The sequence below is a fragment of the Martes martes genome, assembly GCF_963455335.1.
Source record: "Martes martes genome assembly, chromosome: 5".
Classification (NCBI taxonomy): domain Eukaryota; kingdom Metazoa; phylum Chordata; class Mammalia; order Carnivora; family Mustelidae; genus Martes; species Martes martes.
In genome coordinates this window covers 10,361,022-10,433,110 of record NC_137892.1, presented here as the reverse complement: position 1 = coordinate 10,433,110, position 72,089 = coordinate 10,361,022, and the positions used below count along the sequence as shown (strand labels likewise).

The window sequence follows — 72,089 nt, the reverse complement described above, 5'->3', positions numbered from 1 at the left end:
ACAACTATCATATGATCTCTTTGATATGAGGAAGTGGAGATGCAAGGGGGGGTTGGGGGGAGGTAGGAAAAGAAAAAATGAAAAGATGGAATTGGGAGGGAGACAAACCATAAAAGACTCAATCTCAAGAAACAGACTGAGGGTTGCGGGGGGGAGAGGGGACGGGAGAGGGTGGTGGGGAAATGGACATTGGGGAGGGTATGGGCAATGATGAGTGCTGTGAAATGTGTAAACCTGACGATTCACAGACCTGTACGCTTGGGGATAAAAATACATTATATGTTTATTAAAATACAAAAATTAAAAAAAAAAGAATGCATGGATTATCCCAATGACAACAACGGTGGATGAGTAACATATTAGACTTGAAAATTATCACTTTTTCCCGAAATAGGAGATCCATATTTTGGAAGACATGATATGAATTGTAGGTTTTTATACTAAAACTATTTTAACATTTAGAAAGTTCTTGACTATTAACTGATAATAAGCTTTATTTTGGAATGACACAGGTATGACTGCTTATCTTCTAATACATAATAGAAAATTTTCATTATAAAGAATTTCATGATATTATAGCAATACTTTAAAAAAGAAATGGTTTCGTGTTTTTGAAATGATTGCCTCATACCACAAAATTTAAGTCTCAAATATGGAGAAAAGATGATATATATGACTTAGTATCAATAACCAAATACTTCTAAGCATTTATTATTTTCTCACTTACTTAAAATATGATAAGTTAAAGTTCTAAGCTGAAGCATATTTATTTATTAACAAAGAAATATAATTAGAAATAATTATGATTTAAAAAGAGTAAGAGGTTTGTGGATTCTCCAGAATGGCTGGCCAATCAGATCTTAAGAGTCCATGATTACAAGCAATTTACAAAATTTGTCTGACAATGATTCACGTGGAAACCTCATTGTTGCCCCTCCTGGGCACCATTCACAGCCTCAGAACCACATGATGATCTTTTCTGGGAGCTTAGTGAATGTACTGTTGTCGCACATTCTCTATATTGAATAAGTCACACCAAGATAACATTTGTAATAAAACAATTTGATACAAAGTATTTGCCGTAGAAAAAAATTAACTTAAACAAGGGAGTGAGTACTTAGTCCTAAGACAGATAACAGAAATTTTGTTCTCTAAAATATGTCAAAATAAAAATCAGATACAAAACAAAACAAAATAAACAAAGAAAAGACCATCTACACTAGACTTTAGACTTCTTCTAAAACAGTGGTTCTGTGGCTCCTCAGTTAACTTCTTACATGACCCATTGTGTGAGAATTATGTGAAATTCATAATTTTTTAAATATTTTATTTGTTTATTTGACAGAGAGAGAGATCACAAGTAGGCAGAGAAGCAGGCAGAGAGAGAGAGGAGGAAGCAGGCTCCCTGCTGAGTGGAAAGCCTGATGTGGGGCTCAATCTCAGTACCCTGAGATCATGACCTGAACTGAAGGCAGAGGCTTAACGCACTGAGCCACCCAGCCACCCCCATAATTTTTAAAATAATTTTTAAAATATGTTAATCCAGCAAGGATGACATTCAGAATGGACAAAGAGGTAAAGAGCTTTCAAGACTGGCAAGGTCTAAAAGACTATGTGACCACCAAGCTGTCACTATGTGAAATACTAAAGGGAGTTCTATAGAAGAAGAAAGAACCCAAGAGTGACATGGAACAGAAATTTACAGAGACAATCTATAAAAACAAAGACTTCACAAGCTACATGAGGTCAATAAAAACATATCTTTCAATAATCACTCTCAACATGAATGGACTAAATGCTACCATAAAATAGCACAGGGTTGCAGATTGAATAAGATGACAGAACCCATTCCTATATTGTCTACAAGAGACATATTTGGAAACTAAAGATACATCCAGACTGAAACTGAAGTGATGGAGAAGCATCTTTCATGCCCAGGGGTTTCCAAAGAAAGTTGGTGTAGTGATTCTCATATCACATAAATTATATTTTAAACTAAAGACTATATCCAGAAATACAGAAGGACACTACATCATTGTTAAAGGGTCTATCCATCAAGATCTAATAATTATAAATATTCATGCCCCCAAAAAGGGAGCAGCCAACTACCTAAGCCAACTCTTAATCAAAATAAAAAGTCATACTGATATGAATACATTAATTGTAGGGGATCTTAACATGCCACCTTCAACAATGAACAGATCATATAAGCAGAAAATCAAAAAGAAACCAGAGCTTTGAATGGCACATTGGACCAGATGGAACTCATAGATAGATACAGAACACTCCACCCTAAAACAACAGAATACTCATTCTTCTTGAGCACAAGCACACATGGAACTTCCTCCAGAATAGACCAGATACTGGGTCACAAATCAGGGCTCAACTGATACCAAAAGATTGAGAATATTCCCTGCATATTCTCAGACCACAACGCTTTGAAACTGGAACTCAACCACAAGAAAAATCTTGGAAAGAATTCAAACACTTGGAAGCTAAAGAACATTCTGCTCAAGAATGTTTGAATCGGTCCGTATATCCAAGAAGAACTTAAACAATTCAAGAAAACCAATGAGAATAAAGATGTACCAGTCCAAAACCTGTGGGATATGGCAAAGGTGGTCCTAAGGTGGAAATACACAGCCATCCAAGCCTCACTCAAAAAAAAATGGAAAAATCCAGAATACACCAACTCCTTTTACACTTTAAAGAACTGGAAAATCAACAACAAATTAAACCAACCCCATGCAGAAGAAGAAAATAATTAAGATTAAAGCAGATATCATTGAGTTAGAAACTAGAGATACAGTAAATACATCAAAACTAGAAGCTGGTTCTTTGAAAGAATCACTAAGATCAATAAACCACTGCCCAAATTAATCCAAAAGAAAAGAGAGAAAACCCAAATTAATATGATTATGAATGAAAGTTGAGAGAACACGACTAACACCAAAGAAATAGAAACAATCATCAGAAATTATTATCAAAAGTTATATGCCAATAAGTAACCAATCTAAAAGAAATGGATACATTCATGGAAACCTATAAACTTCCAAGACTGAAACAGGAAGAAACTGACAACCTGAATAGAACAATATCGAGTAACGAGATTGAAGCAGTGATCAAAAACTTACAAAAACACAAGAGCCTGGGACCTGACGGATTCCCTGGGGAATTCTACCAAACATTCAAGGAAAAAAATGATAACTATTCTCCTGAAGCTGTTTCAAAAAATAGATACAGAGGGAAAAATTCCATAATCTTTCTATGAAGCCAGCATTACCTTGATCCCTAAACCAGGAAAAGACCCCACCAAAAAGGAGAATTTCAGACCAATATCCCTGATGAATATAGATTCTGAGACTCTCAAAAAGATCCTAGCTAATAGGATCCAACAGTGCATTAAAAAGATTATCCACCATGACCAGGTGGGATTTATCCCTGGGATACAATGGTGGTTCAACATTCACAAATCAATCAACGTGATAGAACAAATCAATAAGAGAATAGAGAAGAACCACATGAACCTCTCAATTGATGCAGAAAGAGCATTTGACAAATACAGCATCTGTTCCAGATTATTTATTTAAAAACATGTCATTTAGTGAAAAAATTTACTTAGAACACACACAAAATTTTAAAAAGTATATAATGAGCTCATTGTTATTATTTAGGTTCCTTAATCTTATCTCGTCCTTTGGGTTACCCTAAATGTCATTGTCCTATGCCAAGAAAATAATTTTAAAGACTCCATAATACCCAAGAATTGCATAACACTATAAAAGGTGTAAAAATGCAAAATGGGGACATTCAGAAATAAAAAGACCAGAAGAAATATTTGAAATCAAATCACAAATCAGGGAAGCTCAAAGGACACTGAGCAGTTTAAATGCCAAAGACAAATAAGCACTATACCTAAGCATAACATTTTCTAATTTCAGAAAATCAAGATATGAAAAATCCTGAAGAAACCAGAAGAAAATAACACTTTACCTATAGACAATCAAAGCTAAGAATTATATCTGACTTCTTAGAAAGCATGTAAGTAAGAAGAGAGTTGAGTGAAATATGTACAGAAAGGTCTGAGAGAGAAAAAAATCATTATAGAATACTGTACCCTGTGATATTATTCTCCATTGTGAAGAAGAAAGAATATCACAGGAAAAGAAAAACAATTAAAGAAATGTGTTTCTAATAAACTTGCCTTGAAAAAGAATATGAAAAATAGTTCTTTAAAGGCAATGAAACTTAGATCTACAAAAAGGAAGAAAGATATTGAAAAGGAAATAAGGGAAGGTAATTTTTTTAAAAAATATATTTTTTCTTATTCTTAATTGATCTAACACATAACAATTTGTTCAAAATAACAATAGCTCCAGTGCCTCTAATTGTGTATAATTGTATATACTATATGCATGCTATACGATATATATGCATATATATTTTGTATATAAGTAAAATTAATGACAGCAAAAGTACAAAGCATGGAAGGAAGGAATTATAATTACTTTTTATCAGATATTTCTCACACTATATTGAAATAATATTGTTTATTCAAAAGTGACCTAGGATTAGTGAAAAATATATATTGCAAACTGTAGGGCAATGGAAATTAAAAATAATTAAGAAGATGTATAGCATAGAGTAAAATAAAGGGGGGGGATCCTCAATTAAAATCACTAAAAAACAGAGAAAGTGTGGAATACAAATACAGGTACAGTTAAGAAGGGCAGAAAATGGAAAAGAGCAATGAATATGGTAGATATGATATTAAAAAAATAGTTTGAAGCACAATTATGTAAAGCCTCAATTAAGGGCCCCTGGATGGCTCATTTGGTTGAGTGTCTGTGTTCAACTCAGGTTGTGATCTCAGGGTCCTGAGATAGAGCCTCATGTCAGGCTCCCTACTTAGTGGGGAGTCCACTTCTCCCTCTTCCTCTGGCCCTCCACCCTGATCATTTTTGCTCACTCCCCCCCAAAATAAAATGTTTTTAAAAAATACAAAAATAAACCCTCAATTAAAAATATGAAAAAGAGAAAATAAAAAAATAAGACTCAGGAATACATTGTCTCCAATAAGCCCATTTTAAATATAAAGACAAACAGTATAATACTCCTCAAAAAAAATTAAAAATTAGAGGAGGAGTCAAGATGGTGGAGAAGTAACAGGCTGGGACTACATCAAGTAGCAGGAGATCAGCTAGACAGCTTATCAATCCATTGCAAACACCTACAAATCCAAAAGGAGATCAAAGACAAGAAGAGCAACAATTCTGGAAACAGAAAATTGACCACTTTCTGAAAGGCAGGATGATGGAGAAGTGAATCCAAACCAATGGGAAGATAGACTGCGGGGGGAGGGGCTGGTTCCTGTCAAGCGGCAAAGCAACAGAGCACAAAATCAGGACTTTTAAAAGTCTGCTCCACTAAGGGACATTGCTCCAGATGCTAAACCAAGGTGAAGCCCATGCGGGTCAGCATGGTCCCAGGTCCTGCTGGGTCACAGAAGGATTGGGGGTGTCTGAGTGTCGCAGAGCTCACAGGTATTAGAGCGGGTAAGCTGGCTACAGAGACAGAGCAGAGGAGTGAACTCTCAGCTCGGGGTTACCTTTAATCGGTCACATCCAACACCAAAGAAATACAAACAATTATAAGAACATATTATGAGCAACTCTACGCCAACAAATTTGACAATCTGGAAAAAAATGGATGCATTCCTAGAGACATATAAACTACCACAACTGAACCAGACAGAAATAGAAAACCTGAGCAGACCTATAACCAGTAAGGAGATTGAAACAGTCACAAAAATCTCCAAATGAACAGAAACCCAGGGCCAGACGGCTTCCCAGGGGAATTCTCTCAAACATTTAAAGAAGAATTAATACCTATTCTCCTGAAACTTTTCCAAAAAATAGAAATGGGAGGAAAACTTCCAAACTCATTTTATGAGGCCAGCATTACCTTGATCCCAAAACCAGACAAGGATCCCATCAAAAAAGAGAATTATAGACCAATATCCTTGATGAACACAGATGCGAAAATTCTAGCCAATAGGATCCAACAGTACATTAAAAAGATTATTCACCACGACCAAGGAGGATTTATTCCAGGGCTGCAAGGTTGGTTCAACATCCACAAATCAATCAATGTGATACAATACATTAATAAAAGAAAGAACAAGAACCATATGATACTCTCAATAAATGCTGAAAAAGCATTTGACAAAGTACAGCATCCCTTCCTGATCAAAACTCTTCAAAGTGTAGGGATAGAGGGCATATACCTCAATATTATCAAAGCCATCTATGAAAAACCCACCGCAAATATCATTCTCAATGGAGAAAAACTGAAAGCTTTTCCGCTAAGGTCAGGAACACAGCAGCGATGTCCATTATTCAACATAGTATTGGAAGTCCTAGCCTCAGCAATCAGACAACAAAAAGAAATTAAAGGCATCCAAATTGGCAAAGAAGAAGTCAAACTCTCACTCTTTGCAGATGATATGATACTATATGTGGAAAACCGGAAAGACTCCACTCTAAAACTGCTAGAACTTGTACAGGAATTCAGAAAAGTGTTAGGATATAAAATCAATGCACAGAAATCAGTTGCATTTCTCTACACAAACAAGACAGAAGAAAGAGAAATTAAGGAGTCAATCCCATTCACAATTGTACCCAAAACCATAAAATACCTAGGAATAAACCTAACCAAGGAGGCAAAGAATCTATACTCAGAAAACTATAAAGAACTCATGAAAGAAATTGAGGAAGACACAAGGAAATGGAAAAATGTTCCATGCTCCTGGATTGGAAGAATAAATACTGTGAAAATGTCTATGCTACCTAAAGCAATCTACACATTTAATGCAATCCCTATCAAACTCCCATCCATTTTTTTCAAAGAAATGGAACAAATAATCCTAAAATTTATATGGAACCAGAAAAGACCTCGAATAACCAAAAAAGTACTGAAGAAGAAATCCAAGGTTGGTGGCATCATAATTCCGTCATCAAGCTCTTATTACAAAGCTGTCATCATCAAGACAGTATGGTACTGGCACAAAAACAGACACATAGATCAATGGGCCCAGAAATAGACCCTCAACTCTATGGTCAACTAATCCTCAACAAAGCAGGAAAGAATGTCCAATGGAAAAAAGACAGTTTGTTCAACAAATGGTGTTGGGAAAATTGGACAGCCACATGCAGAAAAATGAAATTGGACCATTTCCTTACACCACACACGAAAATAGACTAAAAATGGATGAAGGACCTCAATGTGAGGAAGGAATCCATCAAAATCCTTGAGGAGAACACAGGCAGCAACCTCTTTGACATCTGCCCCAGCAACTTCTTCCTGGGAACATAGCCAAAGTCAAGGGAAGCAAGGGCAAAAATGAACTATTGGGACGTCATCAAGATCAAAATCCTTTGTACATCAAAGGAAACAGTTAACAAAACCAAAAGACAACTGACGGAATGGGAGAAGATATTTGCGAACAAGATATCAGATAAAGGGCTAGTATCCAAAATCTATAAAGAGCTTAGCAAACTCAACACCCAAAAAACAAACAATCCAATTAAGAAATGGGCGGAGGACATCAACAGACATTTCTGCAAAGAAGACATCCAGATGACCAACAGACACATGAAAAAGTGCTCCACATCTCTCCGCATCAGAGAAACACAAATCAAAACCATAATGAGATACCACTTCACACCAGTCAGAATGGCTAAAATTAACAAATCAGAAAATGACAGATGCTGGCGAGGATGCGGAGAAATGGGAACCCTCCTACACCTTTGGTGGGAATGCAAGCTGGTGCAACCACTCTGGAAAACAGCATGGAGGTTCTTCAAAAGTTGAAAATAGAGCTACCCTATGACCCAGCAATTGCACTACTGGGTATCTACCGTTAAGATACAAACGTAGTGATCCGAAGGGGCACGTGCACCCAAATGTTTATAGCAGCAATGTCCACAATAGCCAAACTATGGAAAGAACCTAGATGTCCATCAACAGATGAATGGATAAAGAAGAGTGATTTTATATATATATATATATATATATATATATATATATATATATATATATTGCAGCCATCAAAAGAAATGAAATCTTGCCATTTGTGATGACGTGGATGGAACTAGAGGGTATTATGCTTAGCGAAATAAGTCAATTGGAGAAAGACAACTATCATATGATCTCCCTGATATGAGGAAGTGGAGATGCAACGTGGGGGTTTTGGGGGGTAGGAAGAGAATAAATTGGGAGGGAGACAAACCATACATGACTCTTAATTGCACAAAACAAACTGAGGGTTGCTGGGGGAGGGGCGTCAGGAGACGGGGGTGGGGTTATTGACATTGGGGAGGGTATGTGCTATGGTGATTGCTGTGAAGTGTAAACCTGGTGATTCACAGACCTGTACCCCTGGGGATAAAAATACATTATATGTTTATAAAAAGATAAAAGAAAATTAAAGTAAAATTAAAAATTAATTACCATGTAATCCAATAATTCCCCTACTGGTCTTTTACACAGAGAAAATGAAAATACTAATTTAAAAAGTTATATACATCCCTATGTTTATTGTAGCATTATTTACAACAGGCAAGATATGAAAGTGCTCCATGTATTTATTAACAGATGAATGAATAAAGGAGGTGTGGTATATATGGACAATATTATGAGGCCGTATAAAGGACTGACCCTTGTCATTTGTGACAGTATGGATTCATCTATAGAGTATTATGCTAAGTAAAATAAGTCAGAATGAGAAAGACAAACACAGTATAACTTCACTTATATGTGGACTCTAAAAAATTAAAAAAAAGAATAAATTAAAAAAGAATAAAATATGAATAAAGAAGCAAACAGAAAACAGAATCAGACTTATCAGTGGAGGGGAAAAAATGCTTGCCAGAAAGTGGTGAGATGAGAAAAATGAGTGAAGGGACAATGCAGATACAAGTTTCCAGTTATGGAATAAAATAATTACCGCAATAAAATATACAGCATAGGGAATGTGGCCAATAATGTTTTAATAGTAGCAGATAATAGCTGCAGTTGTTGTGAATATAGCATAATGTATACAGATGTTCAATCTCTATGTTGTACACCTGAAACAAATGTAACATGCGGCAACTATACTTTAAGAAGTATATTTTAAAAAGTAAAAAAATATATATATTATATACGGAAAAGACACAGATTAAACATGGATGGAATGGGAGAGGAGTATGCTAAGTGAAATAAGTCAAGAAAGACAATTATCATATGGTTTCACTCATAAGTGGAACATAAGGAGTAGTGCAGAGGACCACAGGGCAGGGAGGGAAAACTGAATGGAAAAAATCAGAGAGGGATACAAACCACGAAAAACTCTGGACTCTGGGAAACAAACTGATGGTTACAGAAGGAAGGGGAGTGGGGGAGTGGGGTAACAAAGTGATGAGTATTAAGGAGGGCATGTGTTGTGATGAGCCCTGGGTGTTATATGCAGCTAAAGAATTGTTCAACAGTACATCAAAAACTAATGGTGTACTATATGTTGGCTAATTGAACATCATCATCATCATCATAAAAAGGTAAATGGAAAGATAAATATTTGGATAAATGGAAAGATAAATATTCTAATTGAAAGAAAGAAAAGTATCTATGTTAATTTCAGACAGAATAGACTTCAAATGAGGATAGTAATCAGTGAAAAAAGAAGGATATTATACAAGGATAAATGGTAATATCCCCAAGAACACATGATAATTGTCAATGTGCATGTGCTTAATGTAACACCAAATTAGATGATGCAAAAACTAAAAGAAACACAAGGGAAATAGATGAATTCACACTCAAAATTGGAGAGTATTCAACAATGTCCATATTATGAATGGGCAGACGAAGGAGTCAGAAAATCTGTAAAGACATAGTTGAACTCTACAACACCTCAATCATTGGTACATAATCAACATGCACAGACTTATTCCAAAACCAGTTGCATACACATTATTTTAAGCTTACATAAACTATACACCAAGATAGACCACATTCTGGCCCACAAAGCACACCTTCACAACTTTAATAGAATGGAAATCATAGAATATCTGTTCTCAGACCACAGTGGAATTAAACTAGAAAACAGTATCAGAAGGATAAGAAAAAAAAATCCAATATATGTAATGATTAAATAACATATTTTTTTAAAAACACATGGGAAAAAGATAAATATCAACAAAAGAATTAAAATATTTTAAATAGCTCAAAATAAAATACACCTTACCAAATTTTATGAGATGGTGGGGCACCTGGGTGGCTCAGTGGGTTAAAGCTTCTGCCTTTGGCTCAGGTCATGATCCCAGGGTCCTGGGATCTAGCCCAGCATCAAGCTGTCTGCTCAACACCGAGCCTGCTTCCCCCCGCCCCGCCTGTCTCTCTGCCTACTTGTTATCTCTGTCAAATAAATAAATAAAATCTTAAAAAAACAAAAACAAACAAACAAAAATCAAACTTTATGAGATGCAAATAAAACAGTGCTTACAGGGAAATTATTGTTTTGAATGCACAAATTAAAATAGAAGGATTTAAAATCAATAGTTTATATTCCTCTCTCAGGGAACTATAAAAACAAGAACAAATTACATCCAAAGTATTAAAGGAATGGAAGAAGAAAGGAAGTAATAAAAATTAGATTGGGAAGCAGTGTAACTGAAAACAGAAAATGAATAGAGAAAATCAATAATATGGAAATTAGTTCTTTGCAAAGATTAATAGAATTGATAGAACTACAGCCAGTCTATTTGAGAGAAAGAGAGAGAGAGAGAGAGAGAGAGAGAACACTAAATTAGGCAAAGATTCCAAATGTCCATTGACTGATGACTGTGTAAAGAATATTCTGCCAAACATCAGGGTACACGTGCCCCTTCAAATCAGTATTTTTGAATCCTTTGGGTAAGTACCTAGTGTTGTAATTGTAGAGTCACACCATGAGACTCTTTAGAGAACAAATGGAGGGTTACTGAATGGAAGATGGTCAGGGAATGAGCAAAATGGATGATGGATATTGGGATGAACATTGGGTGATATATGTAACTGATGAATCATTAAATACTACTCTTGAAATCAATATTGCATTATATGTTAATTAACTAGAATTTAAATGAAAATTTTAAAAATACCACAACCAAGTGAGATTTATTCCAGATACGGAATGTTAATTCATCATTCAAAACTCTTATTTTTTTTTGGGGGGGGGGATTCATTACATCAATAGTCTGAACCCAAAAAATTCACATGTTCATGTCAATACATGTAGGAAATGATTTTTTACACAATCTAATACACACTTGAAAAGTAAAACTCTCAGTAAACAGAATAGAGGAACAACTCAACTTAATAAAAATACCTATAAGAAATCTATAGCCATATGATACTTGACTCTCTCTGTTTGACTTATTTCACTCAGCATAATCTCTTCCAGTCCTGTCCATGGCATCTTGGTTCTTTCCACAGTTTGGCAAGGGTAGATGGAGAGGAAAAGGGAGTTGAGGGAAATTGGAAGGGGAGGTGAACCATGAGAGACTATGGACTCTGAAAAACAACCTGAGGGCTTTGAAGGGGCGGGGGGTGGGAGGTTGGGGGAACCAGGTGGTGGGTATTAGGGAGGGCACAGATTGCATGGAGCACTGGGTGTGGTGAAAAACAATGAATACTGTTACGCTGAAAATAAATAACAAATTTAATTAAAAAAAAATCTATAGCCATATTTATACTTAATGGTGTGAAACTAGAAGTTTTTCCTTTGAGATCAGAAACAAGTCTTACTATTTTTTATCAACATTGTGCTGGAAGTACTATCAAACGCAACTAGACAAGAAATGGAAATAAAATGCATACAAATTGAGAAGGAGAAAAGTAAAAATGCCTTTATTTATACAAGAAATAATTATTAGGTGGAGAATCCAAAGAATCCACAAAAACACTCCTGAAAATATGTAATTTTAGTAATAAAACAAGATATAAGGTTAATATATAAAAGCAAATCTCTATGCTATACACCAGCAATGAAAAAATGTAATTTTCAGTTGAAAACAAAATACCTTTTATATTTCTGCCATCCCCCCCAAAAAAAAGAAAGAAAAAAATTTTAGGTACAAATGTAACAAAATATGTGTAAGATCTATATGCAGAACACTACAAAACTCTGGTGAATGCAATCAAGGAAGAAATAAATGGAGAGATGTTCCATGTTCATGGATAGGAAGACAATATAGTTGAAATATCATTTCTTCCATTTTGATATTTAGATGAGACGTTATCTTAAATAAAACCTATGAAACTGTTTTGTGGGTATTGATATAGTTATTATAAATCTCATACGGAAGGGAAATCAGGAATAGCCCACACAACATTGAGAAAGAAAGTTGGAGTTTTGATACCATCCAATTTTAAGAATCACTCTAAAGATGCTCCAATCATGACTAGTGTTTTGGTGGAAAGACAGTTGAAGAAATCAACTTACCCATATAGATAATCCAGAAATAACCCCACATAAAAAAGGCAACTGATCTTTAACAAAGAAAAAGTCAACACCCTAGAGCAAATATAGTCTTCCGCATAAGTGATGCTGGGAAACAAACAAACAAACAAACAAACTGTACATCCTAAAGAAAATAAATAAATAAATAAGTAAATCTACCTGCAAACTTTACTCTTTTTTTTTAAAGATTTTTTTCATTTATTTGACAGACAGAGTTCACAAGTAGGCAGAGAGGCAGGCAGAGAGAGAGGGGAAAGCAGGCTCGCTGCTGAGCAGAGAGCCCGACGTGGGCCTGGATCTCAGGACCCTGAGATCATGACCTGAGCTGAAGGCAGAGGCTTTAACCCACTGAGCCACCCAGGCGCCCACAAACTTTACATTCTTTACCAAAATTAAATCAAAATCGGTCATAGACCTGCATATAAAATGCATACCTACAAGGTTGCTAGAAGATAACATAGAATAAACCTAGATGGTCTTGGGTATCAAAATGACATTTTAGATACAATGCCAAGTCATACTTAATTTAAAAGAAATTGATAAGCTGGACTTTATTCAACCAAAAACTTCTGGTCTATGAAAGAAGAATTCAAGAGAATGAAAACAGAAGCTCCAGACTTAGAGAAAATCTTTACAAAAGATACATCAGATAAATAATTATTTTGTAAACATACAAGGACCTAAAACTCAATGCTGAAGAAAATAACCTAGTGAAAATGGACCAATAACCAAAGAACATAAGCAGATGTTCTTTAATGCTAATTAAAACAATAAGGTGTCACTACATGCTTACCTGAATTGTGAAAATTCAGAAAGCTGAAAAGGCCAAATGTTGATGAGGATATGACACAATAGAAATAAATTTTTGCTGTTGGCAAGAATGTAAAATGGTACAACTTTTTAGGAAGATAGTTTGACAGTTACTTACAAAACTAAGCTTATCTAAACACATAATCCAGCAGTCATTAATTTGAAAGGCTGTTCACACAAAAATCTACACATAGATGTTTATCACAGTTGTATTTATAATACAAAAATTTGAAAGCAAACAATATGCTCTTCATTTGGTGGACTGGTAAATTTCTAAACAACTGAACATTAGTCAGTGATAAAAACATACATGCTGTTAAGTCATTCAAGACACAGAACATGCTTAAACGCCTATTTTAAGTGAAAGAAACTGTATATCCTGGATATTAATTCCAATCATATAATATCCTGGGTAAAGTAAGCCTATGGAGAATTTAAACATGTACTAGGTCCCAGGGTCATGAAGGAATGAATTGGAAGAACACAGAAAAATTTAAAGCCAGTTAAACTATTTGCATGGCACTGTAATGACTGATATTAAGAAGGAGTTGGTATAATGTGGGAGAGATATGTGTGTTTTTCAAATATCTAGTTTTCAACAATAAGAACAAAAAATCATAAAGCTTACAAAGAAGTAGGAAAAGACGGTCTCTGCATAGAAACAACTAATATTGACGGAAAATGTCTGTGAGGACACAAACATTGGAATTACTAGACAAAAATTTAAACTTCCTTTAACATACTCATATAGTTAAATAAAACACAAATACCTAAATATTTTTAAAAGATGTCAAAACAGAATGAGAATATAAAAAAGAGATATAAATTCTAAAAAAGAAAGAAAACAGAAGTTCTAAAGCTGAAAAGTACAAAAAACTGAAATGAAAAATTTGCTAGAGAGATTCAACAGAAGTTTTAAACCGTCAGGGAAAAAAAATACATCAAAGAAAGTGAAGGCAGGGCTATTGTAATTATTGATTTTGAGGAACAGAAATACAAAGGGATGAAGAAATGTGAATATAAGCGAAAGTATAGGTGGGAAATCATTAAATGGACCAATATATGCATTATGGGAGTCTCAGAAAGTGATTAAAGTGAAATGGACAAATATATTATTTGAAAAACAATGATGGAAACTTCTCAAATTTGATAAGACAGGAATATGAATTCAAAAAATCTCCAAAAATTCCAAGCCGGATAACCTGAAAAAGACTGACAATAAGACCCAAGTAAATTGTCAAATACAGAGACTATACTGAAAGCAATAATAAATCTTATTTTCGCATGACAGTTAAGAATTTCCTTCTTTTTTTTTTATATTTTTTATTATGTTATGTTAGTCACCATACAGTATATCATTAGTTATTTATACAGTGTTCAATGATTCATTATTTGTGTATAACACCCAGTGCTCATTACAAAATGTGCCTCCTCAACACCTATTACCGGGTTATCCCATGTCCCCTACCTCCCTCCCCTCTGAAACCCTCAGATTGCTTCCAGGAGTCCATAGTCTCTCGTGGTTCATCTCCCTCTTTGATTTCCCCCACCTTCATATTTTCCTTCCTTCTCCTAATTCCCTCCATGCTACTTCATATGATGATTACCTTTCTCTGTCTGACTTATTTCACTTACCATAATCTCCAACAGTTCCATCCATGTTGAGGCAAATCGTGGATATTCATCTTTTCTGGTGGCTGAGTAATATTCCATTGGATATATGTACTGGATCTTCTTTATCCATTCATCTGTTGAAGTGCATTTTGGCTCCTTCCACAGTTTGGCTATTGTGGACATTGCTGCTATGAACATTGGGGTGCATCTGTATCTTTGTTACAGCCACTTTGAAAAACAGTGGGAGGTTCCTCAAAAACTTAAAAATAAAGCTATCCTATGACCCAGGAATTGCACTACTGAGTATTTCCCTCAAAAGAGTTTCGATAAGAGGGGGGAGGAGTCAAGATGGCGGAGAAGTAGCAGGCTGAGACGACATCGGGTAGCAGGAGATCAGTTAGATAGCTTATCTAACCATTGTGAACACCTACAAATCCAACGGGAAATCGAAGAGAAGAAGAGCAACAATCCCAGAAACAGAAAATCGATCACTTTCTGAAAGGTAGGACCTGCGGAGAAGTGAATCCAAAGCGACGGGAAGATAGACCCCGGGGGGAGGGGCCGGCACCCGGCAAGCGGCAGAGCGACGGAGCACAAAATCGGGACTTTTAAAAGTCGGCTCCACTGGGAGACATCGCTCCAGAGGCTAAACTGGGGAGAAACCCAGGCGGGGTCAGCATAACCCCAGGACCCGCGGGGTCACAGAAGGACTGGGGGTGTCTAAGTGCCGCAGAGCTCGCAGGTATTAGAGCGGGGAACCCGGCTACAGCGACAAAGCCGAGGAGTGAGCTCTAAGCCCAGGGTTACCTTGTGCCGGTCGCAGGCTGGGAGGGCTCGGAGCGCGGCCGGAGGCCACGGAGACAAAAGCGACCCGGCGCTTTTCTCCAGCTCCAACAATTGACTGTTTTCCTCGAGGCGCGACCGCAAGCCAGGGAGGCGGGGCTATTGGGCGCTTTGCTCTGAGAGCGCACTGAGGAGCGGAACCCCAAGCTCTCGGCTCCTCCGGGCCGAGAGATTGGGAGGCCGCCATCTTCATTCCCGTCCTCCGGAACTCTACGGAAAGCGCTCAGGGAACAAAAGCTCCCAAAAGCGAACCCGAGCGGATTACTTAGCCCGGCCCCTGGCAAGGGCGGTGCAATTCCGCCTGCGGCAAGGACACTTGAGAATCACTACAACAGGCCCCTCCCCCAGAAGATCAACAAGAAACCATCCAAAACCAACTTCAGTCACCAAGAACAGTGGAATTCCACAGCAGGAGAAAGCAAATCCTACCTGGACAAAATGACAAGGCGGAAAAACTCACCTCAAAAAAAAGAACAAGAGGCCGTACCGAAGGCTGGAGACCTAATCAATACAGACATAGGTAGCATGACAGATCTAGAGTTCAGAATGACAATTCTCAAGGTTCTAGCCGGGCTCGAAAAAGGCATAGAAGATATTAGAGAAACCCTCTCCGGAGAGATAAAAACCCTTTCTGGAGAAATAAAAGAACTAAAATCTAACCAAGTTGAAATCAAAAAAGCTATTCATGAGGTGCAATCAAAAATGGAAGCTCTCACTGCCAGGATAAATGAGGCAGAAGAAAGAATTAGTGACATAGAAGACCAAATGACAGAGAATAAAGAAGCTGAGCAAAAGAGAGACAACTACTGGAACACGAGGAGAGGATTCGAGAGATAAGTGACACCATAAGACGACACAACATTAGAATAATTGGGATTCCAGAAGAAGAAGAAAGAGAGAGGGGAGCAGAAGGTATATTGGAGACAATTATTGGAGAGAATTTCCCTAATATGGCAAAGGGAACAAACATCAAAATCCAGGAGATGCTAAGAACGCCCCTCAAAATCAATAAAAATAGGTCCACACCTCGTCACCTGATAGTAAAATTTACAAGTCTTAGCGACAAAGAGAAAATCCTGAAAGCAGCCCGGGAAAAGAAGTCTGTAACATACAAGGGTAAAAACATTAGATTGGCAGCGGACCTATCCACAGAGACCTGGCAGGCCAGAAAGAACTGGCATGATATATTCAGAGCACTAAACGAGAAAAACATGCAGCCAAGAATACTATATCCGGCTAGGCTATCATTGAAAATAGAAGGAGAGATAAAGAGCTTCCAGGACAAACAAAAACTGAAAGAATTTGCAAACACCAAACCAGCTCTACAGGAAATATTGAAAGGGGTCCTATAAGCAAAGAGAGACCCTAAAAGTAGTAGATCAGAAAGAAACAGAAACAATATACAGTAACAATCACCTTACAGGTAATACGATGGCACTAAATTCATATCTCTCAATAGTTACCCTGAATGTTAATGGGCTAAATGCCCCAATCAAAAGACACAGGGTATCAGAATGGATAAAAAAACAAAACCCATCCATATGCTGCCTACAAGAAACTCATTTTAGACCCGAAGACACCTCCAGATTTAAAGTGAGGGGGTGGAAAACAATGTACCATGCTAATGGACATCAGAAGAAAGCTGGGGTGGCAATCCTTATATCAGATCAATTAGATTTTAAGCCAAAGACTATAATAAGAGATGAGGAAGGACACTATATCATACTCAAAGGGGCTGTCCAACAAGAAGATCTAACAATCTTAAATATCTATGCCCCTAACATGGGAGCAGCCAAATATATAAACCAATTAATAACAAAATCAAAGAAATACATCGACAGTAATACAATAATAGCAGGGGACTTTAACACTCCCCTCACTGAAATGGACAGATCATCTAAGCAAAAGATGAACAAGGAAATAAAGGCCTTAAATGACACACTGGACCAGATGGACATCACAGATATATTCAGAACATTCCATCCCAAAGCAACAGAATATACCTTCTTCTCTAGTGCACATGGAACATTCTCCAGAATAGACCACATCCTGGGTCATAAATCAGGTCTCAATCGGTACCAAAAGATCGAGATCATTCCCTGCATATTTTCAGACCACAATGCTCTGAAGCTCGAACTCAATCACAAGAGGAAATTTGGAAAGAACCCAAATACATGGAGACTAAACAGCATCCTTCTAAAAAATGAATGGGTCAACCAGAAAATTAAAGAAGAATTGAAAAAATTCATGGAAACAAATGATAATGAAAACACAACAGTTCAAAATCTGTGGGACACAACAAAGGCAGTCCTGAGAGGAAAATATATAGCAGTGCAAGCCTTTCTCAAGAAACAAGAAAGGTCTCAAATACACAACCTAACCCTACACCTAAAGGAGCTGGAGAGAGAACAACAAAGAAAGCCTAAACCCAGCAGGAGAAGAGAAATCATAAAGATCAGAGCAGAAATCAATGAAATAGAAACTAAAAAAACAATAGAACAAATCAACAAAACTAGGAGCTGGTTCTTTGAAAGAATTAATAAGATTGATCAGCCCCTGGCCAGACTTATCAAAAAGAAAAGAGAAAGGACGCAAATAAATAAAATCATGAATGAAAGAGGAGAGATCACAACCAACACCAAAGAAATACAAACAATTATAAGAACATACTACGAGCAACTCTATGGCAACAAATTTGACAACCTGGAAGAAATGGATACATTTCTAGAGATGTATAAACTACCACAACTGAACCAGGAAGAAATAGATAACCTGAACAGACCCATAACCAGTAAGGAGATTGAAACAGTCATCAAAAATCTCCAAACAAACAAAAGTCCAGGACCAGACGGCTTCCCAGGGGAATTCTACCAAACATTTAAAGAAGAATTAATTCCTATTCTCCTGAAACTGTTCCAAAAAATAGAAATGGAAGGAAAACTTCCAAACTCATTCTATGAGGCCAGCATCACCTTGATCCCAAAACCAGACAAGGATCCGACCAAAAAAGAGAATTACAGACCAATATCCTTGATGAACACAGATGCGAAAATTCTCACCAAAATACTAGCCAATAGGATCCAACAGTACATTAAAAGGATTATTCACCACGACCAAGTGGGATTTATTCCAGGGCTGCAAGGTTGGTTCAACATCCGCAAATCCATCAATGTGATACAATACATTAATAAAAAAAAGAGTAAGAACCATATGATACTCTCAATAGATGCTGAAAAAGCGTTTGACAAAGTGCAGCATCCCTTCCTGATTAAAACTCTTCAAAGTGTAGGGATAGAAGGCACATACCTCAACATTATCAAAGCCATCTATGAAAAACCCACCGCAAATATCATTCTCAATGGAGAAAAACTGAAAGCTTTTCCGCTAAGGTCAGGAACACGGCAGGGATGTCCGTTATCACCACTGCTGTTCAATATAGTACTAGAAGTCCTAGCCTCAGCAATCAGACAACAAAAAGAAATTAAAGGCATCCAAATCGGCAAAGAAGAAGTCAAACTATCACTCTTTGCAGATGATATGATACTATATGTGGAAAACCCAAAAGGCTCCACTCCAAAACTGCTAGAACTTATACAGGAATTCAGTAAAGTGTCAGGATATAAAGTCAATGCACAGAAATCAGTCGCATTTCTTTACACTAACAACAAGACAGAAGAAAGAGAAATTGAGGAGTCAGTCCCATTTACAATCGTACCCAAAACCATAAGATACCTAGGAATAAATCTAACCAAAGAGGCAAAGAATCTATACTCAGAAAACCATAAAGTACTCATGAAAGAAATTGAGGAAGACACAAAGAAATGGAAAAATATTCCATGCTCATGGATTGGAAGAACAAATATTGTGAAAATGTCTATTCTACCTAAAGCAATCTACACATTTAATGCAATCCCTATCAAAATCCCATCCACTTTTTTTAAAGAAATAGAACAAATAATCCTAAAATTTATATGGAACCAGAAAAGACCTCGAATAGCCAAAGGAATATTGAAAAAGAAAGCCAAAGTCGGTGGTATCACAATTCCAGACTTCAAGCTCTATTACAAAGCTGTCATCATCAAGACAGTATGGTACTGGCACAAAAACAGACATATAGACCAATGGAACAGAATAGAGAGCCCAGAAATAGACCCTCAACTCTATGGTCAACTAATCTTCGACAAAGCTGGAAAGAATATCCAATGGAAAAAAGACAGCCTCTTCAACAAATGGTGCTGGGAAAATTGGACAGCCACATGCAGAAAAATGAAATTGGACTATTTCCTTACATCACACACGAAAATAGACTCAAAGTGGATGAAGGACCTCAATGTGCGAAAGAAATCTATCAAAATCCTTGAGGAGAATGCAGGCAGCAACCTCTTTGACCTCCACCGCAGCAACTTCTTCCTAGGAACATCGCCAAAGGCAACAGAAGCAAGGGCAAAAATGAACTATTGGGATTTCATCAAGATCAAAAGCTTTTGCACAGCAAAGGAAACAGTTAACAAAACCAAAAGACAACTGACAGAATGGGAGAAGATATTTACAAACGACATATCAGATAAAGGGCTAGTATCCAAAATCTATAAAGAGCTTATCAAACTCAATACCCAAAAAACAAATAATCCAGTCAAGAAATGGGCAGAGGACATGAACAGACATTTCTGCAAGGAAGACATCCAGATGGCCAACAGACACATGAAAAAATGCTCCACATCACTCGGCATCAGGGAATTACAAATCAAAACCACAATGAGATACCACCTCACACCAGTCAGAATGGCTAAAATTAACAAGTCAAGAAATGACAGATGCTGGCGAGGATGCGGAGAGAGGGGAACCCTCCTACACTGTTGGTGGGAATGCAAGCTGGTGCAACCACTCTGGAAAACAGTGTGGAGGTTCCTCAAAAAACTGAAAATAGAGCTACCCTACGACCCAGCAATTGCACTCCTGGGTATATATCCTAAAGATACAAACGTGGTGCTCCGAAGGGGCACGTGCACCCGAATGTTTATAGCAGCAATGTCCACAATAGCCAAACTGTGGAAAGCGCCTAGATGTCCATCAACAGATGAATGGATAAAGAAGATGTGGTATATATACACAATGGAATACTATGCAGCCATCAAAAGACATGAAATCTTGCCATTTGCGACGACGTGGATGGAACTAGAGGGTATCATGCTTAGCGAAATAAGTCAATCGGAGAAATATAACTATCGTATGATCTCTTTGATATGAGGAAGTGGAGATGCAAGGTGGGGGGGTTTGGGGGGAGGTAGGAAAAGAAAAAATGAAAAGATGGGATTGGGAGGGAGACAAACCATAAAAGACTCAATCTCAAGAAACAGACTGAGGGTTGCGGGGGGGAAGGGGGACGGGAGAGGGTGGTGGGGAAATGGACATTGGGGAGGGTATGTGCTATGATGAGTGCTGTGAAATGTGTAAACCAGACGATTCACAGACCTGTACCCCTGGGGATAAAAATACATTATATGTTTATTAAAATAAAAAAAATTAAAAAAAAAAAAGAGTTTCGATAAGATGTTGGAGACAAGATGGCAGGGAAGTAGGAGGCACTGTTTCAACTGGTCTCCTAAAGTAAGCTGATTATCTACCAAAGAACTCTGATCACCCATGAAATCAACCTGAGATTAGAATTATACACTTCTGGATCTCTAAGGGGGCAGAAGACGCCAGTGGACAGGTAAAGCAAAGTGGGAACATCAGACTGATATTGGAAGATAAACAAAAGGGGGAGGGAGACACCAGAAGCAACCCATTGGAAAATAATACCCCAATACAAGAGTGCCCTGTGATTGGGGACCAGCATTAACTTGGAGTCTGTTTGAAAATACTCAATAAGAGCAAAAGATCTTAAGGGGAAATTGGTGGAATCAGGCAGTTAGGGACAGGGGCTTAAACCCACAGACCCAGGACAGCCACTGCTGCCACTGACCAGAGAGAGTGTGGCAAAGAAGTCAGGCATTGGTCCCTGAGCCACCAGTGCCCATGAGCGCATCTGGGTGGTGGTCCACGTGAGAGAGTCTGGTGTGGATGCTGGCCGGCACTCTGTAGAACCACAGCCTTTTGCACTCAGCACATGTGCTGTGCTACTGGGGTCTGAGTTGTGCTCCACACCTTCCACTGAGAGAGGTCCATGTAGGTGCTAACTGGTGCTCTCTAGGACTGGCCGAGAGTCTGAACACTCCCAGCCCTGGCCGACAGGAAAATCTCAGAGTGCTGTCTCTGGTTGGGATCTCTCCGGAGGTCTGGACTTGACCAGACAGCCATGAGGAGTGCCAGTGGAAGCTAGCTCTCTGGACTAGTACTTCTCCTGGTTTTGGTAATACTGGAGTATAAGCTGGACCTCCTGTGACCCCTGAGACTGTGACTGGGAACATGGTCTGCTGGTGACAGAAGGGGAGTTTATGTGCTCTGGAGCTCCAGAGGGGAACAGACTGAGCCTTCTCTCTGAGACGGAGGTCTGGGTGTAGTTTGCTTTCCTATAAACCTCCAAAGAACTGCCAAAATCCCCCAAGGGGAGAAAAAAAGAAAAAGAAAAAAAAGTTCAGAGTACAAAAGCCTGAAAAAACAGTTTCCTCAAAGCCCCAGCCACTTGATAGGGAGCAGGAGGACTCAACTCTAGCAAGACTGCCTGAAAAACCATGTGACAGACCCCTTCCCCAGAAAGCCAGATGGGAAAACAAAAACAAACAAACAAACAAACAAAAAAAAAACAAGAAGACAACCACCACTACTTCAGAGATACAACTTTTTAAAATTTGTTCCCACTATTCTCATTATTTTCGATTTTTTAATAACTTTTTAACCTATTCACCATCACAATGAGGTGTTCAGTACAAATTCCATAATAACCTTTTAACTTGAATTTTTTGATACATACCTTTGTTTTTCTTTGCTTTTCTATTTTTTTAAATATTCATGTAGATATAAGCTTCAAGGTAGTCCTCTTTCCACAGTCAATACTACCAGTTTTAATCCCCCTTTATCTGAGGAAAGTTGAGTCCTTTAACAAAGATATCAAGATACAACCAGGAAGATTCAAAATAATTTTCATGCCCTCACTGAGACTTTATAATCACCCTCCCAAATTTTTCTTCTGTCAGTGTTTCTGTGCATTTGTTTTTGTTCTGGTAGTATAAAAATCTTATACGTGTAGTTCATTTTGGCTGTTTTTTTTTTTCCTTGTCATTTACTTTTGTTGGCCTTTTTTTTTGTCTCTGTTTTTTTTTTTTTTCCTATAATTTATAAATCTTACCTTTGGGGCCCATTCGAGCAGGGTGTTCTCTTTTCTTTTTTTATTTATTTTCCTCTCTCTCTCTCTCTCTTTTTCTTTTTTCTTTCGTTTTGGTGGGGACCCCTGATTGCTCAGAAGTGTTCCAGTGTGCACATTGCATGCACTCCGGTTGATATATTTAGCTACACATCCCCTCAGCCATCTCTTACCAAAATGACTAGGAAGAGGAATGTCCTACAGACATAAAATTCAGAAACTGTGTCCTCTCCATCAGAACTATTGGATATGGACATAAACAGTATGTTGGAAAGGGAATTCAGGCTAACAATTATCCAGGAAATGGCTAGGTTGGAGAAAGCCTTTAATGACAAAATGGAATTGGTTAGGGCAGAAGTGAAAGGCACCAGGGAAGATGTTCACAATGCCCTCAATGAGTTCCACTCTAATCTAAACTCTCTAACAGGTAGGGTAACTGAGGCAGATGATAGAATTAGTGATCTAGAGGACAAACTGATAGAGAAAAAAGATCAGGAGGAGGCCTGGAACAAACAATTTAGAGGTCATGAAAACAGAATTAGGGAAATAAATGACACCAGGAAACGTTCCAACAACAGAATTATTGAAATCCTTGAGGGGGAGGAGAAAGAAAGAAGACCAGAGGATATAGTTGAATAAATTCTCCATGAAAGTTTTCTGAATCGGTGAATGGAACCAGAAGTCATGTCCTAGAGGCAGGAAGGTCTCCCCCCAAAGAGCATAGAATCTAGAAAGACGTCGAGACACCTGATTGTGAAAATGATGATTCATAATTTTATACAGGAACCCTTGAAAGCAGCTAGGGGAAAGAGATTCCTTACTTTCAGAGAAAGGTCCATCAGAATAACGTCAGACCTGTCCACAGAAACCTGGCAAGCCAGAAAAGTCTGGCAAGATGTATTCAGGGCACTAAATGAGAAGAACATGCAGCCAAGAATACTTTATCCAGCAAGAATGACATTCAAAATGGACGGAGAGATAAAGAGCTTCCAAGACCAGCAAGGATTAAAAGAGTATGTGACCACCAAGCTGGTACTACACTAAATTTTAAGGAGGGGTTCCATAAAAGAGGAAGAAAACCAAGAATATCATTGAACAGAAATTTTTGGAGACATTCTATAGAAACAAAGACCTCAGAGGTAACAGGATGTCAATAAAAACATATCTTTCATAATCACTCTCAACTTGAAAACCTAAATGCACCCATAAAATGGCACAAGGTTGCAGATTGGATAAAATGACAGGACCCATCCATATGTTGTCTACAAGAGACACATTTTTAAATCTAAGGATACACCCAGACTGAAAGTGAAGGGATGGAGAAACATCTTTCATGTGAATGGGCCTCAAAAGAAGGCTGGGGTGGCAACTCTCATATCATATAATTTAGGTTTTAAACTAAAGACTGTAGTCAGAGATACAGAAGGACACTACATAATTCTTAAAGGGTCTATCCACCAAGAAGATCTAACAAATATAAATAATTATGCCCCCCAATATGGGAACAGCCAACTACATAAGAAAACAGTTAATCAAGATAAAGAGTCATATTGATAGGAAAACATTAATAGGACTCAGGAGAAAGATGGCGGAGAAGTAGCAGGCTGAGACAAGATCGGGTAGCAGGAGATCAGCTAGATAGCTTATCTAACCATTGTGAACACCTACAAATCCAACAGGAAATCGAAGAGAAGAAGAGCAACAATTCTAGAAACAGAAAATTGATCACTTTCTGAAAGGTAGGACCTGCGGAGAAGTGAATCCAAAGCGACAGGAAGATAGACCCCAGGGGGGAGGGGCCGGCTCCCGGGAAGCAGAGGAGCAACAAAATCAGACTTTTAAAAGTCGGCTCCGCTGGGAGACATCGCACCAGAGGCTAAACCGGGGGGAAACCCAGGTGGGGTCAACATAACCCCAGGTCACGCGGGGTCACAGAAGGGCTGGGGGTGTCTGAGTGCCACAGAGCTCTCAGGTATTAGAGCGGGGAAGCCGGCTACAGGGACAAAGCCGAGGAGTGAGCTCTAAGGCCGGGGTTACCTTGTGCCAGTCGCAGGCTGGGTGGGCTCGGAGGGTGGCTGGAGGCCACGGAGACGGAAGCGACCCAGCACTTTTCTCCAGCTCCAGCAATTGACTGCTTTCCTAAACGCGCGACCGCAGGCCAGGGAGGCGGGGCGGTTGGGGGCTTTGCTCTGAGAGTGCACTGAGGAGCAGAACCCCAAGCTCTCGGCTACTCCGGGCTGAGAGACTGGGAAGCCGCCATCTTCATTCCTGTCCTCCGGAACTCTACGGAAAGCGCTCAGGGAACAAAAGCTCCTGAAAGCAAACCCGAGTGGATTACTTAGCCCGGCCCCTGGCAAGGGCGGTGCAATTCCACCTGCGGCAAAGACACTTGAGAATCACTACAACAGGCCCCTCCCCCAGAAGATCAATAAGAAATCCATCCAAAACCAACTTCAGTCACCAAGAACAGTGGAATTCCACAGCAGGAGAAAGCAAATCCTACCTGGACAAAATGACAAGGCGGAAAAACTCACCTCAAAAAAAGAACAAGAGGCCGTACCGAGGGCTGGAGACCTAATCAATACGGACATTGGTAACATGACAGATCTAGAGTTCAGAATGACAATTCTCAAGGTTCTAGCCGGGCTCGAAAAAGGCATAGAAGATATTAGAGAAACCCTCTCCGGAGAGATCAAAGCCCTTTCTGGAGAAATAAAAGAACTAAAATCTAACCAAGTTGAAATAAAAAAAGCTATTAATGAGGTGCAATCAAAAATGGAAGCTCTCACTGCTAGGATAAATGAGGCAGAAGAAAGAATTAGAGACATAGAAGACCAAATGACAGAGAATAAAGAAGCTGAGCAAAAGAGAGACAAACAAATACTGGACCACGAGGAGAGAATTCGAGAGATAAGCGACACCATAAGACGACACAACATTAGAATAATTGGGATTCCAGAAGAAGAAGAAAGAGAGAGGGGAGCAGAAGGTATATTGGAGACAATTATTGGAGAGAGTTTCCCTAATATGGCAAAGGGAACAAACATCAAAATCCAGGAGATGCTAAGAACGCCCCTCAAAATCGATAAAAATAGGTCCACACCTCGTCACCGGATAGTAAAATTTACAAGTCTTAGCGACAAAGAGAAAATCCTGAAAGCAGCCCGGGAAAAGAAGTCTGTAACATACAAGGGTAAAAACATTAGATTGGCAGCAGACCTATCCACAGAGACCTGGCAGGCCAGAAAGAACTGGCATGATATATTCAGAGCACTGAATGAGAAAAACATGGAGCCAAGAATACTATATCCGGCTAGGCTATCATTGAAAATAGAAGGAGAGATAAAGAGCTTTCAGGACAAACAAAAGCTGAAAGAATTTGCAAACACCAAACCAGCTCTACAGGAAATAATGAAAGGGGTCCTCTAAGCAAAGAGAGACCCTAAAAGTAGTAGATCAGAAAGAAACAGAGACAATATACAGTAACAGTCACCTTACAGGCAATACAATGGCACTAAATTCATATCTCTCAATAGTTAACCTGAATGTTAATGGGCTCAATGCCCCAATCAAAAGACACAGGGTATCAGAATGGATAAAAAAACAAAACCCATCAATATGCTGCCTACAAGAAACTCATTTTAGACCCGAAGGCACCTCCAGATTTAAAGTGAGGGGGTGGAAAACAATGTACCATGCTAATGGACATCAGAAGAAAGCTGGGGTGGCAATCCTTATATCAGATCAATTAGATTTTAAGCCAAAGACTATAATAAGAGATGAGGAAGGACACTATATCATACTCAAAGGGTCTGTCCAACAAGAAGATCTAACAATCTTAAATATCTATGCCCCTAAGAAGGGAGCAGCGAACTATATAAACCAATTAATAACAAAATCAAGGAAATACATTGACAGTAATATAATAATAGCAGGGGACTTTAACACTCCCCTCACTGAAATGGACAGATCATCTAAACAAAAGATCAATAACGAAATAAAGGCCTTAAATGACACACTGGAACAGATGGACATCACAGATATATTCAGAACATTCCATCCCAAAGCAACTGAATATACATTCCTCTCTAGTGCACATGGAACATTCTCCAGAATAGACCACATCCTGGCTCATAAATCAGGTCTCAATCGGTACCAAAAGATTGAGATCATTCCCTGTATATTTTCAGACTACAATGCTCTGAAGCTAGAACTCAATCACAAGAGGAAATTTGGAAAGAACTCAAATACATGGAGACTAAAGAGCATCCTTCTAAAGAATGAATGGGTCAACCAGGAAATTAAAGAAGAATTGAAAAAATTCATGGAAACAAATGATAATGAAAACACAATGGTTCAAAATCTGTGGGACACAACAAAGGCAGTCCTGAGAGGAAAATATAGAGCGGTGCAAGCCTTTCTCAAGAAACAAGAAAGGTCTCAAATACACAACCTAACCCTACACCTAAAGGAGCTGGAGAGAGAACAACAAAGAAAGCCTAAACCCAGCAGGAGAAGAAAAATCATAAAGATCAGAGCAGAAACCAATGAAATAGAAACTAAAAAAAACAATAGAACAAATCAACAAAACTAGGAGCTGGTTCTTTGAAAGAATTAATAAGATTGATAAGCCCCTGGCCAGACTTATCAAAAAGAAAAGAGAAAGGACGCAAATAAATAAATCATGAATGAAAGAGGAGAGATCACAACCAGCACCAAAGAAATACAAACAATTATAAGAACATACTACAAGCAACTCTACACCAACAAATTTGACAATCTGGAAGAAATGGATACATTTCTAGAGATATATAAACTACCACAATTGAACCAGACAGAAATAGAAAACCTGAACAGACCCATAACCAGTCAGGAGATTGAAACAGTCATCAAAAATCTCCAAACAAACAAAAGTCCAGGACCAGACGGCTTCCCAGGGGAATTCTCCCAAACATTTAAAGAAGAATTAATTCTCATTCTCCTGAAACTGTTCCAAAAAATAGAAATGGAAGGAAAACTTCCAAACTCATTCTATGAGGCCAGCATCACCTTGATCCCAAAACCAGACAAAGATCCCACCAAAAAAGAGAATTACAGACCAATATCTTTGATGAACACAGATGCGAAAATTCTCACCAAAATACTGGCCAATAGGATCCAACAGTACATTAAAAGGATTATTCACCATGACCAAGTGGGATTTACTCCAGGGCTGCAAGGTTGGTTCAACATCCGCAAATCCATCAATGTGGTACAATACATTAATAAAAGAAAGAGTAAGAACCATATGATACTCTCAATAGATGCTGAAAAAGCGTTTGAAAAAGTGCAGCATCCCTTCCTGATTAAAACTCTTCAAAGTGTAGGGATAAAAGGTACATACCTTAATATTATCAAAGCCATCTATGAAAAACCCACCGCAAATATCATTCTCAATGGAGAAAAACTGAAAGCTTTTCCGCTAAGGTCAGGAACACGGCAGGGATGTCCGTTATCACCACTGCTGTTCAACATAGTACTAGAAGTCCTAGCCTCAGCAATCAGACAACAAAAAGAAATTAAAGGCATCCAAATTGGCAAAGAAGAAGTCAAACTCTCACTCTTTGCAGATGATATGATACTCTATGTGGACAACCCAAAAGGCTCCACTCCAAAACTGCTAGAACTTATACAGGAATTCAGTAAAGTGTCAGGATATAAAGTCAATGCACAAAAATCAGTCGCATTTCTTTACACTAACAACAGGACAGAAGAAAGAGAAATTGAGGAGTCAGTCCCATTTACAATCACACCCAAAACCATAAGATACCTAGGAATAAATCTAACCAAAGAGGCAAAGAATTTATACTCAGAAAACTATAAAGTACTCATGAAAGAAATTGAGGACGACACAAAGAAATGGAAAAATATTCCATGCTCATGGATTGGAAGAACAAATATTGTGAAAATGTCTATTCTACCTAAAGCAATCTACACATTTCATGCAATCCCTATCAAAATCCCATCCATTTTTTTAAAGAAATAGAACAAATAATCCTAAAATTTATATGGATCCAGAAAAGACCTCGAATAGCCAAAGGAATATTGAAAAAGAAAGCCAAAGTCGGTGGCATTCCAGACTTCAAGCTCTATTACAAAGCTGTCATCATCAAGACGGTATGGTACTGGCACAAAATCAGACATATAGACCAATGGAACAGAATAGAGAGCCCAGAAATAGACCCTCAACTCTATGGACAACTAATCTTCGACAAAGCAGGAAAGAATATCCAATGGAAAAAAGACAGCCTCTTCAACAAATGGTGCTGGGAAAATTGGACAGCCACATGCAGAAAAATGAAATTGGACCATTTCCTTATACCACACACGAAAATAGACTCAAAATGGATGAAGGACCTCAATGTGAGAAAGGAATCCATCAAAATCCTTGAGGAGAATGCAGGCAGCAACCTCTTTGACCTCAACCGCAGCAACTTCTTCCTAGGAACATTGCCAATGACAACAGAAGCAAGGGCAAAAATGAACTATTGAGATTTCATCAAGATCAAAAGCTTTTGCACAGCAAAGGAAACAGTGAACAAAACCAAAAGACAACTGACAGAATGGGAGAAGATACTTGCAAACTACATATCAGATAAAGGGCTAGTATCCAAAATCTATAAAGAGCGTATCAAACTCAATACCCAAAGAACAAATAATCCAGTCAAGAAATGGGCAGAGGACATGAACAGACATTTCTGCACAGAAGACATCCAGATGGCCAACAGACACTTGAAAAAATGCTCCACATCACTCAGCATCAGGGAAATACAAATCAAAACCACAATGAGATAGCACCTCACACCAGTCAGAATGGCTAAAATTAACAAGTCAAGAAATGACAGATGCTGGAGAGGATGCAGAGAGAGGGGAACCCTCCTACACTGCTGGTGGGAATGCAAGCTGGTGCAACCACTCTGAAAAACAGTGTGGAGGTTCCTCAAAAAACTGAAAATAGTGCTACCCTACGACCCAGCAATTGCACTACTGGGTATATATCCTAAAGATACAAACGTGGTGCTCCGAAGGGGCACGTGCACCCGAATGTTTATAGCAACAATGTCCACAATAGCCAAACTGTGGAAAGAGCCTAGATGTCCATCAACAGATGAATGGATAAAGACGAAGTGGTATATATACACAATGGAATACTATGCAGCCATCAAAAGACATGAAATCTTGCCATTTGCGACGACATGGATGGAACTAGAGGGTATCATGCTTAGCGAAATAAGTCAATCGGAGAAAGACAACTATCATATATCTCTTTGATATGAGTAAGTGGAGATGCAAGGGGGGGTTGGGGGGAGGTAGGAAAAGAAAAAATGAAAAGATGGAATTGGGAGGGAGACAAACCATAAAAGACTCAATCTCAAGAAACAGACTGAGGGTTGCGGGGGTGAGGGGGGACGGGTAGGTTGGTGGGGAAATGGACATTGGGGACGGTATGGGCTATGATGAGTGCTGTGAAATATGTAAACCTGGTGATCCACAGACCTGTACCCCTGGGGAGAAAAATACATTATATGTTTATTAAAATAAAAAATAAAAATAAAAATAAAACATTAATAGTAGGAGATCTTAACACACCACTCTCAGTAATAGACAGATCATCCAAGCAGAAAATCAATAAAAAAACAAGAGCATTGAATGAAACATTTGACCAGATGGACCTCATAGATAGATACAGAACATTCCAACCTAAAATAACAGAATACTCATTCTGCTCAAGTGCACACAGAACCTTCTCCAGAATAGACCACATACTGGGTCACAAATCAGGGCTCAACGGATACCAAAAGATTGACATTATCACCTGCATATTCTCTGATCACAATGCTTTGAAACTGGAGCTCAACCACAAGGAAAAGTTTGGTAGGAATTCAAACACCTGGAAGCTAAAGACCACCTTGCTTAAGAATGCTTGGATCAACCAGGAGATTAATGAAGAACTTAAACAATTCATGGAAACCAATGAGAATGAAGACACTTTGGTCGAAAACCTATGGGATACAGCAAAGGTATTCCTAACGCAGAAATATATAGCCATCCAAGACTCCCTCAAAAAACCTGAAAAATCCGGAATATACCAGCTGTCTTCACATCTTAAACAACTGCAGAATCAACAACAAATTAAGCCAACAGCACAATCACATAGGAAATACTCAAGATTAGAGCACAGATCAATGAGATAGAAATTAGAGGTATAGTAGAACACATCAATGAAATTAGAAGCTGTTTTTTTGGAAAAATCAATAAGATCGATAAATCGTTAGCCAAACTAATCCAAAAGAAATGAGAGAAGACCCAAATTAATACAATTATGAATGAAAAAGGAGATATCACTATGAACACAAATAAATAGAAACAATCTTCAGAAATTATTATCAAAAGTTATATGCCAATAATTTAAGCAACATAGATTAAATGGATGTATTCCTGGAAAATTGTAAACTGCCAAAACTGAACCATGAAGAAATTGTCAACCTGAATAGACTGATTATCTTTAATGAGATTGAAGCTGTGATCAAAAAACTCCCAAAAAACAAGAGCCCAGCACCTGACGGATTCTCTGGGGAATTGTACTAAGCTTTCAAAGAAGAAATAATACCTATTTCCAGAAGCTGTTTCAAAAAATTGAAGCAGAAGGAAAACCTTCAGACTCTTTTTATGAAGCCAGCATCACCCTGATCCCCAAACCAGGCAAACACCAAAAAGGAGAATTTCAGACCAATATCACTGATGAATATGGATGCTAAGATTCTCACCAAGATCCTAGCTAATAGGATCTAACAGTACATTTAAAAGATTTTCCACCATGATCTGTTGGGATTGTTGCCGGTGGTTCAACATTCACAAATCAATCAATGTGATAGAACAAATAAATAAGAGTAAAGAGAAGAACCACATGGTCCTCTCTATTGATGCAGAAAAAAATTTTGACAAAATACAACTTCCATTCCTGATTAAAACGCTTCAAAGTATAGGGATAGAGGGAACATTCCTGAACTTCATAAAATCTATCTTTGAAAAACCCACAGCAAATATCATCCTTAATGGGAAATAGCTGACAGGCTTCCCTTTGAGATCAGGGACACAAAAGCATGTCCACTCTCACCACTCTTGTTCAACATAGTATTAGAAGTCTTAGTAACAGCAATCAAACAACAAAGAGAAATAAAAGGAATTCAAATTGGGAATGAATAAGTTGAACTCTCTCTCTTTGTAGATGACATGACACATTATATGGAAAACCCAAAGGACTCCTCCCCGCAAACTACTAGAACTTGTACAGCAATTCAGTAATGTGGCAGGATACAAAACAAGGTACAAAATCAGTTGTTTTCTTATACACTAACAGTGACAGTGGAGGGAGGGAAATTAGAGAACCAAGAACCAAGAACCATGAGATACCTGGGGATAAATCTAACCAAAAAGGGAAAGGATCTGTACTCGAGGAACTACAGAACACTCATGAAATAAACTGAAGAACACAAAAAATGATGGAAAACCATTTCATGCATATGGATCAGGAGAATAAACACTGTTAAAATGTCTATACTTCCCAGAGCAGTCTACACTTTCAATGCCATTCTGATCAAAATTCCACGGGCATTTTTCAAAGAGCTGGAGAAAACAAGCCTAAAATTTGTATGGAATCAGAAGAGACCCTGAATTGCTAAGGAAATGTTGAAAAAGAAAAATAAAACTGGGGGCATCTCATTGCCTGATTTCAAGCTTTACTAAAAAGCTGTGATCATCAAGGCAGCATGGCACTGGCATAAAAACAGAAACATAGACCAGTGGAACAGAGTAGAGAACCCAGATATGGACAATCAACTCTATGGTCAAATAATCTTTGACAGAGCAGGAAAAAATATACAGTGGAAAAAAGACAGTCTCTTGAATAATTGGTGCTAGGAAAATTGGACAGCTATGTGTAGAAGAAAGAACCTCGATCATTCTCTTAAAGCATACACAAAGATAAATTTGAAATGGATAAAAGATCTCAACATGAAGCCGGAATCCATCAGAGTCCTGGAGGAAAACATAGGCAGTTTCCTCTTTGATATTGGCCACATGAGCCATGAGAGACTGTTTACTCTGAATAATTAACTGAGGATTTTGGAGGGGAAGGGGGTGCGAGTTTTGATGAGCTTGGTGGTAGGTATTGTGGAGGGCACATATTGCATGGAGCACTGGGTGTGGTTCATAAACAATGAATTCTGAAATACTGAAAAGAAATTTAAAAAATAAATAAAAATTGAGAAAAAAGAGTTTTAATAAGATTATCTGCTGAGTTCTTAACTATCAAGAATTGGTCATAGTGAGGGGCACCTGGGTGGCTCAGTGGGTTAAAGCCTCTGCCTTTGGCTCAGGTCATGATCCCAGGGTTCTGGGATCAAGCCCTGCATCAGGCTCTCTGCTCAGCAGGGAGCCTGCTTCCTCCTCTCTCTCTGCTTGCCTCTCTGCCTACTTGTGATCTCTGTCTGTCAAATAAATAAATAAAATCTTAAAAAAAAAGAATTGGTCATAGTGAGATAATCAAAATTATCATAGAATAAAATCTGTCAACTTAATATTTTATATCAAGATAATTTTTCTTCAAAAAAGAGAAGGAAATTAAGACATTTTTGACACACAAAAGCAGTAGGGATTTATTACTTTTAGACCTATCCTATAAGAAATGTCAGAGAGAATTCTTCAGATTGAAATGGAATGATGCTAGACTGTAACTTGGAGTCATATGAAATTTTATAGTTCTCTAGTAGGTTAATTTTATGGGAAATATAAAAATCAATATTACTGTCATATTGTTTTCTAAACCTTATTTGAAGTTTTGACAGTATTTAGAAGACACATGTTTAAAAATAACATTAGGGAACACCTTGGTGGCTCACCTGGTTAAACATTTGCTTTCAGTTCAGGTCATGATCCTTGAATTCTAAGATCAAGCCCCCCATTGCACTCCCTGCTCAACAGGAAGTCTGTCTCTCCCTCTGCCCTGCACCTCACTCATGCACTCTCTCTCTCAAAGAAACAGAATCTTTTAAAAATTTTAAGAAATAAAAATAACATTATTTTGTCCACAAAAAAGAAATAGTTGATTAATTAAATATTAAATTAATATTAATTAAATAATGTTCAAAATTACATATACTATACATATATGTATATATATACATATATATTATATTATATTATATTATATTATATTATATGATTAAAGTTAAGTAACTATCTGGAGCAACTGGGTGTCTCAGTTGGTTAGGCTTCTGCTTTCAACTCAGGTTATGATCCTGTTCCTGGGATTGAGCCCTACATCTGCTTCCCTTATAAGCAGGGAGTCTGATTCTCCATCTCCCTCTGGCACTTTTCCTGCTCCTCTCACTCTTTCTCTCTGTATCTCTCAAATAAATGAATAAAATCATTTAAAAAAATCCCAAGAGCTTTTTATAAATAAATAAATAAATGTCAATTCAAATTAAATTGTTAGACCTCTAAAATAGTATATGAAATCCCCATGATAACCACAAAAGAAAATCTCTGTAGAGTATACTCTAAAGAAAATAACAGGGAACCAAAATATACCAGAAAAAAATAAAATCAACTAAACATTAAAAATGGCAGTACTATGGGGAAATGAAAAATAAATAATCTCTAAGACATACAGAAAACATGACAAAATAGAAATAAAAGTCCATCCTCAACAGAAATTAAAGCAAATAAGATCTGATTAAATATCTCATCTTTGCCATGCTGTGTATAATACATAACTTAATATGTTTAAACTGAAAGAATGTAAAAAATATCCTATGAAAATTGCAGCCAAAAATGGATGGAGAAAAAAAAAATAGAGCTATACCACTATCAAATAAAATGCATTGTAAGTCCAAAAGTTATCTATCAGAGATAAACAACGACATCATATATGATTTACAGCATAATTAAGATACGATTATAAAAATATACAAACCAAACTTCAGATACACAAAATACATGAAGCATATATTGAAATAAATGAATTGAAAAATAGTTCTACAATGATAGTGGTAGACTTCAGTATGTCTATTTCAATAATGTATAGAATAAAGAGACAAATCAATTAAAATAGAGGATTTGTAATATTATAAACCAATTAGACTTAGCAGATACATATAAAACAGTACTCTAAACACCATCTGAATATGCGACTTTCTTGAATTGCCTATGAATAATAACATGTTTTTAAAATTGGAAAATCAATGTCAAATGGACAAATTTATAGAAACTATCAAGACTGAGTCATGAAAAAATATAAAATTTGAATAGACCAATAATTAGTAAGGAATTAAATAAGTAATTAAATCCTCTCAGTAAAGAAAAGACTTGGACCAAATGACTTCACTAGTTTTTTTCCAAAGATATAAATATGAGTAATTCCAGTTCTTCTCAAACTCTTCTAAAAACCTGAAGAAAAGGAACATTCACTCATTCTGAGTCCAGCATTGTCCTAATACCAAATCCAGGAAAAAGTATTAGAAAACAAGAAATATACTACAAAATAAAAGGTACTGATCTTGATGTAACATACCTCATTAATATTCATATAAATTATATCATATATATATATATTTCTCATAAAATACTAGGAAACAATGCATCAATATGTTAAAAGGATTAAACGCTATGACCTAGTTAGATTTAATCCTGGAATGCAGGCATTGTTCAACATATGAAAGTAAATATAGGTAGCATACCACATTAACAGAATAAAGGAACATTCATGTGCCAAAACACTTTTGAAAATGAACAAATTGGGAAATCACTTATTTCCTGATTTGAAAATTAAATTTAAAGATACAGTAATCAAAACATCCAAGGTCACCTTAAGAGAGAAAAATAAACCTGGAGGTATCACAGTCCTGTATTATCTGCTACTATAAAGCTGTTGTGGGGTGCCTAGGTGGCTCAGTCATTTAAGCATCTGCCTTTGGCACAGGTTCTGATCTGAGGGTCCTAGGATCAAGTCCTGCATCAGCCCTCTTGCTCACAGCAGGGACTCTGCTTCTCCCTCTCTCTGCTGCTCCCTCTGCTTGCTCTCTCTCTCTCTCCCTCCCTCTCTCTCTCTCTCACTCCCATTTGAAAAATAAATGAGATCCTTAATAATATATTTTTAAAAAGCTGTAATAATAAAAATATGGTATTGGCACAAATACAGGCACATAGATCAATGGAACAAAATTGAAAACCCAGAAGCAAACCTACACTTACATAGTCTAATAATCTATGATAAGGGTGGAAGGAATATACAGTGTGGAAAACAACTATCTTTTCAATAAATGATGCAAGGAAAACTATATAGCTTCATGAGAAAAGAATGAAACTGGACCACTTTTTTACACAATACACAAATAGAAATGCAAAATGGCTTAAAGGCCTAAACATGTGATCCAAAATCATAAATCTCTTGAAGAAAACATAGGCAGTAATTCATTTGACATCAGCCAAAGAAACATTTTTCTATATAGGTCTCTTTTGGCAAGGTAAACAATCAAAATTAAACTACTGGCACTATACAAAACAAAAACAAAAACAAACAAACAAACAAAAATACAGGGAAAGAAACCATCAACAAAACAAAAGAGAACTTGCTGAGTTGCTCAGTCACTTCAGCATCTAACTCTTGATTTCAGCTCAGGTCATGATCTCAGTGTTGTGGGATCAAGCCCACATTGGGGTCCATGCTCAGTGAGAAGTTTGCTTGAAATGCTCTCTCCCGCTCCCTCTGTCACTCCCCCACTCTTTAAAATAAATAAATCTAAAAAAAATACAACTCAACATCAAAAAAGCCAATAACCTAATTTTTTTAAAAAATCAGCAGAGTACCTGAGTAGGTAGCTTTCCAGAGGATGTATAAATGGTCAACAGACATGAAAAAATGATCAGCCTCATTAATCATCAGGGAAATGAAAACCAAAGCTACAATGAGATATTACCTTACACTTGTTAGAATGGCAAACCTGAAAAATATAATAAATAACAAGTGTTGGCAAGGATGTAGAGAAAAAAGAACTTTTTCTCACTGCTGGTGGCAACATTAATCAGTACAACCACTGTGAAAAACATTATGGAATTTCCTCAAAACATTAAAAATAGAATGACTATATGATCCAATAATTCCATGATTAATCCAAGAAAACAAAATGCTAACTCTAAAGGATATATTCATCCATATGTTTATTACAGAATTATTTGCAATAGCCAAGGTATGGAAACTACCCAAGTGTCCATCCACAGATGAATGAATGAAAATATGTTGTGTGTGTGTGTATATATGGATGTATATATGTATATGCATGTTATATATGTTTATATATATATGAATATTACTTATCAATAAACAAAAAAATGAGATCTTGCTATTAGTAACAACATGGGTGAGTCTAGAGAAAATGATGCTAAGTGAAATAAGTTAGTCAGAGAAAGAAAAATACCATATGACTTCACTTACACTGAATTTAAGAAACAAAGAAAATGAGCAAAAAGAAGAAAGAAAATTGACAAGCAAAAAATAGACTTTGATGATTGCCAGAGGGTAGGTAGGCAAGATGATGGATGAAGAGATAAAAAAAGATTAATAGCAAACTTATCTTGATGAGCACTGAGTTATGTATAGATTTGTTGAATTATTACATTTTACATTTGAATATGATGTAACACTACACATCAATTATACTCTGAGTAAATATTAAAAAATAAATGAATAAAAATTTTAAAATGTGGTAATTACAAAAAGAAAAAGAGACCAAATGAATCTCCACAATGTTTTCCAAAGTGGCTGTACACACTTGAATTCCCACCAAAAATGTAAGAGGGTTGTCTTTTTCCACATCCTTTCCAGCACTTCTTTCCTGTCTTGTTAATTTTGGCCATTCTAACTGGTGTAAGGTGGTATCCCAATGTGGTTTTGATTTAATCTTCCTGATGGCTAATAATGAAGAAAATTTTTTCATGTGTCTGTTAGCCATTTGTATGTCTTCTTTGGAGAAGTGTCTGTTCATGTCTTCTGCCCATTTTTTGATGGGATTATCTGTTTTATGAGTGTTGGGTTTGAGGACTTCTTTATAGATCTTGGATACAAGCCCTTTTTATTTAGTTTCACTTGTGAATATCTTCTCCCATTCCGTGGATTGTCTCCTTGTTTTGTTGACTGTTTCCTTTGCTGTGCAGATGCTTTTGATCTTGATGAAGTCCCAAAAGTTCATTTTTGCTTTTGTATCCTTTGTTTTTGGAGACGTATCTTGAAAGACGTTGCCGTGACCAATGTCAAAGAGGTTACTGTCTATGTTCTCTTCTAGGATCTTCATATATCCTTGTCTCACACTGAGGTCTTTTATCCATTTTTAGTTTATTTTTGTGTGTGATGTAAGAGAATGGTCCAGTTTCATTGTTCTATACATATCTGTCCAATTTTCCCAGCACCACTTATTAAAGAGACTGTCTTTTTTCCACTGCATATATTTTCCTGATTTGTCTAAGATTATTTGACCGTAAGTTTTGGGTCCATATGTGGAATCTCTACTCTATTCCACTGGTCTATGTGTTTTTTTGTGTCAGTACAATGCTATCTTGGTGATCGCAGGTTTGCAGGAAAAGTGAGAATCAAACTCTCATGCGGATGATTAAATGGTATTCAAGAAGAATGCCCATGCATTCTTGTGAGGTAAGGAAAACAAATTGTGCTGAGAACAATGAACATCCACAGCAAAAGAATAAAGGTGGACCATTACCTACATAACACATAAATAAGCCAAAATGGGTAAAACAACAAAAATAAGAGCTAAAACTTGAAAACTGTTTGAAGAAACGTGGTGAAAAAAATCTTCATTGCATGGCTTCAACAATTATTTCTTAAATATAACACCAAAAGCGTAGGACAAAAAAAGTAGGGGGAAAAAAGGACTTTATTAAAACAAAAACAAATTTTATGCATCACTTGACACATTAAATTGACTAAAAATACAGTGCACACAATTGTAGAAAATATATAAGGACTAAATATATAGAATGCATAAATAACACCTAAAACTCAATAGCTGTAATAACAAGCAACCAAATTAAAATGGAGGTAAAGAAGTAAAATACACATTTTTCCAAGAAAGATATACTAATGGCCAACAAGCAAATGATAAGATGGTTAAAATCACATCAAAACCACAGTGAAATAAATTTTCAAATCCATTAGGAAATAAAAACAAGAAAGGAAAGAAAGAAAGAAAAATATCAATCATTAGAAAGGATGTGAAGGAATTAGAATTTCTGTGCATTCCTTCTAGGAAGGTAAAATGGTGAGATTCTGGGAAAATAGTATGGAAATTCCACTAAATGTTTAACATAAAATTACCATATGATCCAACAATTTCACTTCAAGGTGTATACATACAAGAATTGAAATTGGGAAATTGAGCAGATATCTGTACACCAGTGTTCATAACATTATTCACAATAATAAAGAAACAAGGTAATCCACACAAATCCTCATAGAAGTATGAATGGATTAACATAGTGTGATTTACATGTACAATGGATTATTATTTGGTCTTAAAAAAAACTTTCCATTTGTGATGACATGGATGGAACTAGAATATATTATGCTAAGTGAAATAAGCCAGTTAGAGAAGACAACTAACATAACATTTCACTCATACGTGGAATTTAAGAAAGAAAACAAATAAATATAGGGAAAGGGTGAAAAAGAGGGAAGCCAACCATAAGAGACTCTTAACTGTAGAAAACACACTGAGGATTGGTGGAGGGAGTTGGTTGGGGGATGGTTGGATGGGTGATGGGAATTAAGGAAGGCACTTGTGATGAGTCCTTGGTGTTACATGTAAGTGATAAATCACTAAACTCTATACCTAAAATAAATATTACACTATATGTAAATTAACTTGAATTTAAATAAATATTGAAAAATAAAGAAATGAATGACATTCTTATACAAGCAACACTTTGATGAACCTTGACAATATTTTTTTCTTTCATTTTAAGATTTTGTTTATTTTATTTGACAGAGAGAAAGACAGTGAGAGAGGGAACACAAGCCAGGACAGTGGGAGAGGGAGAAGCAGGTCTTCCACTGAGCAGGGAGCCTTATGGGGGCCTCTATGGAGGGCTTGATTTCAGAACCCTGGCTTCATGACCTGATCAGAAGGCAGACACTTAATAACCAAGCCACCCATGTGCCTCAGTTTTTCTAAGTTAAATAAGACAGAAAATGATGAATGTCATGATTCTATTTTTATGAGGTACTTAGAATAGGCAAGTTCATTGAGGCAGAAAATACAATCATAGATAGCAGGACTGTGAAAAGGAATTTATTGTCTATAGGATGAAAAGGTATGGTTTGGAATGATAAAAATCTCCTAGAGATGTATTTTGTTGATGATTCCACAAAAATGTGAATGTACTTACTATGCAAAATTGTACATTTGAAAACAGCAAATTTGATGTTACACATATTTTTATCACAGGAAAGTTTTTTTTTAAGTATCTAAACTATACTGAGAGTACCCTGTCCTTAAAAATAAGACACACAAAAAACCCCATATAGTCAAAGCAAATAATGGAGAGTATAGGAAATCTAAAAAAATATTTAAGCATTTCTTGCATAAGACATCATTATTGAATATTATCTAAATAGTGTACCAACGAAGAAAGTAATAATATAACAATATCAATAATTATAAATTTAAAAAAGTTTTATAATTTGATGGTAATTTCTAGCATAGTGCTAATTATTAAAATAGTGTCTAAATATCAAAGATTACATGCAAATAGTGTGATATTAAAAAATTTCTTTTCATGTGTTTATATTCCACCTATCACATCTCATTTCACTGTATGAAATTTTATAGGAATATACTCCAAACTCTAAAAAAATTAATACTTAGACTCATTACTTTTATGTACTTACACATATATATACACATATATATACACATATACACATATATATATACATATATACATATATATAACTCCATAAAATTTTAGAGACCTAATATTCAAAATGTCTGAATAAATATATTTGTTTTTCCACTGAATTGACCTTTACTACATCTGTGAAAACATCTCAACAAATTTTCATAATTTATTTGCCAACTTTGGCCTAAGGCCATGCTGATTTAACCTATATTATTCAAGTCTCAGTGGACATTCCCAAATGAGCACACACAAAAAACACCAAGTGTTTTCCTTAATCTCCAAAGATGTCCTGAAATCATTATTGTTGTTTAATCTTTATGGAGTTATCTAAAATGTCAACTGCAGGGATCAGAGAGGAGTATATACATTGGTTTGAAAACACTAAAAGAAGTCTAGTCAGAAAAATGACTGTTCATATGATGACTTGAGGACTAATGTCAGCTATCCAAACCAGTAAGTTCATAAAAGTGGGAGATAATAGAAGGTACATGTCCTAATTGTATTTTTATTTCTCATTTAAGAGTGGAGATACTTCTGCAAGTGCTTTAAGATAATTTTGTTTAGAACTAATTAAGAACTACCTTTTATAAACCAGTACAATAAGCAATTGCTATATCCAGACATCTCATTAATGATAGAACTTTAAAACAAAACAGTACATGAAAAAAGTGAGTTTAAAAGATATTAACTATAAAAGGTAAAATATATATGTAATACATATTATGTATCTATATAGAATTAAAATTTTAAAAATAATCAAATACTTAAACACTAGTATACTTAAAAAATAAAGTTCTCTTGAAACCTAGAATATTAATCATTAAATAATTCTGGAAATAAATGGTGTTATTCCTAATAATGTATTTTTAATGGCAATGAAACATGGTGAGTTTGAGAATATAATCAATGGCTGATATTATCTATGAACATCTATGAACATCTTTCCCAGATTTCTGCTGAATAAAACTAAGGTCTACAACTAAATGATACCATACTCTTGATCACTTTAAAATAATAATATGATCGCTTTAAAATGATAATTATCTGTGACAAAATATATATTAAATATATGACGGCCAATAGAACTTCAAATGTGAAATTTCATTTGTTTGAATAAAAACACTTTTAGAAAAATAACTGAAATTGAGAGATACATATTATCCATTGAGAAAGGAAACTTAGTATCCAGAACTTGTAACGGAACCTCCAGAGGTTAGGAATATTGCAGGTAATTAAAGAATGTTTTAATATGACATACATAACATATATTTTACTCTACAGAAGTACAACTGTTTTTTTATGCAAGCATGTGATGTGATCACATAGCTGTTGATCTTATAGAGTTAATTATTTTGACACTGTATATTATTGAGTCAATTGAAATAATTCCAGATTTAAGATGAGCAGTTTAGGAAACGAGTTACATAATCTATGTAAGTATTGGTCAAGTTTTGAGTCAGAATATTTTAGGTGGAGTTTGGGTGGGACCAAATACATTTTTTACAATAAAAAAGTGATTTTTTTAATAAAAAAGTGATTTTGAAGCTACTTCATAACTGTGCCCCTAGATGTGAAGAAAATGAGTGTATTTGTAAGAGAAAATGTTGAGTCATATTGGGACAAGCTTTAAACAGGCTCATATGAAATTCAATAAATAAGGCTAGTGGGGTAAAATTGCTTATTCACACTTCATATGAATCTGCTCTTTCTAATGAAAGAATTTCTTGCCTAGATTTTACTCAAAAGTATCAAAGAGAATTTATAATAAATGTCAAATAGAAATGACTAAATATTTCTGCCTATGGAGACAGTAATATATTTTCTCATTGCTAACGACACCTTCTGGAAATAGTTCAGGCATTCATAGAAATAGTGGATATGTTATTGTTATTTTTTCAATAAAATCTTACACAACTGTGCTACATTCTGTGTTTAACTCTTGCATTATATCTTTAACATTTTCTGTGCATACCACTTACTTTCTAGTGAAATAATAATTACATTTGTGTTAGCAACATACGATGTTTTCCGAAAATCAAATAGTGCATTGAAACAATTTGGGGAAAATGTCACTGAGAAATCTAAGGATGACAGGTGTATGGTGAAAAATGATGCAGTGTCAAATATGTTGATTTTATGGGCAATGATGATGATGAAGATGGTAAAAAATGTCCCAAATACTGCTCACTGGTCCCTCATATAACTCACATGTGACATATCCAGTATAAATTAACTCATTCAATCTTGTAATAATTCTTGTTTATTTTTTCAGATTTATTGAGTATAACTAACAAAAATCATGTATATTTAGGTTGCACAACTTGGTGATTTAATATACTTACACATTAAAATAATCACTGCTTGTTAACATATCCACCCATTCACATAGTGAGTAGATCTCACCACCAAACAGTGAGACCTAATCTCCCACCAAATTTCAAATACACAGTATTAACAATGTTTACATAACTGCACATTACTAGATCTACAGAACTTATTTATCTTGCATAATGTAAAATGTGACCTTTGACGTACATCTTCTGATTTCTTCCTCCCTTTACCCAATGACCACCATTCTACTCTTTATTTCTAAACTTTGACTGTTTTAGATTACACATAACAATGTAATTAGGTACTATATGTCTTTCTGTGTCTGCTTTATTTTACATAGCTTAATGTCTTCTAGGTTCATCCATGGTGTGGTTGTTGTGATATATTTCATTTATCCATTCATTTGTCAGTGGACATGTAAGGTAATTTCCATATTTTACCTATTATGAATAATAGTGCATCAATGATTATAGGAGTGCAAGTGTCTCTTCATGTAACTGATTTCATTTTATTTAGGTATATTTACAGAGGTGGAATTGTTGGATCATATGATAGTTTTATTTTTCAATTCTTGAGGATCCTCTATATTATTTTCCATTATGGCTGTGCTAATTTACATTCCTATCAATAGTGCTCAAGTGTGTCTTCTCCTTCACATACTCTCCAACACTTGTTTTTTGTTTTGTTTTGTTTAGTTTTTGTAATAGACATTTTAACAAGCGTGAGATTATATTTCACTGTGACTTTGATTTGCTCTACTTATCACACACAGTCTCACAGAGTTGAATTTACTAATCCAAGTTTGCATTTCTAGGAAGTGGCAGAACTAGAATTAGATCTAGTATTGACTCTAGATTTTCTGCCACATGTTTGTGTAATAAAGTAAAATAGATATATCTTCAATCACCTGAACCCAAACTCAAAGTATATACTGATAAACTAGAAATATCTCAAAATATGTCTGCCTATTTTCCTATCTATGTATCAATGCTGAATCACATTGTAGAATTTGATGAAATTATATTAAGAAATACATGGATATATGCATACATAAATACTGCACATTTTAGATCTCTTTATACAATAAAGTCAATGTGGTTCACAAACACTATAACCTACTAAACAACTAAAAGCACACATTGTTTAAATATTTAATAAAATTATTAGTTATTAATTCACTACAGTATTATGAACCATATATTCTTTGTCCCTTTATAGATGAATCTGTTGTGGACATATGTGAAGGGATGAAAAAAATCATATATGACTCCATGTAGATACTGTAAAGAAGTATGCTTATATAGGATTCTCCTCACAATCATCTCATTCAGAGACTATGAAAGCCATTTGACAGTGACGTAAATTCTAGGTAACTGATAGCAATGTGAAAAGATTACTATCTATCAACATGGAGATATGAGCATGACCAAACATTTCAAAAACTAAAACTGTGTGTAGACAATAAGCTCAAGTTTGTCCTGGAAAATCTGATCTGATAGATCTTTTATAGGATTCCTCCCTTATAATGAGTAAGAAATTCACTTTTAGTAAAGTTCAGCACTCTAAACTATGTCAGTTATTGAAAAGAGAGGATACAATCCAAATTTATGTGAAAACTAGTAGAAAAAAAATTTAACATTCAGAGTCTTTTTTTAAAGATTTTACTTGTTTATTTGATAGGGAGAGACACAGCATGAGAGTGAACACAAGCAGGGGGAGTGGGAGAGGGAGAAGCAGGCTTCCTGCTGAGCAGGGAGCCCAATATGGGGCTCATTCCAGGACCCTGGGATCATGACCTGAGCCAAAGGCAGAAGCTTAACAACTGAGTCACTCAGGCATCCCTATTCAGATTCTTTTGAAAAGTTTGATGATATTTCTTATAAAACTTCCAGCAAAGCAATGTAGGTTTTCTTTGGTAAATTCACATTTTTATGGGTTTGTCTCTGTTTCTGTAATATTTATTTATGGAAAATTCATTTGAACTTTCTTTATTTTCACGCATCATGAATCATCTGTTTTTAGATTTTTAAAATTATTTGTGTTCAGTTAGCCAACATATAATACATCATTAGTTTTTGATGTAGTGTTCAATAAGTCATTAGCTGTGTATAATACCCAATGCTCATCACAACATGTTGCCTCCTTAATACCCATCACCTGGTTACCCTAGCCCTCCACCCTTGCCTTCTGTAACCCTCAGTTTGTTTTCTGGAGTCCAGACTCTCTCATGATTTGTAAATGCACATTATTGCTGCAACTATGCAAATGCTCATATGAAATCTGTGACCAGACTTACTCAGTGATCAGAAAGATATATATTTGAGATTAGTTGACTTCAGAAGGAATTTCTATATCATCGAGTATGTAGTGGACACCTCTCCAGATCTGCTGCTAGATCACTATGTAGTTTCAAATAATTTACTTCCAATCACTGAGAATCAGTTGTTCATCCTTATAATAATGATGAACCTATATATGATAAATCTATTTCTTCTGTATACAAATGAATCCCTAATGTGATTTTTTTTCAGTTTTTGTTTGCAATTAAACAGTAACATGGATACATAGAAAAAATAACATTAAGAAAAATAATTCTTTTTTTTTTTTAAATTTATTTGACAGACAGAGATCACAAGTAGGCAGAGAGGCAGGAGGAAGCAGACTCCCTGCTGAGCAGAGAGCCCAATGCAGGGCTCGATCCCAGGACCCTGGGATCATGACCTGAGCCGAAGGCAGAGGCTTTAACCCACTGAGCCACCCAGGCGCCCCAAGAAAAATAATTCTTATTAAATGCATGTAATGGTAACATGCCATTTATTCATGACCTGAGCATCAGTTGATGGCTTTTTCCTCATTATGTTATAGGAATGAACTGAATACATATATGTATGTATGTATGTGTGTATACACACACACACACACACACACACACACACACACATATACATATTTACAACCTATTTACAGAGAGGATAATACAGAGAGGAGTGTTTCTAAACAAACTCACCCAGGGACACATTGGTACTGGGGCAAAACATGAACTGGAGTTCATTTAGAGGATCTAGGAGTTGTGTGCGTATTCTCTAAACCATTTATTAAAGTTGCAGCAATGAAGTCACATTATGATTAAGACATCAAATAAGAGGAAACAGAAAAGGATCTTGAAGTGAGCAAAATATAAACATTAAACCAAGTTATTTGGATGTAGAGGAACTTGTACACATTCTTAACTCTCATCTATGTTGAATTTTAATAGTTTTTATTTTTTTCTTTTGTTTATTTTTTTTAATTTTTGAGCACTTAAAAATAATTTCTTTAATTTAAGAATTGTCATTAAGGCAAAAATAAGGTTAAGTTTAAATACAAATTTAATATAGAAATACCTCTATCTCTATGTCTGGCATCCAATTTCCTAGCAGAAAAACAGGGAAAGTAACTTACATCTCTGAATCTTGATTTATCATTTGCCCACATTTCCAAACCAAATGGGTGGTTCTATCAACCTCAAATTTTAAATAAAATTTATTCCTGGCACAAATCTTAACACATATTGGGTTCCACCCAGTGGAGATGTTCAGTAAAAGTGTAGTTCTATCTTCTCTGCCATGAATAGACTTCGTTCAGGCTTAAGGCTTAGTTCTCCAATTCACTAAGAAATGATTTCTTTCTTTTTCTCCACTCTATATTGTTAATAATGTTGATTCTAAAACCAAGACGTTTTCGTGAAAATTAAAAGATCAAGACAGGTTAATATCTTTTGTAAGTGGTTTTGAATAGATTACTATTTCATTAAGAAAAATCAAAATAAAAGGGAAAAATCTATTTTTATTTTTTTAAGATTTTATTTATTCAACATGGAGAGATCACAAGTAGGCAGAGATGCAGGCAGAGACAGAGGGGGAAGCAGGCTTCCTGCTGAGCAGAGAGCCCGACATGGGGCTTGATCTCAGGACCCTGGGATCATGACCTGAGCTGAAGGTGGAGGCTTAACCCACTGAGCCACCCAGGTGCCCCTAATTCATTTTTCATACAAAAAATAGTTCTCTTTACTTTACACTTTGAAACAGATATTCAATACCATACTGGGTTTCCATGTCAGATGCAATACTTCTTTAAGTGACATCACATGGCAAGTGATTAGCATGTAAGAATAAAGGGACCTAGATCATCAAAATCATGCTATATTAATAGTTATGCAACATCAAAGAAAAAAATTTTTGCCACTCACGATTTCTGTTTTTTTTTTCTCATGATTAAGCAGAGATAATACCAACTACCTCATGTAATCTCTTTCTAATCTAAATTCAATTAGCCACGGTATAGTATATCATAATTTTTGATACAATGATCAATGATTCATTAGTTGCATGTCATGAAATCTTTGCTTTACCTGGTCCTGTAGAAAATACAAATGGTAGTAACATTATTAATGTGAGTTTCATTGGTAACTACAAATAATTCAATTTTAATCCTGACAATGATTGAAACTAATAGAAATTATGCCCTATGATATCAGTCCAATATGCTGGCCCCACTATTATCCAAATGTGAACTGATACACCGAAATAACTCTCCCAATTTTCCTCTGAAATTTGACTGTGACTGCATAGTAACTGAAATTTAATTGCTCTGTATACAACGAGGAAAATGTTCTAGGTTTTCCACAATGGATTTGGAGATTCACATATGCAGTAATTTGAGTATATGCAAGTTATTAACTGAAATAACTTTAATATCACTTTAATATTTTATTCAAATAATTCATGGATAGGGCAACAACACACTACAGGTAAAATTATGGTCCCATTACCAATTCCTCCACACCCTCAAGACAAAAACATTAAATTATTTTAATACTTTCCTTGTTTTGATATTTTAAACAATATACTTACCTTCTAATGGTTGATTCCTAAACTCAAATACAAGACCATAATTACATTCCATTTAATATTCAGGGACATGCACTGACAGCATTGTTTCTCTTTAGGACCTAATGGTTGCATATGTAATATATAACTACTGATGCTAATTTATTTACATGATGATATATCTTTCTTCTCATATTACTAAAATTTCACTCAAGAAGACTTAAGATCTATTTTTAGGAGATATTGAGAATTATTAAGAATATTTTTTCAAGAAGATGTTTGTATTTTCAATAAACTAATAGATTATTTCACATTTATTTCTTATATTTATTGCATTCTATTTGAAAATTGTATCTCATACATAATGGCTCTGAGAAAATGTTTTTGTTTAGTAGTATTCATTCAAAAATATTCATGTCACATTCATTTTCAGGATTAACTAGAAGTGTATATTAGGTCATCTTTATTATTACTATTATTATTATTATTATTATTTAAAGGTTTAGTTATTTGAGAGAAAGAGAACACTTTCATGAGGAGGTGCACAGAGGGTGAGAATTTTTCCAGCAGACTCCCAACTGAATGTAGAAGCTGACTAAGGGCCTAATCCCATGACCTATGAGATCATGACCTGAGCCAAAATCAAGATTTGGCCACTTAAACAAGTGAGCGAACAGGGGTCCTTACTCTGGGTCATCTTATATTAACCCTCTCATTCTCTCATCTGTTCTGAATCTCAAATTTTGTTTCATTATTGTTGTTTTCTCTATGGTTAGTTTTCTCCAACTTATCTTTTGAAACTCGCATTACATTAATTATGTAATTATTATCCTTCTAATTTCCAAAAGTCCTTTATTGTTATCTGGCATTTTTGTTTTATATAACACATGATAATTCTACTTTGGATGTCACAACTTCTCATATTTATCTGAAAACATATCTTTTGTAAGGTTTTTATGAATTTATTTCAATCATTTTTATCTTGATGTGTGTGTGTGTGTGTGTACCTGTTTTTCATGTAATGACTTCCTCAACAGCCTGATGGCTTTGATCCTAAAAGACTATTAGAAAATGAAGCACTACAATCCTTTCTCATCACAGCATGCTGGGCTTACTCACTGATGATATTTCTTCCGGATATCCTTACCACTTATTCCCATATAGAATAATCTCAAAATGCCAATTTTCCTTTTCTTTTTAAGTGATCATTTCTTAAAATTTCTATTTACCAAAAACTTCTTATTTTTTATTTCCATTTCTGAATTCCCCCTTTGCTCTCTTTCCCAATTTGTTTACACTTCCTTCTCCTTCTCCTCCTCCTCCTCCTCCTCCACCTCTTCCTCCTCCTCCTCCTCCTCTTCCTCCTCCTCCTCCTCCTCTTCCTCCTCCTCCTCCTCCTCCCCCTTCTTCTTCTTCTTCTTCTTCTTCCTCCTCTTCTTCTTCTTCTTCTTCTTCTTCTTCTTCTTCTTCTTCTTCTTCTTCTTCTTCTTCTTCTTCTTCCTCTTCTTCTTCTTCTCCTTCTTCTTCCTCTTCTTTTTCTCCTTCTCTGCTTCTCTTTCCCCTCCTCTTCCTCCACCTCCTCCTCCTCCTCCTTCTGCTTCTTTCTTCTTTCTTCTTTTTTTTTTCAATTTGACATAGTTGACGTAGAGCACAATATTGTTTTCTGGAATAGAATTAAGTGATAAATCACTTACATACTAAAACAAGTGATCATCACAAAAAGTGTCATTTTTAATGCCCATTACCAAACTAGCCCATCCCTCACCCCCAACTCTCTATCAATGCTCAGTTTGTTCTCTATAATTTAGAGTCTTTAATGGCTTGCTTTCCTCTCTTCCTTTTTCTTTTCCCTTTTCCATATCTTCATTTGTTTTCTTTCTTAAATTCAACATATAAATTTATCATATGGTATTTGTATTCCTTATTTTGAATAGTGTAATACACTCTAGCTCCATTCACATCATTGCAATGGCAAGATTTCATTTGTTGATAGTTGGATAATATTTTTCTCTGTGTACATGCATATATATGGAATATACATTGTGTGTACATTTATATAGAATATTACATATGACTGTGTATGTATATTCCATATATGATGTATATCCCATATACGATTGTGGGTGTGTGTGTATGTGTGTGCATGTGTGTGTATAGACATACATATATATGAATAGTATATGTTATATTATGTATTATTATATGTTATATGTTGTATATTATGGAATATATATTATAATATAATGGAATGTGTGTGTGTGTAATGGGGTATTACTCAGCCATCAAAAATGAAATCTCTGTATGTATGTATACATATATACATATGCGTGTGTGTGTGTGTGTGTGTATACATCTCATATCTTTATCCATTAATTAGTCATTGAACCTTTGAACTTTCTCCATATTTAGGCTATTATTGATAATGCTGCTATATACGTTGGGGGTGCTTGTAAACCTTCATATATGTATTTTTGTATCCTTTGGGTAAATACCTAGTAATTTAATTGCTGGATTCTAGGGTATTTATATTTTTAACTTCTTGAGGAACATCCAAATTGTTCTCCAGAGTGACTGCACCAGTTTGAATTTCCTTTAGCAGTGCAAAAGTGTTTCCCTTTTTCTGAATCCTCACCAATAGCTGTTGTTTCTTGTATTGTCAATTTCAGCCATACTGACAGGTGTGAGGTGGTATCTCATCATGGTTTTCATCATGATGATGAGTGTTGAGCATTTTTTCATGTTTGTTAGCCATCTGCATGTCTTCTTTGGAAAAATTTTTATCCCTCTTCTGTCCATTTCTTAATTGGTTTGCTATTTTTAGATATCAAGCTTGATCAGTTCTTTATAGATTTTGGATACTAACCCTTCATCAGGTATGTCATTTGCAAATATCATCTCCCATTGTGTAGGCTGCTTTTAGTTTTGTTAATTATTTCCTTTGCTACACAGAAGGATTTTATCTTGATTAAGTTCCAATAGTTCATTTTTGCTTTTGTTTCCCTTTCCTTAGGGGTTGTGTCTAGGTACATGCTGAGGTCAAAATGGTTGCTGTTTCACTGTTCTGCATGTTGCTGCCCAGTTTTCCCAACACTGTTTGTTGAATAGGCTGCCTTTTTTCTATTGAATATTCTTTTCTTCTTTGTCAAAGACTAGTCGACTACATAGTTTCGGCTCATTATTTGGTTTTCTGTTCTGTTCCAATGATTTGTATGTCTATTTTTGTGTCAGTACCATCTATCTGAACGACTATAGTTTTGTAATATAGCTTGAGATCTGGAATCATGATACCTCCAGTTTCATTTTATTTTTTTTTTCTTTTCCAGGATTGCTTTGGCTGGCTAATCAGTGTCTTTGTGTGTCCATCAAATTGTAGGATGGTTCGTTCTAGCTCTGTGAAAAATGCTGGTGGTATTTGATAGAGATTGCATCAAATGTGTAGATTGCTTTGAGTAGTGTAGACATTTTAAAAATGTTTGTTTTCCCAATCCACAAGTATGGGATGCTTTTCCCTTTCTTTGTGTCCTCTTTAATTGCTTTCATAACTGGTCTGCGTTTTTCTGAGTACAGATCTTTTACCTTTTTAGAGAGGCTCATTCCTTGTCATCTTACTGTTTTTGGTTCAAATGGGATCAGTTCCTTGATTTCTTTTTCTTTAGCTATATTAATAGTGTATAGAAATGCAACAGATTTCTGAAAACTGATTTTATATACTGTGTCTATGCAGAATTCATGCATTAGTTCCAGCAATTTTCTGGTAGAATAGCTGTGGTTTTATTAATAGAAAAACATGTCATCTTTAAATGGTGAATGTTTTATGTCTTCTTGTCAAATTGGAGTTTCTTCTTTCTTTTGTTCTTTGATTGCTGATGCTAACACTTCCAGTAGTATGCTGAACAACTTGTTCCTGACATTATGGGAAAGGATCATAGTGTTTCCCCATTAAGGATGATGTTACCTGTGAGTTATTTATATATAGCCTTTATGATGTTGAGGTATGGTCTATCTATCCCTGCATGATTGAAGGTTTTTATTAAGAAAGGGTTCTCTAATTCATCCAATGCTTTGTGTGCCTCTATTGACAGGATTATATGGTTCTTCTCCATTCTTGTCTTAATATGGTGTATGATGTTGATCGATTTGTGAATATTGAACTATCCCTGCATCTCAGGAATAAATCCCACTTCATCCTGGTGAATAATTCTTTTAATGTATTGTTGAATTTGATTTTCTAGTATTTTATTGAGAATTTTTACAGTAGTGATCATCAGTGTTATTGACCTTTAGTACCGCTTTTTTACAGGATCTCTCTCTGGTTCTGGAATCAATGTAATTCTGGCTTAATAGAATGAGTTTGGAAGTTTTCTTTCCATTTCTATCCCTTGGAGCAGTTGGAGAAGAAGATGAAACTCTTATTTAAGAGTTTCCTGGTAGAATTCCCTTGGCAAGACATCCAGTCCTGGACTTTTGTTTATTGGGAGATTTTTGATCACTGATTCAGTTCATTTGCTTGTTATGGGTCTGTTCCAATTTTCTATTTCTTCTTGGCGCAATTTTTATAGTTTGTAGGTTTCTAAGAATTTGTCTGTTTTTTCCTGGTTTCCCAGTTAGTTGACATAATTTTTCATAGTATCCTCTAAAGATTGTTTGTATTTCTGTGGTGTTGATTGACATCTATCCTCTTTCATTAGTGATTTTATTCTTTTTTTCTGTTTTCTTTTTGATAAGTCTGACTGGGATTTATAAATTTTATTAATTCTCCAAAAGAACCAATTCTTAGTTTTGTTAACCTATTTTATTTTTTGTATTGTTCTGTTTGTTTGTTTTTGTATCATTTATTTCTGCTCTGGCTTTATTTATTTTCCTTCTTCTGCTGGCTTTGGTTTTATTTGCCTTTCTTTTTCTTATTCCTTTAAGTATAAAGTAAGGCTGTGTATTTAAGACCTTTCTAAATTTTTGAGATAGGACTCTATTGCAATATATTTTCTTCTTGCAACTGCCTTGCTGCATCCTAAAACTTTTGGACTTTGTGTTTTCATTTTCATTTGCTTCCATTTAAAAAAAATATTCATTAATTTCCTGGTTAGCCCATTCATTCTTTAGTAAGATGTTCTTTAACCTCCACATATTTGTGATTTTGCAAGTTGTTTTTTCATGTGGTTGACTTAGGTTTCATAGAGTTGTGACCTGAAAAAAATTGCATGGCATGATCTCAATCATTTTGTACATTTTGAGGGCTGATTTGTGACCCAATATGTGATATATTCTAGAGGATGTTTCATGTGACCTTAAAAAGAATGTGTATTCTGCTGCTTTAGAATGAGATGTACTGGAATATATCTGTCGTGTCCATCTGCTCCAGTGTGTCATTCAGAGCCATTGTTTTCTTGTTGATTTTCTGCTTAGATATCTGCTCATTGTTGTAAGGGGGTGTTAACATACCCTACTATTATTGTATTACTGTTAGTGAATTTGTTTTTATTTACATTTAATTGATTTATATATTTGAGGGCATAAATATTTACAATTGTTAGATCTTCTTGTTGGATAAACCTCTTAATTATGATATAACACCCTTCTTCATCTCTAGTTACAGTGTTTGGTTTGAAAATTATTTTGGCTGGTACAAGTACGGTTACTCCAGCTTTCTTTTGATGTCCATCATCATGATAGATTGTTCTCCATCCACTTACTTTCAATCTGAAGTTGGTATATGTATATGTGTGTGTGTGTACAGATACTATGAACTATTACTCAGCCATCAAAAATGAAATCTTACCATTTGCAATGACAAAGATGTTATGCTAAGGGAAATAAGTCAGTCAGAGAAAGAGAATTATCCAATGATTTCATTTATATGTGGAAATTAAGAAACAAAATAATGGGTCATAAGGGATGGGAAAGAAAAATAAAATAAGATGAAAACAATAATAGAGACAAGCCATAAGAGATTCCTATCTATAGGAAACAAACTGAAATATGAGGTAGAGGAGGTGGGTGGGTGATGGGGTACCTGGATGATGGGTTTTAAGGAGGGCATATGATGTAATGACCACTGGGCGTTATATGTAACAGATGAATAACTGAACTCTACCTCTGAAACTAATGGTACACTATATGTTCATTAACTGAATTTAAATATACTAAAAATAAAATAAAAAGAATCTCTTGTAGGTAGTATATAGATGCACTATTTTTAATCCGTTCTGACATTCTGTCTTTTGATTGGATAATTTAGCCCACTTACATTCAAAATTATTATGGATAGGTATGAATTTAGTTTTATTATGCATTCTGTAGAGTTGGGGTTGCTGGTTAGTCCTTTCTCATCTTCATTTTTGTTTTGTTTTGTTTTGTTTTCTTTTCTTTTCTTTTTTGCCACTCAACTCAAAATGTCACCTTTGAACTTAAATTTTTTGCAGATGTAGTTTAGTGGTCATGAACTCCTTTAATATTTGTTTGGGAAACATTATTTCTCCTTCTATTATGAATGACAGCTTTACTGGATAAATAATTCTTAGCTGTATATTTTTCCCATTCAGCATATTGTATATTTCTTCCACTATTTTCAAGGTCTGCCATATTTCTGTGGACAGATCTGTTGACTACCTAATCTGTTTTCCCTTGAAAGTTACTGACTTTTTTCCTTTGCTGATTTCAGCATTCTTTCCTTGTCTGTATATCTTGAGAATTTGTGAGGTGCCTTTTTGTTTATTTTTACTTTATTGTTATTACATCATCATCATCATTTTTTTTAAATTTATTTATTTGTTAGAGAGAGAGAGAGAGCGAGCACAGGCAGACAGAGTGGTAGGCAGAGGCAGAGGGAGAAGCAGGCTCCCCGCCGAGCAAGGAGCCCGATGTGGGACTCGATCCCAGGACGCTGAGATCATGATCTGTGCCGAAGGCAGCTGCTTAACCAACTGAGCCACCCAGGCGTCCCAAATCATCATTATTATTTATGTCAGGATCCAGAGTTTTTAACAAGCAGACCAAAACATACCAAGAATATAGACATTTTTCCCTTTGTTTTTGTTGTTGTTTTGTTGAATTTAATGGGAGTTCTCAGATTTTGATGTCTGTGTTTTGTCCAGATTAGAGAAGTATCCAGCTAATATTTGTTTGAATCAATTTTCTGCCACTTTTTCTCTTTCTTCATCTTCTGGGACCCTAAGATATGAATGTTATTACCTTTTTAAAAAGTCACCTATTTCCCTAGATTTATCTTTGTGTTCCATGACTTTTGATTCCCTCTTCTTTTAAGCATCATTATTTTCCATAATTTTCTCTTCTAGAATACTGAGTCACCTGTCTTCCGTCCATCATCTTTTTATGACCTCCACTTCAGATTGCATGTCAGTTATAGCATTTTTAATTTCAGCTTGACTATATTTTAGTTCTTTTATATTTGCAGTAAGAGATTTTATAATGTCTTCTATGTTTTTTCCAAGCCCAACTAGTATACTTATAGTCATTGTTCCAAATTCCAGATCAGACTACTTATTTATATCCATATTAATTCAATCTCTGGCCACGGGTTCTGCTTCTTGTTCTTTCTTTTGGGGTGAATTTCCCTCTTTCATCATTTGGTATGGAAAAGAAAAGAAGAAAAGAAAGAAAAAAAAGAACAAAACAAAAACAAAGGGGAAAAAATCTATATCCTTGGTATGTTTTGGTCTGCTTGTTAAAATACTCTAGATCCCAACATAAATAATAATGATGATGATATAATAATAATAAAGTAAAAAATTACATATATATGTGAAGTGTATATATAAATAAAAATAAAAAATAAAATAAATAAAATGAATTTGAAAAAAAAAGAAAATAGAAGAAAAAATAATAATAGCAAGTAAAGAGTAAAAGTAAAATGGCACCTAGATATTATTTTACCATAAAGCTTTGCAGCACTTTATGGTAAGTAAACTTCCTGTGAGCAAGTTGTTCATTTTGGTCTTCAGAAGGAAAGGCCTGTTGTGCTGATTGTTGGTGGATTTGCCCTAGTGGAAATGCATCACCAGGGCAGAGGTGGACAGGGATTTGTGTAAGCATCTCTGGTCTCCACTATGTGGTGCTGGGGTTTTTTTTCCCTGTTTAGCACTGATGGATGGGATGAATATTGTGGCGCCTTGCTCTCTAGCTTTGGGGATGAAAGTTTGTGCCCCCCACTTCAGGGAGCCCCACATAAGAATAATCAATCACTCCTATGTTCTCAGTTTTTATTAGAACCCTATGCTCACATTGCCTGTGACTGAGGTTTTTATCTCAGGCACGTGACTGACTTTCACATCTCCATATTTTAAGGAATGGCATCGCATGGGCCACTGCTGGTCATTCAAGAGAGGTTCTCACCATGCTTTTGCTGTTTGCTGAGTTGTCTCAGGAAAAGTGTTCCCACTATTGTTGTTTTGCCATTTATGTCAAAACAGAGCAGAAATCCAGCACCAACACTCACTGCTCTCAGCTGGCTTCCACTCTTATTTCTGGAAACATGGTAGCACTTAGGAGCTGCTCATTCATGTAACCCAGGGGATCCTCAGATCATAGTGTCACACCTGTGAGTTCACGTCACTTTGACACCTAAGCACCCTTAAACAGGACAAATACCTCACTGTAGTAACCTTCTAAAAGCTCATATTTTGTGCTCCACTGCTTATAATACTTTTCCGTAGCCTCCATAATCAGGGTCCCCCACTGCCTTATCCACAGCTATATCTCTGGTCATTTTTCTACTTTTAGACTTGCAGTTTTTGTTCTTTCACATCTTCAATTGATTTATTAGGTGTTCAAAATGATCTGACAACTATATAGCTGTGTTCAAGGGGTGAGATATGTTTAAGGTACCCTTAATTCTCCATCATGTTAAGTTCTCCTTCTACTTGTTTATTATTATGTTAACTGAATTTTATGACAGAGGGGTAATTCACATATTTGGTGAACTCAAACTTATTTAGAATGAAAATAATTTTAAATACACAAAAACAAACAAACAAAAAAGAATAAGTAAAAGAGATATGTCATAACACAGTGCATAATATCATGTAACTACTGGGAAGCAGATGAACCCAATGCGCATCTTTTTTCAAACACTTGAACAGAGTCATGAAAGCTACAAGAAAAATTAAAGAGTAAGTTCTCATGAAAAGTGTTTACTTAAACTAGTGTTTTTGGAAGTTGTGTGAGAAGGAAGACTAAAATTGTTTTGTGAAAATTGTACATGGCAAAATAATTCAAAGTATATTTCTGCAGAAAAAAAGGAAAAATTATACTTGCTAAAAAGCTTGATTTGACAGGCTTTTTGAGCAGAAATCAAAGGACATGAATATATATCTAGAATATGAACTGATAAGCTACTATAATTCCAGAAATATTGGGCTTAATTATTAAAAAAGCATCTCTTAAGAGTCATAAAATTATATTCAAATGAGTCTGTAATTTAATTCATTTATATTGATTTATAATGCCTACATATAAGATATAATTTCTGACTTTGTTAATAGTTATATTTATGTAGGAAAATACACATATCTCAATAAAGCCATTACAAAAATACATAATTCTCGTAAGTTTAGAAGATTTCTGTAAAATAGTTTTTACATATTTAGACATAGATGTTTGCCTCATAAAATTTTATCTATGAGGAAAAAATATGAGTTTTTTTCAAAATAATTATTAACTATTGTTTTTAGATTTTTTAACAAGTATTCATTTGAGTGAGAGAGAGTGCAAGACCAGAGGGAGGGTCAGCAAGAGAGGGAGAAGCAGGTTCCCCACTGAGAAGGGAGCCCAGTGTGAAGCTTGATCCCAGGACCCTGTTATCAATCTTCCTGAGCCAAGGCAGCTTGTTAACAGATTGAGCTACCCAAGCACTCTGATTATTATTACTATTTTATGTTGCAGTGTCTCCTGAATAAATCACAGATAATGAATTAATGAGAACTTGTTTTTTATAATTTATGTGTGTCTGTCTTTAGGGAAAACTAAATTAATGCCCTATGGAATATAATAACCAAACTTCTACAGATTTCTTCTTATCGGGGTTGTTTCCACCATCAAGAATTGGCTTGTTCTTCTTCATTCTCATTGTTCTCATTTTCTTAATGGCTCTTTTTGGCAACCTGTCCATGATCATCCTCATCCTTGTGGATACCCATCTCCACACACCAATGTATTATCTACTTAGTCAGCTCTCTCTCATGGACCTGAACTACATCTCCACCATTGTCCCCAAGATGGCTTTTGATTATCTCTTTGGGAACAAGACTATTTCTTTCATTGGGTGTGGGGTTCAGAGCTTCTTCTTCTTGACTTTAGCCGGTGGAGAAGGATTATTGTTGGCCTCGATGGCCTATGATCGCTATGTGGCTATTTGCTTTCCTCTCCATTATCCCATTCATATGAGTAAAAGAATATGTGCTTTGATGATAATAGGATCTTGGATAATGGGCTCAATCAACTCCTGTGCCCACACTGTATATGCCCTCCATATACCTTACTGCCGATCCAGGACTATCAACCATTTTTTCTGTGATGTTCCTGCCATGTTGACTCTGGCCTGCATGGACACCTGGGTCTATGAGTACACAGTGTTTGTAAGCACCACACTCTTGATTGTGTTTCCTTTCATTGGCATTGCATGTTCCTATGGCCGGGTTCTATTTGCCATCTGCCGCATGCAGTCAACAGAGGGGAGGAAGAAGTCTTATTCGACCTGCAGCACCCACCTAACTGTAGTGACTTTCTACTATGCACCCTTTGCTTACACTTATTTACGCCCAAGATCCCTCCGATCTCCAACAGAGGACAAGGCCTTGGCTGTCTTCTACACCATCCTGACCCCAATGCTTAATCCCATCATCTACAGCCTGAGAAACAAGGAGGTGATAGGTGCCTTGAGAAGACTAATTCAGAGGATGTGCTCTATAAAAATGTAGAGTAAGTTCTCATTAGTCCTGTGGCCTCAGAAGTAGATTACTTGCACCTTGTATATTCTTTAGCAATATTATTCCAGGATAGAAGGCAGGGACTAAAATAATTTAGAAGGTTAAAATAATTGAGATTTGATAAAATGTATATGCTTCATCACTCTTTTTGTTTTCTTTGTGATAATTTTTCAACTAAGGAAAAAGTCATTATTTCTTCCTAACTTTTAGGCAATAAAGTTTTGCTAAGGGACGCCTGGGTGGCTCAGTTGCTTAAGCGGCTGCCTTCGGCTCAGGTCATGATCCCAGCATCCTGGGATCGAGTCCCACATCGGGCTCCTTCCTCAGCGGGGAGCCTGCTTCTCCCTCTGCCTCTGCTGCCACTCTGCCTGCCTGTTCTCACTCTCTCTGACAAATAAATAAAAAAAAATCTTTAAAAAAATAAGGTTTTGCTAATATTTAGAAGTGATAATGGAAACAATCCAGCTTGATGTTATTATCCAGTGTATTACTTCTAATATACTTAGTATATATCCTCAAATTATTGAAAAGAGAACAAAAGAACAATACATGTTTTACCATTGCCAGATTTCTATAAAGAAAAATAATATAACTAGTATTTACTTATCAATATTGATAGATGGTTATCTGTTCTATTTCTATTAAAGTTTACTCTTAAATAGTGGACACTGGCTCTCCTGATTGATATAAAACGATAGATATAGAGGTTAAGGATAAAATTCTTCATGAACTTAGAAGTCCTCCCACATTAGAAAGGAAATGAAATTTATATTTTTTAATGAGAGGGACCCCGGGGGAATCTAGATGAATCTAGATGAATCTTATTACAGGTTCACCACAGTATAAATAATTATGATTGAGGAGATGCAAAATAGATTATTAAAGAATAAGAACTATTGTATAAAAGAGGTTACATACTTTATACTTCTGAGAAATCAATCAGAGCCACTTCCAAAGCATTCCTCTAAACACTCAACTTTTACATTCCCCAAAGACATTGTTAACCTTTTTAAGATAATTTCTGTTACGGATATTTCATTATACATGTTGCATTCTCATAACTCTAGTAACCAGAATTGGGGGGTTTGATTTGGGTGAGGTCTTCTGTACCACATTTTATATATTATATATCTATATCTATGTAGATATAGATATATTTAACCATATATATATATATATATCACCATAGATATATATAGATATATATAACCATCACTGTTTAAGGAATAATTCTGTTATATTCTACATTTTCTGAGGGAAGATATAAATAAGAAAGCTAGAATAAAAATGTAAGAAGCCCTATATTATCCCAAGCATGACAGTGATTTATGACTGATGCATTCGGATTGGAAATAAGTATTTTTCTTCAAAAATAGAAGATCCACATTCTATAACATATATATACATTTGTATATTTTTATACTAAATCTAAGTGAACCTTTAAAGATTTATAGACTATTAACTGATTATGAGCTTGATTTGGGAATGGCATAAGTATGAATTTTCCTAAAATATATAATGGGAAATATTCTCATCACAAGAAGCTATATGATAATATGGTAATATTTTCAAAAGTAAGCATTTGCTTGAGATGGAAGACAACCTCTTATCTCATAACATAATTTTTATATCTGCAAAAAGCAGATATTCACTGCTTAATTTCAGGGACCAAATGCTCATTAAACATTTACCAGCAAGTTTTTATAATTAAATTAATTTGGGATTCAAAATATGATCATCTAAGATTCTTAACTAAAGTGAATTTATTTTTTAACAAAAATACATTCAGTCCAACTTAAGAATAAAATACTATATTAAAAGAATGAGAGGTGAGGAGCCAAGATGGCACTATAAGAGGTCCCTAAGGTCATCTCATTCTTTGAACACAACTAGGTATCTATCAAATCATTCTGAATACACTAGAAATTGACTTGAGGACTGACAGAACAAATTCCACAAATAGAAGTAGAGGCCACATTGAGTGGGGAGTGCAGTGGTTTTGGGGAGAAATGAATCATGAGTGCTATGCAAGGGAGGAAGCCCTGGTCAGAGAGAAAAGAGAGAGAGGGGAGTACACAGGAAAATATTCAAGGAGAAGACTTCCTCAAAGCCATTGGCTGGGGAAAGGAGAGGAGCTGAGTTTTTGCAACCAGTTAGGGTTTGAAGACTAGAGTTTAAAGGTCTGCAAACTTTGCTGAGATAGAGCCATGCATGTGCTAGAGCCATGCATGGCTGAGATAGAGCCATGCATGTGCTACCCTATTCATGGAGAGAAGGCAGGCAAACAGCCAGAGGAAGAGAGAAAGATCTGAGGACCACCTGGGGCACATGGGGGAAGATTATTCATTCTTGGACCATGTTTATGGAAGGTAACCTTCATGGAGACACCACTCTGGGGACAAAGGAGCCAGTAGGCACCATTTTCCTCCCCTGATCCTCAGCATAAATGCAGAGTCACCTGACCAGGGCATCTCCACCCAAAAACTGGTTGCTAAGCCTGTTAGCTCCAAATCTCATGTCCTTGCAGTCTGGCACAACTGAACTTCTAAGTCAAACCTGACTCAATCCCAACATAGGGACACCCACTCCCAGAAAACCACTACAGGTCTCTACTCACATTCTATTCCTAAAACCTGGAGTTTTGTTTGTTGCTTGCTTGTTTTTTTTTTTGTTTTGTTTTAATTTATTTTATTTAGAGAGGGAAAGAAAAAGAGAGATAATGCAAGGGGCGGGGCACAGGGAGAGGGAGAAGCATTCCCACTGAGCAAAGAGCTCACTACAGGGCTCAGTCTCAAGATCTGGAAATCATGACCCTAGCTAAAATCAGGAGTCAGAGGATTAATTGATTGAGCCACCCAGGTGCCCCCAAATCCTCCATTTTTAAAAGTCAGCAAGTTTGGTGAATGGATAAAGAAGATGTGAATATATATATATATATATATATATATATATATATATGATACTACCAGCCATCAAGAAATGAAATCTTTTCATTTATAATGCTGTTTATGGAACTAGAGGGTATTATGCTAAGAAAAAAAAGTCAATTAGGGAATGATAATTATATGATCTCACTGATATGTGGAATTTAAGAGACAAAACAGAGGATCATGGGGAAGAGAGGAAAAATAAAACAACATAAAATCAGAGAAAGAGATAAACTGTAAGAGACTCTTAAACATAGGAAACAAAATGAGGGCTGCTGGAGGGGAGGTGAGTGGAGGGATGGGGTGCCTGGGTGATGGACAGTAAGGAGGCACATGATGCACATGAGTCCTGGGTATTATATAAGACTGATGAATCATTGACCCCTACCTCTGAAACCAATAATATAGTATATGTTAGTTAATTGAATTTAAATTAAAAAAAAAAATCAGCAGGCTTGACTGAAATAGAGCCCTGAGAGCACTGTGCCAATCATGGAGAGAAGGGAGATAAATAACCCAGAGTCAGAAAGGATGAAAACAGTGACTGAAAAAGTCCTAGGACACACAAGGGAGAGATTATTCACTCCTCTAAGAGTGCTTCCCTGAGAGCAACAAGCATGGAGACCCTTCTCCCAAGGAAAAGGAGATGGCTAGAACAATTTCTTTCCCCTACTCCTGGGGTAGACTACCTGGGGTAAAAAGCACAAGGACTACACTGGCTGCCTAACCTGTTTACATAGGGTCCCACACCTCTGCATTCTGGTGATACAGCCCTTCCTGGTCAAAATAGCCTTGGTCCCAGTGTGGTAAGCCCCTTCCACACAAAACCAAAAAAAGAATTTATCCACAGCAAGTCTTCTGACCATAGAGCTCTCCTAGGCTTCAATTATAATGGTAATAATACCAGGTCTCATTTAACAAGAAGACCTGATCACACCTAGTTAAATTCCCACACCCTGGCCAAGGACCAAACTGTCCTCTTCAAGCAAGACAGCCTCTTCAGATGACTGGCCCAAAGTACACAGCAGCCAAAATCGAGTGCCTCCAATGGAGTGCATGAAGCACACACAAGATACACCCCCTGAAGCACCAGGCCATGGATACTATAGTTTCATTATCATAAAGCCATTAACCTCAGGGGCAGGAATCAAACAGGATTTTATAACACAGAGATGAAGACAGAGACATTTGCAAAATGCCAAGATAGTGGAATTCATCATAAATGAAATAACACAAGGTCACTGTGAGATACCTGAGTGAAACTGATATAACTAATTGGCCTGATGAAGAATTTAAAGTAACAACTATAAGGGTACTCACTGGGCTTGAGAAAAGAATAGAAGAGAGGTCCTTACTGCAGAGATAAATTAGTTTAAAAAAAAAAGAAAGAAAGAAAGAAATGAAAGCCGGGGTCCCTTGGTGGCTTCATTGGTTAAATGTCCAACTCTTGATTTTGTCTCGGGTCACCATCTCAGGGTCCTGAGATCAAGTCCGTGAAGGTCTTCATAGTCAGAGGGGAATTTGTTTCTCTCTCTTCCTCTAACTTTCTCCCTCCTTGTGCTCTTCCTTTCTAAAATAAATAATTATTTTAAAACAGAAAGAAATGAAAACTGCAATAATTGAGATTCAAAACACACTGAATGCAATGAACACAAGGATGGAAGAAGCAGAGGAATGAATAAGTGAAATAAAAAATAAAATACTATAAAGTAATGAAGCTTAATAAAAGAGAGAGAAGAATTATAGAACTTGAGAACAGTCTTAGGGAACTCAACGATTCCATCAAGCATAATAACATTCATAATATAGAAGTCTCAGAGGAAAAGAGGGAAAAGGGGGCAGATGTTTATTGAGGAAAGTATAGCTGATAACTTCCCTAATTTGAGGAAGGCAACAGACATCTAGATCCAGGAGGCACAAAGAATCCCAATAAAAGCAAGAAAAGCGGACCAAACCAACACATGCTATAGTTAAATTTGTGAGCTAAAGTGATAAAGAAAAAAGTGTTAAAAGAACAAAGAAAATAAGTCTCAATCTTACAAGGGAAGACACATCCAGCTAGCTCTGGACCTCTGAACAGAAACTTGGCAAGGAAGTAACATGATATATTCATCCTGCTGAATGAGAAAAATCTGTAGACAAAAATACTCTATCCAGGAAGGCTGGATAAATAGAAGGAGTAAGTTTCCCAGACACACAAAAACCAAAGGATATTGTAACCACTAAACCAGTCCTACAAGAAATAATACAGAGACCTCTGAGTGGGAGGCAAGACCAAAAGTGATAAAGACAAGATGGAGAAAATTTGCAGAACATTAGATCCTCAAGCAGCGGAATACACATTCTTTTCAAATGCATGAGAAATTATCCAGAAAAGAATACTAGGTCACAAATCAGGCTCTAAGAAGTTAAAAAAAAAAAAAAAAGTTAGGATCATACTATGCATATTTTCCAACCACAATGCAATGAAACGTGAAGGCAACCCAACGAAATTTGGAAAGGTCATAAGTACCTGGTGGTTAAACAATATGCTACTAAACAATGAATAGATCAACCAGGAATTCAAAGAATAAATTTAAAAAGTACATAGAAACACATGAAAATGAAAACAATAGTCCAAAAATTTGGGATGCAGCCAAAGTGGCCAGAAGAGGGAATTGTATAGCAATACAGGCTTACCTCAAAAAGCAACAATAACCTCAAATAAACAATCTTTATTGACATTTAAAGGAACTAGGATAAGTAAATAAAGTCTAAATCCAGCAGAAGATGAGAAAGAATAAAAATTAGAACAGAAACAAATGATTCAGAAACTTAAGAAATATAAAAATTCAATGAAACCAGATTCTGGTTCCCTGAAAAAATAATCAAATTGATAACTCCTTACCCAGACATATTAAAGAAAGAGAAAAAATACACAAATAAATAAAGTCACAAAAGGGACAGAAGAAATAGCAATCAGCACCACCAAAATACAAATGATTATAAAAGAATATTGGGAAAAATTTTACACCAAACAACTGGACAATCCAGAAGAAATGGATAAATTCCTACATACATATCAATTACGAAAACTGAAATAGAAAGAAATAGAAAATTTGAAAAGACTGAGAGCCAGTAAAGAAAATGAAGTGGTAATCAAATTTCCCCAAAACAGAAATCTAGGGTCAGATGGCTTACACAATTCTACCAAACATTTAAAGAAAAGTTAATACCTATTATCAAATTATTCCAAAAAATCAAAATGGAAGGAAAACTTCCAAATTTGTTCTATGAGGTCAGCATTACCTCAGCATTACCTTGATAATAAAACCACATGAAGACTCTACTAACAAAGAGAATGATAGGCCAATATCTCTGATGAACATGGATGCAAAAATTCTCAGTAAAATACTAGCAAATATAATGTAACAGTACATTAAAAGAATCATTCAAGATGTTCAAGTGGGATTTATTCCTGGGTTTCAAGGGAGGTTCAATATTGAAAAATATATAAACATAATGCACCACATTAATAAAAGAAAGTATAAGAAACATAAGTTCCTTTCAATAAATGCAGAAAAAAGCATTTGACAAAGCACAACATCCATTCCTGGTGGAAAAATTGAATGGCCTTGTGGAGAGGAATGAAACTGGGCCATTTTTGTACACCATACACAAAGATAAACTGAAAATGGATGAAAGACTTCAATTTGAGACAGGAATCCATCAAAATCTTAGAGAAGAAGAGAGATAGCAACCTCTTTGACTTCAGCCATAGCAACTTCTTAATAGACATATCTCCAAAGTCAAGGGAATCCAGGCAAAATTGAACTATGGGAACTTCGTCAAGATATACACTTATTTGTGGAGCATAACAAGTAACATGGAGGACAAGGGGAGATGGAGAGGAGAAGGGAGTTGAGGGAAATTGGAAGGGGAGGTGAACCATGAGAGACTAGGGACTCTGAAAAACAACCTGAGGGTTTTAAAGGGGCGGGGGTGGGAGGGTGGGGGAACCAGGTGGTGGGTATTAGGGAGGGCACAGATTGCATGGAGCACTGGGTGTGGTGAAAAAACAATGAATACTGTTACACTGAAAATAAATAAAAAATTTAATTAAAAAAAGCAATGAATACTGTTACACTGAAAGGAAATAAAAAAATTAAAAAAAGATATAAAGATTTTCACAGCAAATAAAACAGTCAACAACACTAAAAGGAAATCTACAGAATGGGAGAAGATGTTTGCAAATGACATATTAGTTAAAGGGCTAGTATCCAGAATCTATAAAGAACTTCTCAAATTCAACACCCAAAAACAAATAATCCAGTGAAGAAATGGAGAGAAAGCATGAACAGACATTTCTCCAAAGACATACAAATGGTCAACAGACATTTGGAAAAATGTTTCACATCACATAGGATCAGGGAAATACAAATCAAAACCACAATGAGATACCACCTTACACCAGTCAGAATGGCTAAAATGGACGACAAATGTTGGGAAAGATGCAGAGAAAGGAGAATGCTCTTACACTGTTGGTAGGAATGTATCCTGGTGGAGCCTCCCTGGAAAACAGTATGGAGGCTCCTCAAAAAGTTAAAAAAAAGTAGAACTAGTCTATTGCTCAGCAATTGCACTAGTAAGCACTTATGCAGAGGATACAAAATTAGTGATATGATAGGAAACAAGTCCCCCAATGCTTATGGCAGCACTGTCCACAACAGGCAAATTATGGAAAAAGTCCAGATGTTCAACAACGGATGAATGGAGAAAGATAATGCATATAGGGGCGCCTGGATGGCTCAGTGGGTTAAAGCCTCTGCCTTCGGTTCAGGTCATGATCCCAGGGTCCTGGGATCAGGCCCCACATTGGTCTCTCTGCTCAGCGGGGAGCCTGCTTCCTCCTCTCTCTCTCTCTGCCTGTCTCTCTGCCTACTTGTGATTTCTGTCTGTCAAATAAATAAATAAAATCTTTAAAAAAAAGATATTGCATATAGACAATGGATTATTACTCAACCATCAAAAATAATGAAATATTGCCATTTACTGCAATGTGGATGGAAATAGAGGACATTTTGCTAAACGAAAAAGTCAGTAAGAGAAGGACGAGTACCATATGATTTCACTGTTATGTGAAACTTAAGAAACAAAACTGATGAACATAGGGAAAGCGAAGTAAAAATAAAATGGGATAAAAAAACAGAGAGGGAGACAGACAAACTTTAATGACTCAACTATAGAGAACAAACTGCAGGCTGCTGGGGGGGATGCAGGTAGGGAGATGGAGTAATTAGTTGATTTGCATTGAGGAGGGCACTCTATATATTGAGCCTGAGTGTTATATGCATCTGGAGAATCACTGAATTCCACCCCTAAATTAATAATACACTCTAGGTTTACTAACTTGAATTTAAATATAACCAAAAAATAAAACAAAATAAGATAGGGATTAAGGAATGAAGTTGCCATGATGATATCACTGGGAGAAATGTGGAATTGTTCAATCACTATATTGTAGACTAGAAACTGATATATACTGTATGGTAACTATATTTGAATTAAAGTAAAGTGTAATAAAATAAAATAAAAATAAGATTTAGGTTTGTACTCAAAATCCCAACGCAAATTTACTAGAGCCATCCCCAGATTATTTTAAAATGAAGTTCTCGTCTTCTTTTAAATATTGAGTCCACTGGGGTAGCTCTTAACAGGATGTCCATTAATGGGCTGAACCAAGATTAATCTAGCCTAGTTAAAACTAAAAGGATAAAATAAGAAATAATGTACACTCCACTAACTAACACTTAGTTAACTTGAGAAATCAAGTCACCTGCATCTTAGATGATTCAACTAAAATAAACACTAAAATTCTTAATATTCTTTTTTTTAAATATTTTATTTATTTACTTGACAGACAGAGATCACAAGTAGGCAGAGAGGCAGGCAAAGAGAGAGGAGGAAGCAGGCTCCCCGCTGAGCAGAGAGCCCGATGCGAGGCCCGATCCCAGAACCCTGAGATCATGACCTGAGCTGAAGGCAGAGGCTTTAACCCACTGAGCCACCCAGGATCCCCTAAAATTCTTAATATTCAACTCTGGCAAATTGATGCCTTTACACAGAACCCCAAATTGTATGGTTTCTGCTATTTCTGAAAGGAGCCAGGGCATGGGAGAAAAATGTTACAAAGATGAGTGCTCCCGGCTCTCTTAGTCATCTAGCCAGCTTTTCCAAAGTTCTACCTACCAAAGATGAGGTTCCAAGGTACAACAGGGGCCTTTCTCAAGACTCCCTCTTAACTGACTTGGAAAAATAAATTGGGAATTAATCTGTGTTCTCACTGACACTGAGGCTACACTATCAGTGTTCATCTCCACTGCTATACTTTAGTACTGAGAGTACTAAAGTAGTTAAAATACTAGTGTCTTCAGTAAACCTCAAAATGTCTTTTTTGTAAACATACTTCCTTATGTTAAAGACTTTGTTAGAGATACCTTTCTTTTCTCCTTAGTTCTTTCTGCCCTATTGGCAGAAGGGCAAGATTTATTTAAAATATTTTGCTGTATTTTTGTTCTCTCAAATAGAAAAAAAAAATTATTCTAGAATTTGAAAGTAGTGGCAAAGTAGCCAAACAAGTGAATTAAATGAATGTAAAGCATGTTTGTAATTCCTCCATCACTGACACTATAACTGAATCAGGGAACAAATATCACTTGTTTCCCTTGGATATGCTTCCATTCACTTTATGGGAAAAGTCTTCAGTTGATCTTGGAAGAATCCACAGTGCACTTCAAATAGATTTCTCAAAACTTCTCTGAAGAGGAGCCTGGTTCTCCTCTCTCACTCCCTCTGCTTGTGCTCATTCTCTCTTCCTGTCCAATAAATAAAATATTTAAAAAATAAATTCCAGTTATTTAACACAGAATAATATTACTTTCAGGTATAGAATTTAGTGATTTATCACTTACATAGAATACTCAGTGCTCAACACAACCAGTAACTTCCTGATACCCATCACCTATTTAAAACATCTCCTGAATAACTTCCTTCCAGGATTCCACAGTTTGATCTCTATAGTTGAGTCTGTTTTCTGGTTTTACTCTATCTTTCCCCCTCCCTATATTTATCCGTTTTGCTTCTTAAATACCATATGAGTGATTCCATATGATTACACACCATATGAGTGAAATCATATGGTATTTGTCTTTCTCTGGCTGACTTGTTTTGTTTCGTATAATAGTCCCTTGCTCCACCCATATTGTTGCACATGTAGTGAAAAGATGGGACACTTGCATTCCAATGTTCATAGCAGCAATGTCAACAATATCCCAGCTGTGGAGGGAGCCAAGATGTCTTTCAACAGATGAATGGATAAAGAAGATGGGGTTCATATATACAATGGAATATTACTCAGCCATCGGAAAGGATAAATACATACCATTTTCATCAACACAGACGGAACTGGAAGGGATTATGTGAAATGAAGTAAGTCAAGCAGAAAAAGACAATTCTCATGTGGTTTCACTCATATATGGAATCTAAGAAATAGCACAGAAGACCATAGGGAATTGGGGGAACACTGAATAGGAACAAATCAGAGAGGAAGAAAACCCATGAGAGACTCTGGACTCCAGGAAACATGCTGAAAGTTATAGAAGGGAGAGAGTGGGGGAATGAGGTAACCATGAGATAAGTATTAAGGAGGGTATGTTGTGATGAACACTGGGTGTTATAAACAAGTAATGAATTGTTAAACACTACATCAAACACTACCTACTGTATGTTGGCTAATTGAACATGATAAAAATCCATTAATTAATTAAAGTTAAGAAACCAGTCAAATATAAATAAAAATAGAAGATCTGAAATAATACTTGAAAAATATTAATATGAAAAAATATAAAACACCTTTTTTAATTTTAAGTTTTAATTTTAATTTAAGTTAGTTTACATACAGTGTTATATTAATTTGAGTTATAAAGTAAGTAATGAACTACTTCCATACTTCATCCTGTGCTAATTACCATAAGTGCAGTACTTAAACTCCATCACCTATGTAACCCATCCTCCCCACCCCACCCCAGTAATCATCATTTTGCTCTCTACAATTAGGAGTCTTTTTCTTGATTTTTCTTTCTCTCTCTGGTTTTGTTTGCTTCAAAACAAGAATATTAAAATAGCATATACACATAAGAAAGGGTTTCACAATAAATTGACATTCATCAAATAAATATATATTGCAATTTTATGAGGTCCCTATCATTTGTTAATGTAATAAATAAAAAGCAAAAAACCTCATCATATTTATATATTTATTTGCTATGTTGTAAATGTACATGATGTGTGTAAATGTACATGATTCATCAGCTTGATAAGAAAATAAATAAAATGAAAAATAATCATTTCCTTGGACCCGCTATTTTTCTTCTGAAATTATATCAATAAAAACATTTCACAGAAATGGGGAATTCTACACAGAAAAACATGTATATATGTATAAATAAATAAATAAATAAATACATTTTTATTAGAGACTTGTATAACAGTTAAGAGGTATATTTTTTAACAGAACTAAAACTTAATATAGTTTTTATTTTTATCATGGTACTCAAGTACAGAATTTGAACGTCAAATACTTCTAAAAGGGTTATAATAAAAATAACAATAATTTTGCTCCAAACTATCCTCTCCCAGTCTTGCTGCACAAATCCAATTACTTAAAATTCTTTTAGCTATTTAGTCTGTATTGATGACACATGTCTAAATTAATGCTAGTGCTGTTATTTCTTGTTTTCCCAACTTAGATATTATCAATTGAGGTTATCAACCAGTCTCCTAAATGAGGCCCCCACTCATAAGATATTAGTCTTCATCTCATATTGCTAAATCACTTCTTCAGGGAATTTCATAGCATATTGATGTTTTTGGTCCACATATCTGTAAAATATTTTCACTTTATATTTGATTTCTAGTTTGGCTTGGAGGAGAATTCAAAGTTAATAACCAGTTTCCTTCTGATTTTGAAAGGCATTTCTTTTTTGATTTCTCACATTTACCGTGTTTTGAGACATCAGATGCCCTTCAGATAGTAGCTCTTCTTCTTTCCCTTTCTGAAAGATTCTGTTATCATTATTAATTATTATTATTATTATTTATTTTGTTATGTTAGTAAACCATACAGTGTATCATTAGTTTTTGACATAGTGTTCCAAGATTTATTGTTTATGTATACTTAAATGATAATTAAAAGTATTTTAATTGAGAACTACATAATGGAGTATGTATGTATGTATAACATCCAGTGTGTATTTTTGAATATGTGTGATTCCATACATTAATATCATATTTCCTGAAAATTTTTCAATCAGAAATATCTATGTATCACTGTCATTTTGTACATTTATGTTGTGATTGCATATATTTCATTAATGTTTCCCTGAAAATTCCAATTCAAAATGATACACTTTTTTTTTCTGCATATGGAAAAAGAAGAAAAGATATCTAATATTTTTAGAAGTTGAGCTTGATCTAGAATGATGCATTTGCATAAGATTGGTTACTCGGTGAAATAGGTCACATGATGAGGTTAGTTAAGATTAGGTCACAAGGTGAGATTAATTTGATTTAGTGTTGATTTTAGCATGAGACAAATATATTTCTAATGTGAACTTCTGTAAAATATCAAGCTAATGTTAGTATTTATTGATCATTTTCTATTTGCCAGTCAGAGTTCTAGGTGCTTTACTTATATATTAAATCCTATAATGTCCCTATAAGTAAGGCACTGTTCATAATACCGCTTCAGTGTCTGTGCTCATACCAATGTTTTATAGCCATGTAACTTTAATATTACTGAAGGTTTAACATTTTTAATTCTAACTATAAAAACTTAATAAAGGGGCACCTGGGTGCCTCAGTGGG

General features: G+C 35.7%; 1 protein-coding gene across 1 annotated transcript; it reads left to right on the top strand.

The window, feature by feature from the left end:
- Positions 1–58,311: 58,311 nt before the first annotated feature.
- LOC308343558 (olfactory receptor 2L8-like) lies at positions 58,312–59,250 on the top strand (the record flags this gene model as incomplete). Its single annotated transcript, XM_080804625.1, has 1 exon — positions 58,312–59,250. One exon carries the CDS (start codon positions 58,312–58,314, stop codon positions 59,248–59,250), a length of 939 nt encoding a protein of 312 aa, XP_080660751.1.
- Between the last annotated feature and the right edge of the window lie 12,839 nt (positions 59,251–72,089).